The following is a 72089-nucleotide window of genomic DNA, read 5'->3' as shown; positions in this document are numbered from 1 at the left end:
GATGAATTTCTTACTTATATAATATATTGCACGTTTGACTTTTTCTACCTCTTGTGCTAACATGGCCCCTGTGGTTGTGTCTGTAATTGTAATGTATAGCCTAAGAGGTAGTTTGGGTACTGGTGGTGCTAGGTGGACTTTTCAGATAATATTTGATTTTCTCAGAGGCCTTTTGGCATTGATTATCCCATTCATGTTTCTCCTCTTTTTTCAATTTTTTAAATATTGGCTCACAAATCATAGTCAATTTGTTGATAAATCGACTAATGTATTGTAATTTTTCAAGGAATCCCCTAATTTCTTTTTTTGTTTGAGGGGGAGGCATGCCAACAATTGTCTTTATTTTAGAGGGATCGATCTCGATGCCACGTCTGCTTACTACGTATCCGAGTAACTTACCAGAAGTGACTCCGAAGGTGTATTTTTGTGGATTCAATTGCATTTTATATTCTTTTATGCGAGTGAAAAATTTGCGTAAAGCTTTTATATGTCCCATTCTATCATTGGACTTCACGATCATATCATCAACATACACTTCTATTTCTTTATGCATCATATCATGCAAGGGAGTCGTAGCCAATCTTTGGTACGTAGCTCCTGCATTTTTTAAACCAAATGGCATAATTGTGTAGCAATGCGTACCCTAAGGGGTAATAAAGCATGTCTTTTCTTCATCTTCTTTTGCCATTAAAATTTGGTTGTAACCTGCGTATCCATCCATAAAGGACAACATCGCATGTTCTAATATATTAATATGTGATAGAGGAAAATTGTCTTTAGGGCTAGCTTTAGTAAGATCCCAAAAGTCGACACACATGCAAACTCGTCCTTCCTTTTTAGGGACTAGAACGATGTTCGCCACTCATTCTGGGTAATTACATGCGCGAATAAAATCTGTTTCCAACTGTTTTTGTACTTCTTCTTTTATTTTTAATGCAACATCAGGTTTCATTCGTCGAAGTTTTGGTTTTACTGGTTTAGAAGTAGGGTTGAAGGGAATGGTATGTTCCTCGATTTCCCTATCTATTCTAGGCATGTCCTTGTATGACCAAGCAAACACGTCTTTGAATTCTTAGAGCGTCGATATAAAGGTCGATCGCTTTTCCGGATTTAGAGTTAAGCCAATTTTGACTTCTCTCTTATTTTCGCTAGTTCCTATATTAACTATTTTAGTTTCTTCAACGATAGAGTTCTTTTGTTCTCGTTTAGTCATTAATTCAACCAATTTATTAATGATATCATCTTCATTAGATTGATTGTTATAGCATTCGAAAGATTCAAGAGAAGGCATATACTCGGAAATAGAGCTCATATTATTAAAATCAAAAGAGAGTACATCAAGAGAATAATCCTTTTTGGGATCTTCGTCCTTAGAACTAGATAATAAAGACTCAGTAATGGCAACAAGGCCTAAATGTTCAGCTTCCCTAGAGTCTATAATAGATTCTTCGTCCGATTCTTCAAACATCTTCTCTTCGCTTGTGACGATCTCAAGTTTATCGCCTTTGTGATTGATCAATTTGAATGATTTCCTCCATCCATGCTCAAAAGTTTCGTTTGAAGGGGTGATCAACGAGGTTGGGTCAAAATCTTCATCTTGAATGGCATTTTGATTGTTCATTGTTGCCACATGATTTTGCTCTAGTCCATATAGCAAGTTAAATGCTTGCCCGTCGTAGCACCCTAGAGTTGGGTGTTTTGATTTAACGATACTGAGATCGTCATCCAAGAAGTAGCAATCATGAAATATTTCAAATCTAGGCTTCTTGATTCCTTCCAAAACTAAAGGCTCCGGAAAGTCGTAGCATGGGTAATCTTCTCCCTCCCTAATGAATTGTCCATTAAGGGTTTGTTGATAGGATGGGAGTAAAGTGATTATCCCTTTCTTGTTATTGTCTCTACATGCTTTGTTTTTTGCATCGTGAGACTCCAATTCTTCTTTGGTTGGTTTATATAACAACTCAAAGGAGAAGCTTTTCTTTGGGATAGGAAGTAAGAGATATTTCTTCATTCCTATTCCCAAAGGCATCCGAGGAAAGTAACTACTCTTGAGCAAGATGTTGTTTACTATCCGAGTGGAATATGGATCAAGCTTCAATGGTTCTTCCAAGCCTTCTTCCATTTCGATTGTGAAGATTGGCTCCACGGCAAATCCCCACATGTCCTCTTCATCATTATCATGGTTTATTTCTAAGGGTGATTGATCATTTATTGCTATTTTTAGTGGAGAAGCATGTATAGTCATAGGAAGCTCATGGGCTAAGTAAATGAGCAACACTTGGGGCTCTATTCTCTCCCTGATTTGCTTGTCGAATAGCTACGTGGAATTCACGCATCAAAGGTATGATTATGTGTCTTGTGTGTTATGCATGCAATTCTTGGATTAGGTGCTTTATGAATATGATTCATATTATTTCCGCTGCGTAGTATCTATAAACTCCTACAGTAGTATCAGTTGGCCTCTTGCATGAACGCGCTTGATTATAATAATACGATTATTTGATGTCCATGTTAATTTTATAATCAATTAAGAGGGAGAAATTAATTTAATTATGGTTCAATTATTATATTTAATGTGATTAAACTTTTTGATCGATTAAATGTGATTTAATTATGATCAAAATAGCCATGAAGAGACCAAAATTTAGCCCTAAATTGTTTGAAATTTTCGAACACCCTAACCCTTATTTCAAATTTTTCGAAAATACTAGTCCGAAAATATGATTTTTGTGCTTGATTTTAATTTAATTCAATTTATTTTATAATTCATAATTTTTATCGGATTGATTTATACATAAAAGTGTTTTATGTATGATCATCGATTTAATTTTAAAGTTAGAATTAAATTGGGATTAATTTGATGATGAACCCTAATTTAAAGATTGAATGTTGATTTAATTTTAATCTTATGGACTGAATTAATTTAATTATGATAAATGTTATTTTAATTGAATTGAAAAACCAAAAAAAAAAAAAAATTATGGTCGGCATCTGCGGCTGGGTGGCGCAGCCACGGCGACTGCGGACCAGGTGGCAGTCCGAGAGGGAGGGAGGGAGGGCAGGCTGTCGATGGTGGTTGTGGGCAGCAGCGTGCAAGTGTTGCATGGCTGCTACCACGGCTGCTGGCGTTGTTGCCGCAGTGGCTGCCGTCAAGGCAATCAACCACCATGGCTAGCTTCGGCTAGCCAACCATGGTGGCCGGTGGTAGTGGCTTCCGATTTATAAAAAAAAAATTATTTTATTTTAAAAACATTTCAAGATAAATATGATTTATTTTGGAGAAGATAAAATATTTTGAAATATGATATTTTATTTTAAAAGATTCAATCGGTTTTTTTGGATAAAATCTTTTTTTTTTAGGATAAAATCAAATATTCAAAAGTTGTTATATTTGATATTAACCATATTTAAAGATGTTGAATTGGTAATTATCCTAATTAAAGTGGTTAATTTTGGATAGGATTGATTAGGATATTATGAGCATATTCCAAAAGGATAATAATTGATTTAAATAATGTGAATATCTCATAATTAGATTAGGATATAATTGATTTTAAAATTATTTGATTGGCTAGTAATTAAAATAGAATCTCCTAAATTTGTTAGGATAATCATGGAAGGTTAAATATGATTTATCTTTCTAGATTAAAATATGATTTGATTCTATCTCATGACTAAATTAAATATATGATATTTTATAAACGGTCATGAATAATATATGATATTATCGAATTATGATCAAAATATAAGATATTTTTGGAAATGTGTTGACTTTATTATGAACATTCGATGTTGTAGTTTAGACAAGCATGTTGAGTCATTTATTATATGGCACTTTTATAATATATGATATTATGATGCTATATATAGACTAGTATTGCCCATATATTCTTAAATACGAGCTGCGCATTGTGAAGTATTTTTGTAATCTAAATACGGTCTACGTACTGTTAAGTATTTTTGTAACTTTTATTTAAAGTAAATTGAATATTTATTCCAATAGTGTTAGTCCAAAGAAGCCCATGAAGTGAAGGCCCAAAGAAGCAAGGTTGATGGAGATCCATGATGATTCAAGTGGGAGCATTTTCATTTCTAGTTTTCTTAGGACTAAGGGTTGATGATTAGTTTTCTTAGGACTAAGGGTTGATGATTCAAGTGGGCGCATCGTGAAGTATTTTGGTAATCTAAATACTATGTCATTCTTTATTTTATTGCATTAGTAGATTATTCATGTTAGATTTTATTTATTTTGATTAATGATGCGCTAGAGTTCACTAAATAATCACAACATAATAAATCTAGGTACCGGTAATATTGAGGTAGCTTTTCCAATTAAAAACCCAATGAAACCTTTGATATTTATGATGGGTCAAGCCTCAGCTGGATGTCATATCATATCTTTGGGGAGTTGGGGTAAATCACATTTTATACTTTTAATTGGTTATACTCAACAAGGTTACGTAAAGGGTTAAGAACCTTGAAGCTAAGGGTAATAATTCAGCATGTGACGATTAGTTATTCAACCAAGAGTTACAACAGTTGTAATCAGTAAAGAGTTTACTCAACTTGAAAATGTAATGGTTGATGGTAGGGCCTCACTTCGGTCAATTATTGCACAAATAAAGGATCTTAGAATCACTTAAAATTCAATTGGGATCAATTAATTATTGAATAAAGTATTTTAAAGTAACCTAATGAATGCGATTATGATAGTTTAATTTTAAATTAAACATAATTATTAAACTTTGCCTTATTTTGACATAGATTGGTAGTCGTAACAATGATGACAGTAATTCTTTACCTCCAACAATGAAAAGAAGACTTAACTTTCTCAACTTCAACGATTAGGAAAGAGAACTTAGAAATATTCCAAGGAATGAAAATCATGAATTTCGTTTAGACTTACAAATCGAGGGCAGATTTAGTCTAGGCATGACTCTTGAGAAGCATTTGAGAAATGTTTCAGATTGTGAGAGAATTGCGCATGTGATGTTGTCTTCTATTCTAGAGGATTGGGCTAGAAGATTCATGAACTATGAACCTTATCTCTTATTCAAGTGCTTACGTGATGTTTGCTATGGAATTCTAAATTCCCATATTAATGGAGAAATAGATGAAAACATCAAGGAAATCATTAATATTGTTCCTAAGAATGACGACTCCTGGACTGGAAGTATTAGGTTTACAACCTAAAAGCTCAATGGTGAGATAATTTCAAGAAAACTCTTGCCAGGGCAGTTAGTACAGATTCATGTGGATACAATGGTTGAACTATTTGACCGCATGAGTATGTCGAGGAGACCATATGAAGATCATCAGATTCATGATATAATTTTACATTCCCTACATGATGGTTTTGACCTCGAGAAACTTTGTCAAGATGATGAAGATTCTGCAGTCAAACTAGTTGATTTACTCAAGAATCATGCAGAGGATTACCTGAAAAGAGAATAAGCCAATGCTTGAACAAGGATGTCCCGATTTTTATGAGATAACATGTAAGAGTTACCTAATACTCTTGTTATAAACATTTTAACTTTCACTTAGGTATGTGATACCAAGCTGCAGTGCTTGACATTGAGATGTTGCGCAGGAACTGCAAACAAGTGAAACTAGCAAGGACATGGAGCTTGAAGGTGCACTAGAAGTATTTGAGTGGCCAGAGATATCTTCATAGTTTTATATTTTGATTAGGTTATCATGATTTTGGAACAATTTCCAGTTTTGATGAGACAATATTTCAGTTTTGTTGGAATATTTATTTGGTTTACTTGGGTTGGACAATTGTTGATCCATGACCAAGGTAATAAATTGCTTTCATTTTGCTAGATATGAGTTAATTTTGTTTTTCAACATTGATATAAGTAGATCACAAAATTAAAATTTAGATGATTCAAAATACACTTACTAATAGCAAGTAAGGTTAGGTCACATTAACCATTTACACATCCAAAGTTATGGATGGACTCTTTTTCTTATATGATTATGAATCACATGAGAATTAGAAGTCATGCTTGATAAGTTAGGATGACAAAGTTTCCTTTTAGAAGAAAGGGTAAAATAAGCTAAAATGACCTTATAAACTTATACATATGATGTATATGGACCAATAAGTTCAAAATTAGCAAAGAGATTTAACTACTTCATTGCTTTTACTAAAGATTTAAGTCAATATATCGATAATTACTTAATGAAGTAAAGCTTGGAAACATTGAAATGTTTAAAATTCCAAAATGAAATTCAAAATCAGTTTGAGATAAACAATTTAACACCACAATATGATTGTTGTGATGAATAATTAACTAAAAAAGGAATGATCATCTAAAAGGAATTGTTGAATTAATTCACAATCTAGAAACATTACAATTAAAGTGTATGTTTATGATGAAGGAATCAAACTTTGCTTGCCATTATTCGACCCAAGTTTTGAATGATTTACAAATATCGTTTTGAGGATAACATTAGAACAACAACAATTGCGAATACACTAAACAGGAAACTTAACCAAAGTAGTAAAATAGGTCATAAGAGTTATGATTTGGAAATGTTCTAAAAGTTATCTTTTTTAAACAGGATTAAGGGTTATGAATCAATGTAAAATGTTTACAAAGATGACATAATGCACCCTAAATCAGAAAAATAGTTCTGCATGGGTTTTCTCATGGAAACTAAGAGGTATTATTCCTACAATCGCGTAGAAACAAAGTGTTTCTTGCTCGCAATAATGTCTTTATTGAAAGAGTATCATCCTACATAGCCAAGTGGGAGTAAAGTTAGATCTCGATGAGATTCGAGATGAGCAACAAATGGATGTGGATAACACTACATCAGAGATGAAGGTATATGAAATCAGCTAATTTGATAAACCATGTGTCGAAGCAAGCTAATTCAACTAGCAAGACTTTTATCGTCCTACTAGAATGAAGGGCTTTAAAGAGTTGAAGAAAATAATTCTATTGTTGCTCATACCTATCGTAGGTTACTTAGGATCAAAACAAACAGTTTGTTGGAATTCTAGTAAAAGGTGGATTATAAAATTTCCCTATTAGAATGGTTAGAACCCATACCTATAAGCAAGCTTTGGACAAGTGCCAACTTAGGAAATGGCTTAAAGCCATGAAATCCAGTATGGACACCATGTTTGTAAAGATGGGTTAGTCTATAATAGTCTTACAAATAGGGTCAAACCTATTATTCGGGTAAGCCTATTCGGATTATTCTTGTTATGGATATCAAAATCACCTTCATGAAATGTTCTTAATGGTGATCATGTATATGATACAACCTAAGAGTTTTGAAATCCTGAAATCCTAGAAAGTTTTGTAAACTTCAAAAATTCATTTAATGGATTGAAGTAAGCATTAGGGAGTTGGAACGATCGTTTTGATTAGGCATCAAACAGTTTGATTTCCTTAGTATAACGGAAAGGGAATCTTGTAGACACAAGAAGTTTAGTGGGAGTAATTGGTCTTCTTAGTCTAGTATGTAGTTGACATACAATTCATATGAAATGACACATCAATGCTTAAATAAGTGAAGCAGTGGTTAGAAAGATTGTTTCAATATGAGAGACTTAGGAGATGTTGAGTACATATTGGGAATCAAAATTCACAAAGTGAATCTTGAAGAATGATTGGACCTAATCGGGAGACTTATATTTATGAGGTTCTTGACAAGTTCAAGATGTAAAATTGTAAGATAGAATGTCTTCCCATGTCTCATGGAACTACACTCAGTAATACTCAGTGCCTTCAAAAGTTAATAGAGTTGAGTTGTATGGATAATGTACCTCATGCTATTGCAAAAGGGTCCATTACTTATTCCATGAAATGTACAAAGCAAGATGTTTCATATGACTTGTGCATGTCTAGAAGGTTTCAAGCAAATACAGAATAAGCATACGGAGAATTACCAAGAACAGATCCTTGAGTACTTGAGAAACACTAAAAGGAATTCTTCTAGCTATTGTGTTAAAAGGTAATTTAAGCAAGTTGTCAAAAGGTTACACGAATACAAATTTTCCAAACAGGCAAGATGATTTTTGATGGTGATCTAAATGCATATATGTGTCTTGATGGAGAAGGACAACGAGCTTAAAGAGTTCAAAGAAGAGCACTGTTGCATACTCAATGTCAGAATATGTGTATTAAACTATAGTAATATAGTTAGAGAGGAAGTTTGGATTAAAATGTCATGTGACTAACAACAGGTCACCTTTGCCCAGGAACAAAGAAGCCAAGGTCACATCACAAATCCAAACTTATAGATATGAGATATCACCTCGGTTATGAGATCATTGACCAGCGCAAGGTCATGTTATGCAAAGTTTTATTATGAGTGAGAAAACACTAAACCCCTTCCACGGACTAAGAGAAATGCATCAATTTGAAGAATTATGTTTAAAATAGAAATTATTATTTCTCTTATTTAATTATGGTTTTGGAAATTAAATAAAATGTCCAAAATAATTATGAATTGATAAACTAAATAGGTTGACGACCTAGTGAATTGAAACCACACAGGTGAACAAAATTCATATATTATTTAAGTTCCTAGTTTGAGATCATTAAAGTGGACATAAATGATTTCAATAAATGGACTAGAATGTAAGGTTGATTGGATAGCGCATTTTCATGGGCTATAGGGGCATAGTGATGCTCGGTCAATCACTTGGTTGTGCATGAATGAGGCATGATCGAACTATTGACCTACTTTGAAGTTCAAGTATAGATCTTCCATATATATTAGCGGATTCCTTTGACATGATTGGAGCATTGATTTCATTCAATGGATGTTGTGACTGTGGTACACTCAAACGTCTAGTCGTAACTGGAGATTATAAAGGGTGTTTCCTTGTTATTTCTGAAGTTGAGTGGGAGGTTTGTTGCCACAAGATTGGATAGAGTCTACCTATTAAATAAGGAAATGTGTCATGGCCGCTTGAAGAGGGAGAATTCAGAAAAAACGTGGCCGCGTTCAAATGCAATACACAGTAATCATTTGGTTTTGTAATTCTAACTCAAATTTCAAGGAACGATTTGTAGATTAATATGATATCGACATGTGATGCAATCATATTATCAAATCGACACATATATTGACTTAAGGAAGTTGAATGTTGCACCCTTGTCTCAGGCAAGTGGGAGATTAAAGGAGTTATGTCTTCGTCGTGTGCAATTATTAGGTATATAAATGGATCAAATTATGGAGATAATTAAGTTCGTACATTTGGGTTGTCGTTATGCTATAGCTAGAGGTACTAACGATCTTTGGACTAGTAAAATAGCCCAAACCAATTGAATGGATCCTATAAGGTCACCAAAGGGCCTAGATCGAGCACGAGAGGACGAGGCCCGTGATGGGCCTCATCCCCCATAGTGGCTGGCCATACAGAGTGGATAAGAGAGTTTTGGGCTTGGTGCCCTAGCCTAATTATAATCGGATTATAAGTAGGCCAGGTGCCTAGGGTTTTCTAGATTGCAATTAACTGATCAGTGGGATAAAGCCCTAATTAGCAAATACGTAACCTAGCCCTCTAAAACTCTCCTCTCCTCTCTCTCTCACGGCTCTCTCCTTCCCGGCGCCTCTTGTGGTGGTTCGTGGAGGTGGTGATTCGTGGTGGTAGGTCCTTGTCCCTAAAAGGTGGTGATCGCGGTTTTCCTCAACCACTCAACTAATCTAGCATTGGTGGATGGCTTGTTCGAAGCTTGTGTACTAAGTAGAGGAGCAACACTTGGGGCTCTATTCTTTCCCTTATTTTCCTGTCGAATAGCTACGTGGAATTCACGCATCAAAGGTTTGATAATGTGTCTTGTGTGTTATGCATGCGATTCTTGGATTAGGTGCTTTATGAATATGATTCATATTATTTCCGCTACGTAGTACCTATAAACTCCTACAGCAGCAAACGTCGATCCGGTGGGATTAGATTTCTGAGATATATTGGAGTTGGGTTTTTCGGTTGATCCTTTTGAATCGAGGGTTATCGACATTGATTTTTGGATTGTTTGGTTGGCTTCGTTGATCTTAGAGACTGATGATTGTAAAGCATCCTCTCCGGCCATGGCAATCTATTAACTAGTCCTTTGCTTAGCTGGTCAACCTCAGGTTAGATGATTCTACCCCTTCTTCTAGCGCCAATTGTTCCAGGTTTGGATCCAAAGGTTCTGTTGGCATGAGCTGGGTCGTGCCAATGACCTGCGCAAGGCTGCATATGTAAACTACCCTCGGGGGTGGCTCGAGAAACCCCCCTCCGATGCTTAAGTAAGAATGTGTTTAGAGAGAGAAAGTGTACTTAGAAAGATAGAGAGAGTGTAATAACTCGTCTGTCTAACCTCTTTTCCGCTGTAGCTTACCCTCTATTTATAAGCGTACGATCCCCTTTATGGAGAGTCATACTTGGTCAGCCTGCGGGCTGACTCTATCAGGCTGAGGAGCCCATTTAGCTATCCTTCCAACAGTAAGTGCGTACTCTGGAGGCTAATCTTGGAGCCAAGGGATAGCTAAGAAGGAGCTACCCTATACACTTTCCTAAAATGGAAATGTCACAATACTTGCAACACACTAAAATTGAAAGTTTTTTAGAAAAAAAATTGTACTTTTTTTTCCTATTTAAAGCACATGGCCTATTATATTATTCTCCAAAAAACCTCTCACCCATTTTAATGTGTATTATATCATGTGAACCCTACTTTTCTTAAATAGCGTAAAAAAAGTTTGTATTACAACTATTTAAAAACGGAGGAAGTTTATATTTTGGATGGTTTGAATGACTTTATTTATAATACTCATTTATTTTCCTAATTGTTGTAGTCATTTTTGGTATTTTCCAATTTGAACAATTGGTCTATTTATGAAGATGCTAATCGACTAGTTAAAGAGAAAATATGACTTTCCTTAAGGTGGCTTAAATTACCTCCCTTCCATGGTTTGTTATGTATTTATTTTTTTATAGGAGATATTAATAAGTGTAAAAAGTGTCACTCTTTATTTCTTGTGATACATGATAGAATATTTATATTTTACGGTCATATGAGCAACAATGTTTTTTTAGAGTTGTACACAAACTTAACTTAAATCAACACTTAATGGTGGTTAGTGGTTTGCCAATGGTATAAGAGACGACATTATGATGGGCTAATAGAATGGTAATTTAGCTGATGTTTCGGGTGAAAACACTGGGACCTTTGGATAGGTCCTTCACAGCAAACACACGTAAACTAGACTTAGAAGTTGTGCCGAGGAAGGCCCCTTCGATGTCAAAGTCAGTACAGTGTTTAGAGGATGAAAGCTATGCAATAAAATTAATTGCTTGAGGCTTTAAGTGAATGAATATTGAAAGAGAATATTAATTATTTTTATACCTTGACATAAGAGGAAGAATGGGCCTTAAGTCAAGTGAGCTTGCCACGTTGACTAGGCCTTTGACTGACTTGGCATGGATTGGAAAGTGAACCTTGACCTTGACCTGATTTGGAAGCATGACAGGTCGGGTTTTAATTTGTAAAATTGAGGGAAGTAAATGATTTAATTACAAATTTGAATTTGACAGTTATTAGTGAAATAACTGTTATTTGGAGAATAATTAGGGAAGTTGGAAGGTTTAGTGGGGAATTAAGTTGAGGAAAACTGTTCAACGGTCGATTTAAGGTGATTAGTGGGGGTTTAGCAGTGCGGACTCCTAGAATTCCATTTCTAGAATGATTTAAATAAGCGACTAATCCTACTTTCTCTCCTCGCTTCCTTGCAAACATTCTCGAATTCGGGAAAACCCCTGTTATTTGCTTCCCTAACTTTTCTTATCTATAAGATTTAGACCACAAAACAAGAATTTGTTGCTCCGAAGTTGTAGATCAGCAAATCTTGCTCCAGATAAAGGTAATTTTCTTCGAAAAGTCTTCGATTTTCTTTGATTTCTAGACTACCCCTTTTTCTCCAATTTTTTCGAATTTCTTATTAGCCAGATTTTTGCTCGAGGTCATGGATGACGGCCTAGGGAGGGTGAAAGGAGGGAGGAAGAGAAATTTCATCAACCTGGGCAACGACGTGCCGGGCTGCTGAACATGATGATCCCCTCTAAGTGGGCGTAATCCTCATGGTAGAGTTAAATAGTCTGCTCTTGCTGGTGGGGAAAGAGTTGGTGCCACATCAATATCTTCGGCGCTTCTCCGAGGAAGGGGATACTAGCAACTCTAGCTGAGTAGAGCCTCTCACTCCTGACCTTGGGAATTTCCCCCTAGGGAGGAAGAATGGTGAGACGTGCAGAAGAATTTTGCGCTAATGACTTTCAGGCCCTATGAATGGTGGGTGGAAAATGGTTCAACCTACCGGTTTTCCAAGCAAATTGAGAATTTCTATAACATCACGGAAGAGGATGGGTATTGGTGTCGAATGCCCACCATAAAGGATAAGATTCATCGTCCTCCCTCGGGTTACCTAGGGGTCTATACTCGGCAGCTGCAATACGGGCTTCAGTTTCCAAAATGAGATAAATGTGGATGCTAAAGACAAAAGTCTATTAAAGACTTTAGTAAGTTTTCTAGACTTTTCTAGAGTTTTTTTTTACAGAAGTTTTTCTTTAGCATTATTTGCTTATTGCACTCCCTTCCCCCTACTTTCTATAATAATCTAACGAGGAAGAGAGCATCAGAAAGAGACGTAAAGGGAAAGCCCCATCCATGGTTGAGGACCTCTCAAACGAGGATTCTTCGTACGACGACATGTCTCCTCCTAGAAAGAAGAGGGTCGTGGTTCGTCCTTGTTAGTTCAACATCGTCCCTGTTACAACTAGGGAAACCAATATCCAAGACCCAAAAAAATGACCGGACTCCATCGAAGACCCCTCATGGGACCCCACTGAGGACTCCACCACCACCTCCCGAGTCAATGGACATAGAGGTTCAGCAGAAAACTCATGAGCCAAAGAAAGTGTTTAAAGATGAGGAGCGTGTTGCCGATGCAGATGTAGTAAAGGAACGTGCTGCTGCTGACGCGACTAAGGAGGATGGCGCTGCTGATGCAGTTGTGGGAGACAATGCTGTTACTGATGCAGCTGGGAAGGACCCTTTCGCTGATAATGTTCAGCGAGAGGCTAATGCCTTGTTGGTGAATCAGCCAGAGGTTGTGGGTAACCTCGAGGAAGGTCAAGTAGGCTTCAATAAAGAGACCTGGGAAGAGACGAAGGGAGAGACTGAACCTACTAAGCCTGAAGAAGTTCCTTAGTCTTCTCTCCCCTCTTTTCGGACTTTCAAGTCTGGTAACATGGGTTTCTCCGCACCTCTTTTTTGCATCCCAACTGGTGTCACTGACACCATTTGAGGAAATTACTGAGAAGTTATTGCCTCTTATTTTTGAATCTTTTGGCACAGTCTGAGGTAGACCGAGCTCGGACGTTGTCAATTATGGCTACTGCTGGGATCAGAGAAACCGGCCGAAGGGTTCCTGACCCTTTCATTGTGAATCAGAGGCTGCTGATACAGGTAACCTTTTTTCCTTAGAAAAATTTCCAAAAACCTTTTTTTTCTTTTTATGCCTTGTATGACTACACTCTGACTGTTTCTTTAGGTTGTGCACAATCAGACTCTCACTATGGAGATGATTGAGATCCTTCAACTGAGGACTAAAGAGGCCTATGTCAAGGCTGTGCTGAAGGATATGAATGCTAAGACTGCACATGAAGATCTCGTTTTTGCCGTTGCAGAGAAGATCGGCTCCTTTATTACAATGTAGTCATGCTTCATGACTCATAGGCGTTATTCTGACCGTTGATGGATCAGGCAGCCGAGCTGTTAAAGAGATATAGAGTAAAAGAAATCCCTAGCCTTGTGCAACGAATTCAATAGTTCAAGGAGGAAAACCAGATGTTTTCCGAGAAGGCTCGGCATTACTGAAGAGGCGTTTGAATATGAGATTCAGTGGCTCTGGGACAAGCTAAAGGCACAGCATGAGGCTAGTTCCAAGACTGCATCCGAACCGGAAGAGTCTCGGAAAAGTTTGGGAGAGGCCCAGAAGAAGTCGAAGGAGGGTAAGAAGTTGCTGGAGGTCCGAATCTACACCAAGGTTAAGTATAATCAGGGTTATGAGAACTGCTTCAACGTTTCTAGGAGGTTAGCCCATCATGTTAAGCCGAACATCAACTGTGACCAATGCGTGATCTAGGCTTCTGATGCTAGCTACCCTCACATGGTGTACGCTAGCCAAGCTGAGATAGATCTCCTCACTCGCCAAGCTGAGGCCGAGCAAAAAGAGCGGGAGGAAGCTGAAGAAAGGGAGAAGAAGGCCAAGAAAAGGGAGTCTGACTAGACTCTTGCTCAGCCCGCTTCTTCATCAACTGGCTCCAAATCGTCTTAGAGCCCCATCATTATTGTCTATCCTAATCCTCCTACTAAAGCATAGGAACTCGGGCAATTGTCTACAGAATTTTGCTGATCAACTTGTGCTTTACTTTGTATTTGTCGCCTTTGTATTTTTACCTTGATTAACTTTTGCTTTAGCTTGCCTCGATATACAAACATTAATATGTTTTTGCCTTGTTGTACGTAGTTCGGGCAATTATAATCTTTCGCTTCTGGGCGTTTGCCGATAATGAATTTGTTCTGTTTAGTTCTAAACCACTTTTGTTTTACGTAGCTCGGTATCATAGCTTATTATCTCATCATATGCACTGCTTTTCCTCTTTCCATTGCCTTTTTTCAGTAGCTTAGCCTTTCTTGGCTTTGAAATTTTACTGAAGATAATCTGAGTTCTTCTTGCTAAGAGGAATGGTATCCTTCGAACAAGCACATTATTCCGATAGAGGGTTCAGAGTTATTAAAAACCTAATTATTCATTAAGGTCAAGTGATAAGAATGCCTACGTGCAGGCCGCTGCCGATCAGTAATATTCATGTATAATTAATTTTATTTATTAATTTTAACTAAACCCTTTAGGTCACACCAATACAACTAACGATCTGACACGACAAATGAATCCGAAAGGAATTAAAAAGTAGCTCAAGTAATATGAATTTAGACGTCGGAAATCGAGTTAGGAGCGTTGAGACCGAGCGTCGCAAGTTGAGTCGAATTAATAAAAGACTTGACAATAAAATCAATAATTAATTAATAAGATTACAAAAATACCCCTAGCATCGAAATGCCCCTAGCAAACCGAGTTCTAGGGGCTAATGGTGCTTGCGCGCACCGCACCAAGGCAATAGTTCTTGGTGCGCATGGTTAGCTAGCTGCTAGCGCACAATTAGGCTAGCTAGCAGCACCAACCGCACGCATGCAAGAAGAAGCCCGCATTGATGCGTGGCGTGCTGTGCACCATGCTAGCGGCGCCTAGCAGCTAGCAACTATTAGCGTGCTAGCATGCCAGCCTGCCAGGAGCGCACACCTTGGCCAGCAGTCTGCAAGCATGCGTGGCTTGCTGGGCAAAGGATAATATTTGCATCGTAGCACGCACGGGCCAGCAGGCTAGACAAGCACAAGGCCGCCAACTGGGCGCACCATGGTGCCTAAGGATGGGGTACCATGTGGCTTGTTGTGAGGGCAGCCGAAAAGCAAAAGCTTAGGGAGGATGGTATGGTCACCTCCCCTAGTGGTCCCTACATAATCGTCCCTCCTTTGAGTACGTACCACTTATTGATTAAATAGTTGTTGGCTATTTTCTTTTATATTTTATTTAAAAATAAAAAGGGGAAAATTGATTTTACTAACTTTCCCGCATTGATAGGAGAGTGGATTTCTCTGTTGAGTTTCCCAAAAAATAATCCCCTAATTGTGATTTTGGGAAACACCCTTGAGTAAGAGTTAGGAAAGCATCTCCACGTGAGAGAAAACCTTCAAACTCACTAACTACTCGGGTAGTCTTTTTGGTTGGACTTGGCTAATCTCCAAGTAGTAGATGGCCAGGTCGTGTTTTGGGTGAATACCGTCGAAGGTCATTGTCCTTTGTGAGACTTGGCTTTCTCAAGTAAGAGCTTTAGTGGTCGAGCGAAGCACGCTTCAAGGATAATTTAGTCTTTCGTTAATCTTGTTATTTATGCATTTTGGTTATATTAACTGTAAGTTTTTCCTTGGGCTCGGGTTTATTTCCGCACTGTGTTAGACTCATCGAAACCCAATAGCGATATCTAAGCCTTGTTCTTTTATTTTTATAACTAAAAATATTCAAGGTATCTTTATGATTTTAATTTTTTGGTTAAGCTCGGTGTTATTAATTTTAATCACGTTTTAATCTGATTTTTTTGCCCCGAACCCAAATTTCCGCCAAAAAATTGTGAATTTTAGGTGGAAACAACATTCTAGAAATTTTTCAACCCTTTTAGAACTGTGGAAAAATTGAAAAATCCGACCAAAAATGCCTTTTTTCGAGGGTTTTTCCTTTTTCACAAATATTTTAGAATCTTTACATTGAGTCTTAATGGCATATTTATGGTGATTATGTATTTGGTTCTTTCCTTAATGTTTATTCATTTTTTTACCTTTTTAAGCATGGTAACTTTGTAGTAATTAGTGCTTGAAAGATTGGTTAAATTTTCACATAATTGCAAATCCATTACATTAAGTGTGAAATATTTATTATTTGAGGCTTCTAAATACTAAAGATCCAATCTTTAATTGTTTTAAGTGGTTGGAACTTTGAGTTACTAAATTCCATAAATTTTTGTTGAACCTTTAGATTTAATCATTTATGAAGTTGATTAGAATCGTAAAGTTTCAATCTTGTGATAGAAATTTCATTTATCTTCATATTAGAAGAAATAATTTTTTAGGATTCACAAGTTAAAGTTGGAATCTTTATTTGAATTTTTATGTTCAGAATTCCAACTCCCCTTTATTTTTGTCAAACTCATGATTAATTTTTGTTAACTAAATTAATAGTGAGAGTAGCCTTATTTATTTTATTGCATCAAGTTGAACCAATTTTATTAAAGAATAGTTCTTGAAAATAATTTTTATTTTGTACACTTGGATGAATTTATTTATGTTGGACTTGTTATAATTTTCATTTTTCTCATTAAATTAATTCTAAAATTAATTAAGAATTAATAAATTAAGCTACGCAAATATATGGAATTAAGTTACGCAAACCAAGACCACACCACCCTCGGCCAGCCAGGTTTCTAAGCAGCCCACATGTGGCTACCAAGGCATGGGTGCGCTTGGTTTGCGCCACACTAATTGCGTGGCTGGTGCGCCATAAAGCACCAGTGGTAGCATGCTGCGGCTGTGCGGTAGTGTACACATGCTAATGCTTGGTGCAGTTTGTGTGCGTGCACTTCTTGGTGTGGCTAGTGGATGTGCGTGTGGGGTGTGCTCCTTGCTTGCGGCATAATGCGCAAAAGCCCATACTAAGCAATCATGCTCCGGTTTTTAAGGCTATGTTTATTTTGCGTTTTTGGCCGTTTTATTTATTTTAATTATTTTAATAATAATTATTAATTTTAATTAAAATTTTGGAGGCTAGGCCTTGGTTTTTAGCGGCACTTTAAAATATTTAATTTCGGCAAAAAAATTTGGGTTTTATCTACTTATTTATTGGAATAATTAAGATGGATGCGGAATAAAGTGGGAGCTTCGATTTAGCTAAATTACATAATCGGTTAAACAATTTTGAGTAGTTTTAATTAGGCGTGTGAATCGGATTAGCTACCTAAATTAGTTAGTAGTTTACGCGTGTTTATGCATTGTTGTTTTTTTATCATTTTAAAATGCATGGTCCATTCACAAGTAGTGAATGGATGAATGGAATGTTTATTTTCCAATAGGTTTTATAAAAATGTCAACTAATGGGGCCCGATTAGGATAGAAAATACGAACTGCGTTCCGTCATGTATTTTCGTAAATCTAAATACGGTCTTCAAATCGTTGAGTATTTTTGTACCTTAATATTTAGATTAGTCCTAATTGCAGATACTAGTATTTGCATCATTTTGGTCATATCTTGAAGATGGAGGTTCTTGGAAGATGAAGACATGAAGTTGCGAATGAAGACCATTAAAGACTTGAAGACACGAGGGGTCATGCTAGTTGCCACATGCATTATTTATTTATGTTTTTGATATATATTTATGATTATATATATGAATAATATGTTAGATGCATGTTTAGGATTTCCAATGTTGGGATGATTAATTAAGTTCACTTATATCAAAGTAACCAACATAGAAATCCTTGGTCTCTAAAATATTAAGTAAAACTTGTCATTCCAAAACAACTCTTACCAACCTATTGAGAGTAGTGATGGGCTATGCCAAAGCGAGGCATCACTATTTTTCCCTAGGATATGTAAGGCATACCGGGTATGCATGTTAGTTTTGGTTATACTCAACGATATGAGTGATGGAATCCTAATATGTCATGGTAAAGTGGATAAGTTGTTGTGGGAGCATTAGATGCGAGGACTTATCTAACCAAGAGTGGCTTGGAGCCATTAGCAAAGTGTCGCTTACCTTAAAATATTGATTGTTAAGACATACCAAAGCATGCTTAACTACTTATTGATTCTTTGGATCTTGTAATCGACTTATTCTCACCAAATGGGGACACTTTAATGTGTGAATAAGACATTTAAATAAGTTTTATTAATATGCATGATTTCAATCTTATTTAATTATTATGAATGGTTTCAATTGTGGAAACCATGTTTGCAAATAACGCAAACAACCAATTCTCTTTGCTTTCAATTCTCGATAAGGAAAAGTTGAGTGGGTCAATTTTTCTTGATTTTCAAAGGAACTTGCGTATAGTTCTCATGTGAGAGAAAAAGGAATATGTCCTTGATGAGGAAATGCAAGGGCCCCTAATAAGAAGGTGACTCAGGTTGCCCCATGTCGATGGCAAATTGTCAATCGGGATGTCAATGCATCATGTTGGCCACAATGTCTCCTGACCTTCAAAAGACTTTCTTTGAGAAGGAGAAACTTTGGAGATCATTTTTTAGCTACTAAACATGTTTTAAGAGCAGGCTCGAACTGAAAGGTTTTAAACCCACAGGCAGATCCTTGAATGCAATCTCAAGAAAGGAGAATCGGTTGGCCCACATGTACTCAAAATAATAGGATTATTTTAGAACATGGAAAGGCATGAAGCGGAATATTTAACCAAGATGGCAATTGACATCATTCTCCCCTCGCAGCATAAAGGGTATGATCAGTTTTAGATGAATTATAACTTGTACAACATGGAGAAAACCCTCACTAAGCTTCATGGTATGTTGAAGCAAGCCGAGTAAAAGCTCAGGGATGAGGGGAACCATGTTATGGTCATGATTAAAAAAAGGGCACGCTGTTCAAACACTTAGGCAAGAAGAAAAAAGGCTTCAAGGGTAAGGGTAAGAAGACTTTTTTGCCTAAGCCAAAAGCTACAAAGGATATCAAGGAGAAGAAGATAGCATCTTCAAAATCTTATTCCGAATGCTTTTATTGCAAGAAGAAGAGACATTGGAAGAGAGATTGCTAGAAATTCAAGGATGATAAGAAGAACAAAACTGTTGCTTCACGATCAGGTATATTTTTTACAGACTTAAACTTCACAGGCTCAGCATCATGGATATTATATACCGGATGTGGCTCAAACCTTTGTTCAAATTCTGAAGGATTAAGGAACACTAGGAATCTAGCAAAGAGAGAAGTTAAACTCCAAGTCGGTAAGAGCCAGAATTACAGCGGTATCCGTAAGTACTCTCAGTTTGTCTTTTCCCTTGGGATAGTTTTGGAACTTGAAAACTGATATTATGTTCCCAACATTACCAAAATCATTATTTCAATTTCGCCGTTAGATGCAAAAGGTTTTAAATTCCGAGTGAAGAACAGTAAATGTTGGTTTTATCTCGATAATGTTTTAAATGGTATTGTACATTTTGAAAATGGTCTATATGTTCTTTCATTAGAAAAACAAGTATAATGTTAACAATACCACTAAAAAAGCTACGAACATTGAGTCAAATCAAATATACTTGTGGAATTGTCTTATTAGCTACATTAACATCAAAAGCATTAAGAAACTTGTACAGTACGGTGTTCATGACTCATTCGATTTACAATCGTTTGAGAATTGCGAAGGATGTTTATTAGGCAAGATGATAAAGCAGGATTTCTCCAAATTGGTAGAAAGGGAAGGTGACTTGTTAAGCCTAATACACACCGATGTATGTGGGACAATGAGCTCTACCACAAGAAGCGACCATCATTATATTTACACCTTCACAGACGGCTATAGTTGATAAGGCTACGTCTACCTTATGTCCCCTAACTTCTAATTGTTTAAAAAGTGAATTTCAAAGTGAAGTTGAAAATCAGCTTGGCAAGAAAATCAACGCCCTTCAATCAGATCGAGGTGGTAAATACTTGAGCTTATAATTTGATGATCATCTGAAAAAAAAAGGCCATACTTTAAGAATAGACACCTCTTGGAACTCTAAAATGGAATGGAGTATCCAATGGAGAATTCAAACCTTATTGGACATGGTACGATCAACAATGGGTCTTAGTGATCTTCCTTTCTCTTTTGGGGGACATACACTCTAACTGCAGCACTAACGTTTAATTGTGCTACATGAAAAGTTGTAGAAAAAAACTCCATATGAACTATGGACGAAGAAACCTCCTAGCTTGTCTTTTCTAAAGACATAGGGATGCGAAGCATATGTCAAGAAATTAATTTCTAACAAACTTCACCCTAAATCTAACAAGGTTTTCTTTATGGGCTACCCAAAAGAAACCAAAGGGTATTACTTCTACAATAAATCCGAGAACAAAGTATTTGCTGCTCATGATGGTGTCTTTTTAAAGAAGGAACATCTTTCCAAAATCACAAATGGGAGGAAAATCGAACTCGATGAAGCTCGAGAGGACGAGCAACAAAATCAGATTGACAATCAAAGTGCTCAAACAACATCCATTGACGCTGGTCAAAATGTGCAAAGTCAAACCAACGATGCAAATGCTCAGTTCGTTCCCCTGCGTAGGTTGTAGAGGCCGAGGTCTCAACCTGATAAGTATCTTGGTGTTATATTACCAAAGAATAAGGATATCCTTGTAATTAATGGAGACGAACTGGTAACTTACAAGCAAGCGATGGCTAGCACCGACTTTGCTAAATGGTAAGAGGCCATGAGATCTTAAATGGATTCCATGTTTGAAATTCAAGTCTTGGACTTGGTTGACTTACTCTAGGGTTACACACCTATCGGATGTAAATGAATTTTAAAATTGAAAACCGACAAAGATGGTAATGTATTCATTTACAAAGCTAGACTAGTAGCAAAAGGTTACAGGCAAATTCATGGTATTGATTATGATGAAATCTTTTCTCCGGTCGCAATGCTTAAATCCGTTCAGATCCACCTAGTGATGGCTGCATACTACAACTATGAATTACGACAGATGGACGTCAAAATTGCCTTACTCAATGGAATTTTGGAAGAAACTGTCTATATAACACATCCTGAAGGTTTTGTTGACCAAAACAATGTTGGGAAAGTGCGTAAGCTTCAAAAGTCAATTTATGGGCTTAAGCAAGCCAGCACAAGTTTGAATATGCGAATTAAGGAAGCCATCAGTAGGTTTGATTTTATTAAGAATCTAGATGATTCTTGTGTTAACATGAAGTAAGTGGGAGTTACATCGCCTTCCTAGTCTTATATGTCCATGAAAGATGATTTTCAATGAAAGATTTAGGAGAATCACATTACATATTGGGTATCAAGATCAAAAGGGATAGATCAAAGACGATGATTCGATTAAGTCAAAGTACTTACATTGATAAGGTACTAACATGATTTAGGATGGAAAGGGCTAAGAGAGGTCACTTACCCAAGTCACATGGAATAACGTTGAGTAAGAAGCAGTGTCCAAAGACACCTGATGAGCGAAAAAGGATGAATGAGATCCCATATGCTTGCTAATTGGATCGATCATGTAAGCCATGATATGTACTAGGCCAGATGTATCGTATGCCTTGAGTGTTATGAGCCAATAGTAATCAGACCCTGGAGAGGCGCATTGGGCTGCGACCGAGAATATCCTGAAGTACCTGAAAAGGAACAAGGATGAAATCCTGGTATATGGTGGCTCAAAAGAATTTGTTGTTGAAGGTTATATCGACGCAAGCTATTGATCAGTCCGGAGAGCCAAGGGAACATCAAAGGTCAAACATGTCAAGCGGCGATTTCACATGATAAGAGAATGGAAATCAGAAGGTGAAATCAGAATTTGTAAAGTTGGTACGCATGACAATGTAGCTGATCCACTAACTAAATCTCTGCCTCAAGTGAAGCACAACAAGCACGTTGAGGCAATGAGAATCAGTCACTTTGAAGATTGGCTTTTATTTCCCTTTTTAGTGTTTTAATTATTTTTAGAGTAAGATGAACCATTCAGGTTTTGGAGTAATTTGATTTTATGCAATTTTTTCAGTCCATTTCTTTTTAATTTTAGTTTAGAATTAAATATTGAGTTCTTTCAATTATGAGAATAATCGAAATAGGGTATCAAGACCAGTCTTGGATAAAGATACGACTATTAAGTGAACATTGAAAATTATAATCGAAAATTATCCCTAATCGAGGTCATTTAAATGATGGACGATTAACGACCGCTTGAGATTAGTGTGTAGTTTGATTTATATCACCGTTTCTTGAAATAATTTGCACATGTATTGGTTAGAACCATACTCAATCAACCTATGAGAATACTTAAAGAGATTTAAAAATCGTCGTAAGTATACTTCTCATTATGGCTATCGGAACCTCTTTCCTCGACCATGAGTATTGTGAGTTCTCTAGTTTGAGTACTAGTCCGTTTTAATGTTAGGGAAACGTCTACCGTACATGGAGGTTATAACGGAAACTCTCGGACGGATAGGTTCTCTTAGTTAAAGAAGATGGCATTACAAGACTGGGAATGTCCCCTACTAACAACAGGGAACATGTCTATGTTGTGTACAAGGCCTCTCGAAGAGCGAGACTGTTAAAACACTCGGACGACAAGGTGCTTGGATGGGTTTAAGATTTCATCTGTTTACTAACAATTAGACTTAGATTTCGAGAAATTCTTCTAGATGTAATAAGGATGACGAATAATCTTACCACGTAGTTCACGAAGAGACATTAAGTGAAATAGGAAAAATGCTATATAATAAAAGCGCACTTGTCCGGAAAGACAAGTGGGACAAGTGGGAGATTGAAAGGAATGGTGTCCTTCGAATAAGTGTAATATTCCGATAGAGGGTTCGGAGTTATGACGAGGGGTGGAACTAGGTCGTTTAAACTAATCCTCCCTCGGTCAAACTAAATTTATAAACACTTAACAAACCTATATATCAGTATAGAGGCAAGTCAAGGGTCGAACCCAAAGGAACGGTAATGTTCAAGCGCTCTCAATTATGCGCCTGAGCTAGGTTAAAGTCTAAGGATAAAAGGTAAACACTATAACCAACTAACAAAATGAAGAACCAAACAAATTAACTCTAGGAACGAGGATCAACAAGTAATCATGACAATTGTAGCAACTCGGGAACAATATGCAAATCAATGGTTGTGAAGACAAATGGAAAGCTCAATCAAAAGAGTCAATAAGCTATCTCCTAGAGGTCAAACTAGCTCCAACTACGAGAGACTCTAACTAGGAGCATCACTAATCAAGCTCAATCGACAATTGCAATTCCTAAATCAATGGTCCGTATCATTAGAAACTACAATGCAAATTAGCATAATTCTCAAGGCCTAATCGAATTACACACATGCAAACTTCAATAAATCACTTTAATCTCAACAATTAATCAACACAATCCCCAAATTAAACAGAATCAATCAATCATACAAGTTTCACCCAATGCCTAGCAAACAACAACTCTAACATCATCATCCAATCAACTAACAACTAAAGAAATCAAGAGTCAACAATATATGAAGAACAACTACACTAATCAACAACCCAACATCAAAATCAAACCAAACAAATATGAAATCAAACAAAGCAATAAAATGAGATAGAGTTTTGAATGCTCATTGATAATAGAGAAGATCTCCGACACAATTGTCACCATTGAATCTTCAATCTCTCAATCACCATTGAAATTCCTCATTTTCTCTCTCTAAAATCTACTCCTAAACTAACCCTAAAACTAGATAGAGAAGCTCTTAACTAAGCTAAAATGATGATCAAAATCTAAATGACACTTATTCTTAACTTTCCCCAAAAATCGGATTTCAAAGGTATTTATAGAGGCGTTAAAACAAAAACCGAGCAAACAAATACCCAGGAAGGCGCGCCCGCGCTGTAGGGGAGGCCCGCGCATCTCTAGGTTTCTTCGATCTTCTCACGGCTTTGTGCGTTCGCTAAGGTCTTCGAATGAACGCACAATCATGATGATGATGAACACTAAGTGAGGCAGTCCCAAAAGCACATGATTGTGGGTTCAAAACCCCATATTCATGAGAGCGCGACTTGAGAGCGCAAGAGCTAGAACTTGGAGAATCCACTTCCTTGCATCTTGAGTTTTCCTATTGCCATGAGCTTGCTCCACAGGCTTCCTCCACCTTAGTTATCACCAATATCAAGACTTGAACCTCGTAAAACACCTACAATCACGAAAATAGAGCAAATAAAGGAGAAAAGACTAGAAAACCATAGAACTGCACAAAAGCTACAAAATAAGACAGGAAAGGTAAAACTAAGACCACATACATAAAACTAAGCATTTATTAAGCATTAAAGCCATGAAAAGAAGGTAAAAACCACCTAAATGCTCATCAAATGGGTGCCATTCATGACACCCACCAAATACCCCCAAGCTTACCTTTTGCTCATCCTTGAGTAAAACAAAACCAAGGGAGAAATGATGAGCTTATTTAAACAAAGAAAAAGAACAGAAGAGAAGAGATAAAAATATACACTAACTCACTTTCGTAGGAATCACGGTCAATTTTAGCAACTAAAGACAAGCCATTTAAACCCCTTGATCGCCCTAGAGGACGAGTGATGCTCTCGTAAAGGTTTCCTAAGAGATTAACCTATTACTCTCGTAATGATACAAACAAGGCAAAGCATAAAAAAGAAACCAAAATACAAAAAAAAGCAAAAAAATGTTCATGTAAGGACTTTTCCAAATGTACAAGCATAAATGAATGCAAATATTTCTAAACAAGTAAGGGAGTGCATGATTCAAGATACCCGAGGTTGATTGAAACATAAATATGCTAAGCATAGGAACTAGTTAAACGCAATCCACTTTCATCCCAAAACGGATTTACCGCGTTATCCCTACTAGTCTCATATCTTCTCCTAGTGAGCATCTCAAAAGTTCCACGAAGGCACCGAAAAAAGAGATAATTTTGGTTTATTCGACGTCTTGACAATGCATCCCCTTTCCTTTGGCTTTAACTCATAATGCCCTCCCCCGATATATGACTCAACCTCAAAGTCGAAAGGTCTTTCCCAATGGTTGTAAGGTAAGGGCAAAAAGGTTAGAAGTAGGCCTAAATTTGTAAAATTTGGTTGTATTCCAAATTAGTGAAGCAAAGGGTGATCAATCCTCAACACCATAATCAAGAAGTCACCAAACAAAAACAAACTAACATCCCCAATCTTATTCAAAGCTATAACCACAAGCATATATACAAAAAGCGTAAACGCTTCTCCCCCAAGCTTAAAGGAAGCATTGTCCTCAATGCTTGAAAAGGGAAAAGAAATTACATCGGAATATTTTTTCAATTTTCTCATTTTACTTATTTTTTTCATATATTCAAACCAAATGTCCTCGCCTCTTATAACTTAGGACGACTTTTTCAATTTTGCATTAATATTGTCCTTGCCTTTTTTAACTTTGGACGGCTTTTTCTGTCATACATTTTCCATTATTCACAAAACATACACAAATCACAAACTTGCTTTAAAATAGAACCAATTTCCAACCTTATATCCCACAAACTCCAAAAACACGACCATTTGCTTCACATAAACAAAAAATGGAGCAAAAATAAACAAAAGGCTCAAAGTACTAAAGATGTGGCTTGAAAAGAAGGGAAAAGGCTCAAATGGTTAGCAAGAAGGAAAATGTAAACCTAATGAACTAAAAAGAAAGAAAATTAACCTAGAAAAGAAAAATTACCACCCTAAAAACATGCCTTTGAGAATTATGAGTCAAGATTCTAGATTAGGTCCGCAATAGTCAAGGATCCATGTCACTCATGCAAATATATGTTGAAGGCTGGAAAAATAATGAATCTCACCTGGATGTAGTAAAAACTCACTATTAGTGTCAATTCAACTATAGGAAACAACTACCAACATGCCACAAACAAGTAGAATCCAGTTTCATGGTCCCACTAGTTCTAACCAACTAACTTAGCATGTTTATCCTAGAATCAACCAAGCGTACTCTCAAACCGTGCACACCGTTACCACTTAGGAAGAAAACCATTCAACTATACAAGTCCAAAAGTATTATGTCCAAAGTAAGAACAAAACAAAACACATTGCAAATTTGCCTTGATAGAAACAAAAATCTTTTTGGGATTTTTCAAAATAAAGAACATGGAAAAGCATATACAAAGGTGCATGACATATATGAATCAATATCCCACCAAACATGATAGAATACCCTCCCCCAAGCTTGAATGAGACAATAAACTCAAACATAAATCATAGAAACTATAAGAGGGGGAAAACAAGGAGAGCAATCCAACAAACCAACGTATATCCAACAAGTCATCATGAAAGAGCAAGGAAGGATATTACCGGATATTAGATGGGTGTAAATACCCGCAAATTACCCAATTAAACCATTCAAAGCTAATTCCCCAAGAATTGAACCGTGTTTCCGTATGCTAGCAAAAATAGGAGTCAACCTTCCTTCTTTCTTTGTCCAAATCGAAGCACCAAAGTATATCAAGTCATGTACCTAGCAAAAGGCACTCAAACATCTCCATGAGAGAAAATCTATTCTAAAAAGAAAATGAAAATCTAATCTAAAGCACGGGTTACTTCCCGAGAAAGACTTGCTTAAGGTCCAAGCTTGACCGCTCTAGTAAATTAATAATTCAATGCACGCAAGAGCATGTCACATGCACTACTACACATTTCGTACGAGAGAAGGTAGGCAAATGACGGGAAAAGGACGCACAACAAGATTGTTGCACGCGAGTGAGAAGAGAGATGCCAAAAGAAAGAAGAAGAGGGATCTAAAGGAAAAAACAAGAAAATAAGAATAAGAAGAAGGGGGATTAAAAGAATGGAAAGAAAAAGAAAAAGAAAAAGGCAAATTCTCCTCACTAAAATATTTTTGGGTGGCAACATCACCCTTTTCCTCAATAATAGACGAATGAGGGACATTATAATCATCATAGAAAAGGGCGTCCCCAATAGGCTCTTTGAGATAGGAAGGGAGAAAAATAGGGCAAGAAGGGATGTGGTCAAACCTTTGAGAAAAAGGGGTATGAGAAATGGGAAAAGGGGTAGCTACTCCCTCAACACAAGGTCTCACATCACCAATGAGGGCATGAAAATCAATCAAGAGTCCTCAAATGAAGATCTCTCACAATCTACATCTTCCTCAAGCTCAAAAACTCCAAGGGAATCACCCTAATCCTTCCTTGCACCACAATAAACCACCTTTTCTTCAACTATCTCAAAACCTATGTCCTCAAAACCGTGCATGAGTGGAGGTAAAGTCATCGTAAACTCATCAAAATCCCAATAAGCTTTCTCGATGAACTCATCCAAGATGGGAAAGAGGGTTAGGATTTTCAAATTCAACTCTTTCTTCATTCTCAACTCTTTCACCATCACTCAAATGCTCATCAAAGGTATCCTCACACTCTCTTGGCTTCTCTAAAATATCCTTATCATCCTTAACATACACATTGGATTTGAAATTTTCACACACAAGCATCAAAGATGACAATTGACTTTCCAACTCTTCTCTTCTTTTCAACTCTTCATTCAAAACACCCTCATCCTCTCTAATCTTCTCCATTTGGCTCCTTAAAATTTCTATCATTTGTCTATCCAAGGGCCTAAGATTAGGATTCATCTCTAACTCCCTCAAAGATTCATCAATTTGGCTATAGGGGACCAAAGACTCATCACAAGAGTTTGGATAACGAAAAGCTGAAGAGGTTTGAGGATCAAGAGTAGAAGAAGAGCCACAGCCAAAGGTAGGATCATCATCATTACAAACATGAGAATTTTCATTAAATAGGGGAGTGGGGGCACAATCAATCATATGAGATTTGTCAACTTGAGCATGCACCTCATTATTATGAACAAAAGAGGAAAAAGAATTGGAAACATTTGTTCTAGGTTCAACTATGGGATCATGTGATACATCATGGGAAATCATGCTAGAATTAGGAGAATTATCACATTTCACATCAAAATTAGAAAGATGATTACCCCTATTATGAACATCCCAAGAAAACCAAACATAAAAATCCCAAGCATCGCCAATTGACAATGCTCTAATTCTACCATGATGCATGCATTCAAATTTATTCCTAGTTTGTTCATTTAAACAAAAATAACAAATCTCACAAGCCTCCCAAATACTACAACAATGATAGTCAAGAAATCCCTCAAGTCTATGAAAATATACACAAAAGACTCATTATCATATTGAGGAAAGGATAAACATGCCATTTTTTTTTCACAAAACAACCAAAAATCAAATAAAAGAAAACTATATACAAAGACCTAGACTAAAGCAATCAAAAACACTCAAACATAGACACCGTTCCCCGGAAACGGCGCCATTTTGACAAGGGGTGGAACTAGATCGTTGAAACTAATCCTCCCTCGGTCAAACTAAATTTATAAACACTTAACAAACCTATATACCAGTATGGAGGCAAGTTAAGGGTCGAACCCAAAGGAACGATAATGTTCAAGCGCTGTCAATTATGCGCCTAAGCTAGGACAAAGTCTAAGGATAAAAGTTAAACACTATAACCAACTAACAAAATGAAGAACCAAACAAATAAACACTAGGAACAAGGATCAACAAGTAATCATGACAATTTTAGCAACTCGGGAACAATATTTAAATCAATGGTTGTGAAGAAAAATGGAAAGCTCAATCAAAAGAGTCAACAAGCTATCTCCTAGAGGTCAAACTAGCACCAACTACGAGAGACTCTAACTAGGAGCATCACTAATTAAGCTCAATCGACAATTGTAATTCCTAAATCAATGGTCTGTATCATTAGAAAATACAATGCAATCTAGCATAATTCTCAAGGCCTAATTAAATTACACACATGAAAACTTCATTTAATCACTTTAATCTCAACAATTAATCAACACAATCCCCAAATTAAGCACAATCAATCAGTTGTACAAGTTTCACCAGATTGCTGGCAAACAACTACTCTAACATCATCATTAAATCAACTAACAACTAAAGAAATGAAGAATCAACAATATATGAAGAACAACTACACTAATAAACAATCAAACATCTCAATCAAACTAATAAAATATGAAATCAAACAAAGCAATAAAATGAGATAGAGTTAAGAATGCTCATTGATAATAGAGAAGATCTCCAACACAATTGTCACCATGGAATCTTCAATCTCTCAATCACCATTGAAATTCCTTAATTTTACTCTCTAAAATCTAATCCTAAACTAACCCTAAAACTAGAGAGAGAAGCATTTCAGGGTTTCTTCGATCTTTTTGCGGCTTCGTGCGTTCGCTAAGGTCTTCGAATGAACGCACAATCATGATGATGATGAACACTAAGTGAGGCTATCCCAAAAGCACATGGTTGTGTGTTCAACACCCCATATTCATGAGAGCACGGCTTGAGAGCGCAAGAGCTAGAACTTGGAGAATCCACTTCCTTGCATCTTGAGCCTTCCTATTGCCGTGAGCTTGCTCCAAAGGCTTTCTCCACCTTAGTAAATCACCAATATCAAGACCCAAGCCTCGTACAATACCTACAACCACAAAAATAGATAATATAAAGGAGAAAAGACTAGAAAAACCATAGAAATGCACAAAAGCTACAAAATAAGAGAGTAAAACTAAGACCAAATACATAAAACTAAGCATTTTTTAAGCATTAAATCCATGAAAAGAAGGTAAAAACAACCTAAATGCTCATCAAACAGGTGCCATTTATGACACCCATCAAGTTATTAGAAAGCTAATTATTCAGTAAGGTCAAATGATCGGAATGCCTAGGTGGAGGCCGCTTCCGATCAGTAATATTAATGTATAATTAATATGACAGCTTAATCTTTACTAATCCATTTGGGTCAAACCCAATCAACTAACAATTGGATACGACAAATTAATCTGGAAGGAATTAAAGAGTCGCTCGAGTAATTTGAATTTAGACGTCAGAAATCGAGCTAGGAGCATCGTGACCGAGCGTTGCAAGTCAAGTCGAAGTAATGGAAGACGAGACGGCACTACACCAAAAACTAGATTAGGGATCGCAAAATATAGAACGGTTATCAAAGGTAGGCATTCTCTAGAAGAATATAAAACGTATTTGTATAAGAGGCGTTCTGTAAGTTAATTCATTTGGAACGGTTAGCATAGTTAACCGTTCTCTATTTCTTTAACCTAAATAATTTAAAATAATAATTAATTATTATAGAGGATATAGAACGGTCATCTTGATAACCGTTTTGTATTTTTTTAATTATAGGAGGAATTTATATACAGAGTGTTATAAAAATAAAAATTAAAAATTAAAAACTTTTTTTACCCAAATTAATCAAAGTCGACTAATCAGCTATAAGGACTTTCACTTTCATTTCACTTTCACTTCCATTCCACTAGAAAATACCTTTGCTTAATATTCTTAAAAAAAATACTCCATACTTCTTAATTGCTTCATGTTTACCAAAAACCTCCAATTGCATGCACCGCCAGGCCACTTACTGCTTCGATGTGCTGTCGCTCCACCGCCGCACAATGTTTGCAGCACCACCACTTTGCTGAGCCACCACTACATTGAGGTAGGTTCGAATTTTATTTGTCATAGAGTAATTGAATTTTGATAATTTGTTTATAGACTTAGAGCTAAGGTGCATGGTTACTCCAATGTTTTCCCCTGCTAAAGTGATAATGCTTAATGGCTTATGATGCTAGAGTTTTTCTTACTGAGCACCTTATTTGTGCACTAACTTTGGCAAATTCTCCTTTATCTCTTTTTGAAAAGGAGGCTTATGTCCTGCATTTGCATGCTTATGCAACTCTTTCAATCTGTTTTCCAATCTGTTTTAAAAGTTAGATACAACATTACATTATCATAGCTCAAAATGTACCAAGTTATTTTAAACAATATTCTCTGAAACTGCTAAAGTAATGTAACTTGCTTGTCTTGTTCTTTTTTTAATATTTCATTATCTGTATCAGCTTTTGGATTTCCCATGCACTTTTTAATATTATCAACTGGAAGATCTATTGGAATGAGAGCATCATTTAATTAGGCAAAATACATTAGCAGACCAAAATTTTACAAGTCTCCGAACTAAAAACTTCTAAGGAAATAGTTTGACTAGAATGACTAACTAAGGGACTTCAAGACATCCTCAGCACATGTTTTAGTGTATTTTCTCATTCATGGAACATCGAATATGGAAATCAGTAACATTATCCCACCAAACCCATGACCTGTTCTCAGATTTTGCAACAGAGTAATTACAAAGCTGCCTCAAATTCTCAAACACAACATCCTTTCCCTCATATCCTTCCTCAAAATCCTGCTCAAGGTCAGTAGCACAATACCTTCCGCGGTTTATACATTTTATTAGGAACAGGACATGTAAATAACATTTTATTGTAGGTGAATCAACATGGCTCAATTGATTTAGACAAAAGCAGGTCAAGAAACCAGCAGTCTGCATAATTTGCAAAAAGAGTAAACAAGTAGACAATTAATTGAAACCTAAAATAGTCATGAGATTTATGTTTTATTGATGCATCTAAACTAATATGCATGTTCGACTAATCAAGACTATTACAGTCTGGCTTCCAAAGAATAATCAAGCCTCATAAAAGCTTTTTTATTCGAATTCAGATACTGTTTTGATATACGAATTTAGGTACTGCGTTTAAGGTAATCTTTGATTAATGCCAAGTCATAGTTATGAAAAAACCTTTGAAAATTGTGTAATAATTTGTTTGTACATTATTACACTGAAAGGGACTAAGTGCCAAGAATCCAGAGAGGGCAAAAATGAATACTTCAAGATATCGAGGAGGTCGAAAAAGGTACTTGTATTATGAACAAGAGATTGTAAGTTTAACAATGATTGTTTTCTGTTTTTGTTGATTTTGTTTAAGGAATAACAGTAAACATTCAATTAACGGATGAGTTTTAGTTGTTAAAGGGCATTTTGTTATTCGTATTGTTAGGCTGCTAAAGAACTTCAAAAACAAGGAGTGCAAGTTAGAGATGTGCTTAGGTCTCTTGGCTGGGACGTGGAGCAGCAGGTGTTTGCTGAGGTGGTGGTGGCTCAGATGGTGCTAGAATTGTGTACTAATATCTGCTTGCTAAATCAACATTAATAAGAAAGGTGTTTTGATATTTAACTCACGTATTTGTTTGTATAGAATAAATTTTGTATGAATAATTCAATTTTATTGTGGTTGGATGTTTTTAATTATATATATGAAGTATATTTTGATGGCTTTTGTCGTATTTGGAAATATTTTGGTTAATTTTATTATACTTAAAGTTATATTGCACTTATACAGGATCTTGAATTTATTTTACATAAGAAATGTGGAAATTTTCTTACAGGATAAATGTACAAGATAAAATACAGGAATACAACAAATACATCTGTATTTTATCAAAATATAAAAATAATACAGATTATCAAAATACAGGAATAATGTAAGATAATATACGTACATGGTAATTCGAGTTATCAAAAAGATATGGTCGGATTTTTTTTTTAAAAAAAAAAAATACATTAGAGAACTGTTATCTAACTTAACCGTTCTCTATTGTAACGCAATATAGAACGGTTAAGTGGCCTAAATCGTTCTTTATTCCTTCTTTGATGTACGATTTTAAGAAGGGAAAAGAGAACGGTTGTGACTAACAACCGTTCTCTATTTGTTAATATATAAAACGCCTAAATGACCCGTTCTCTATACTTTATACATCGCTTAGGAGAAGAACGCCTCTAAGGCGATCTATAAAGCCCATTATAACAGTTCTCTAAGGCCTTTTTTGTAGTAGTGCGGTAAAATTAATAATAAATAGAAGACGAGACGGTAAAATCAATAATTAATAAACAAGATAACTAGCGGCCAATGGTGTTAGCATGCACACCGCACCAAGGCAATGGTGCTTGGTGCACATGGCTAGCTAGCTGCCGGCGTACATCTAGCCTAGCTAGCAGCACTAACCTCCCGCATGCAAGCAGCAGATCACATTGATGCGTGATGTGCTACGCGTATGTGCGTGCCTGGTGCGCGCCATACTAGCAGCGCCTATTAACTAGCAGCTAGTAGTGTGCTAGCATGCCAGCCAGCCAGCCGCTAGCACCTTGGCCAGCAGCCTGTAAGTGTGCGTGGCTTGCTGGGCCAAAGGTAGCTGCAGCATCGTAGCACACACGGGCTAGATTAAAGCCTTGCAAAAGGCCGCCAGCTTGGAGCGCCTGGGTGCCTAAGGCTAGGGTGCCACATGGCGTGTTGTGAGGGCAGTCGAAAAGGGGAAGCTTGGGGAAGAAGGCATGGTCCCCTTCCCTTGTTGTCCTTACCTAACCTTCCCTCCTTTGAGTGCCACTTGTTTATTAATTAGTTGTTGGCTTATTTCTTTATTTTTGATTTAAAAATAAAAAGAGGAAAATTGATTTTATCAACTCCCCCATATTAATGGGAGAGTAGATTTCTCTCTTGAGTTTCCCTGTAAATATTCCCCTTGGGATTTCGGGAAACTCAATTGAGTAAGAATTAGAATAGGCATCTTCACTTGACAGAAAACCTTTAAACTCATAAATTACTCGGGTAGTCATTTTGGTAGGACTTGTCTAACCTCCAAGTAGTAGGCTGGTCGGGTCGCGTTGTGGGTGTATATCGTCGAAGGTCATCGCCCTTTGTGAGACTTATCTTTCTCAAGTAAGAGCTCTAGTGGTCGAGCGAAGCATGCTTCAAGGGTAATTTAGTTTTCCTTAATCTTGTTAATTATGTCTTTAGTTATATTAATTGTGAGTATTCCTTGGGCTCGGGTTTTATTTCCGCGGTGAATTGAACTCAACGAAACCCAACACTTGCCCCCCTGAATTCTAAAGCTTACTGAAGTCAATAAATTCAGATTTCTACGGTGGTTGCTCTTGTCTCTTTGGTATATACAATGACTTTAGATTTCTACGATAGTTTCTCTTGTCAATGACTTCAGAATTTCTGTAATTTTTTGTTATTTTTGTTATTTCTGTTTATCCGAGGAAACGGATATTAGAGACACAAGGCCAGCTTAAGGCAATGTATCAAACAATAACCATCTGAGGTACATGGCCAACTTAAGGCAATACCTCAGACTCTTCGGTGGCCTCTTTCCCCTCAAGAGCTAATCTATCCGATGTACTATGCCTTTAAGGGGCGATACTTTGGTAGAGGGATCAGTGTTCCATTTTAGGCAGGTTCAACGGCAATCCAAAATATAATGCCTCTAGGGGGAGATGTTTCAGACAGTGTCGAAGGAAAACCCTTATTGAAAGTGAAAAATTAGAAAATAATGAATAAAATTTGCAAATTTTGTAGAAATTTGGGCTCTAAGGCCTTTCATTAAGCATTGAAAATGCACTTACATAGATTGTTCCGTGCTGTAGGGTTTACAAATGGTATTTTTATAAGTACATAAGCATTCCAATTGTTTAGGTTAAAATATTCTAGACACGTGGACAAATTAGATATAGACATGTGTCAAGCCTGGACAAGTCCACCTGGGCCACTCACCAACTGACACGTGTCAGCCTTGGGACTTGCGGCCTTCAAGGGCAAAAAAATAGGGAGATATCCCCCTTTTTGGGGCACAATTAATCATTTATTACACTACCCTACATTCTCTCACATTCTAGAAAACACCCAATCTCAAAATCAAAGAAGATCTTACATTACTTTCTGCACCTTTTCACTTTCTCCAACACGTTCTAACTTTTTCGTTGAAGGTGGAGCTCCAACTACCCAAATTCTCCGTTATTTTGCAGTTATAGGCATTGTAAGACCAGTCTTTGAGCTATAACTTTCCCGAGGGATAAAACACCCAAAACATCTGGCGGCGTCTTTGGGGAGAGTACCTCAAAGATGGTTCAAGAGTCTATACCACCACTAGACCCCAGCCATCCTACGGTTGATGGGGAGGTCTTGACAGACCATGAAGACGACCACAATGTGAACATCGAAACATTTGTGGCCACTGATGGGTCACTCATTGCCAAGTACATCCGTTCCAGAGACAAGCTAGAATAAGCTAACAATGAAGCTGGTACTAGCAAGTCTACTGGACCATCGCCTGATGAAACTAAGGCGGTAGGAGGTCAGGCTCCAGTAAGATGAGACGAACTCATGAAATTCAAGACAAGTTTCAAGGGTGAGATCAAGGACCAGATCAAGCCGAAGATGGCTGGCTCTAGCAGGAGTCAATTGATGAGTGTCATTTGTGGCAATCATTTGGTTCTTTTTAGGGTGAATTTCATGTTATTCTATAGCTCTTTTACTTAGCTTTTCCTTGATTTTACTCTTTATTTCTTTTAGTTTGCATTTTCTTAGTTAGATTTCTTTCTTTATGCATTTCTTGGTTTATTTTGTTATTTTCTCTTTTATTTGCTTATTTTCCTTTATTTTTCAGGTTAAGGTCTTTATTCAAGTTCGGCATTGATTAGGATGTCTAGTGTTCTCCATTTGAAGCTCAAGCATGGAAAAGTGCAAGTTCTTAAAGTCCTTGAGTTGTGCATTCAAGCCGTGGGCGCATGATTTCTAGTCTAGAACCCGCAAACATGGAGTTTAGAAGCTACAAGGTCCCGTGTTTATCAAGAGCATTAAGTGGAACGCACGAGGAGCATCTGAATGATAGGGAAGAAGGCTTCCCTGTTCCCAGGCGCGGGCCACGCGACTATGGCGCAGACGCGCCTCCCTCGGGCGCGGACATGCCTGTCTGGGTCCCTGTTCCGTACCCATATTTGCGCGGCGGCACTCTCCTTTATGATTGGCCGCTCCTATATAGGTTTATTTGGGTACGATCTAACTAACTTCTCTTCGTTAGTTTTACTATATATAGATTTCCTTTCTATTTTTAGCAGAAGGAAATTAGAGAATTAATTCAGAAATTATAATAGAATTAGAATTTTAGAGAGAGAAACTCTAGATTGTAGAGAGAGAAGTTCTTAATTGTTGATTGATGATTGAAGATTGTTAATTCTAGCATTTCCTCCATTCACCAAGTTTGTAAGGATTCCTTTTAGTTTAATGCAATTTTTAGCTTATCATTTCAATTGTTTTGTTGATTACTTAAGTTTGAATTAAATTTGTGATTGAATTAGTTCTATTGATATGATGGTGATGAAATTGTTGATTAGCTTAGTTTTGATCTTAATTTCAACGGATTGTGAGTAGTTCTCTTGCTAGGGGAATGATGAAGCATGTATAAGTGATGGATTGATGATAATTGGGGGAAATTTATGGAGTTGATGTTGTGATTAAATTGGTTGATTGATTAAGTGCATGTGTGTGATTAATTGAAGAGTAGCTAACTTTGATTTGTTACACTAGAATGCTTTGTAAGCTTGCATTGATACGAAAAATTGATTTGTGGCTTGCTTTTGTCGATTAAGTAGGTTTGCAAGGTTCCTAGTTAGAGTCTCTCGTAGTTGAAGCTAGCTTGACCTCTAGGAGATTAGCCTACCTTACTCTCATGATTGCGTAGTTGATTTTCCCTCGCAACACTTGACTTAGTCATCTCCAATCCCAATTAGCTATATCTATTCCGAATACATGCGGATCCTAACCCAAGTGTTTGTTAAATTTGATTTGATTTAGATTGTTTGATTGTTTTGAATACACAGACCTAATTTCATTGCTTCGAAATAGCTTAGCTTTGACTTTAGCACTCACCTCCCATTCCTAGTGGTTCGACTCTTGACTTACTCTATCCTTTGTGTAGGGGTGTGTTGGGAGATTATAAATTTTGTTTTGACCAAGGGTAGATTAGTTTTCAACGACCTAGTCTCGCCCTAGATAAAAAATGGCATTTTTCTCTTTAAGCTACATTTGTAGCCGTGCTATTGATTTTTGCTTTGTGTTTTTTTGTATGCGTAGGATAAGAGGAAGGACTTTAGTGTCATTTGGTCCGAAAATCGAGAGAACAATTACAAGGATAAGGGTTTCTAATCGTTCTTTCAGTCCAAGCTCTCCAAGAGACGAAATTCACCAAGAAAGAGAAGAAGAGGATCAAGTAAGCATGGGAGATGATCCAAGAGTTGCTTTGAAGAAGTTGGGAACTCCCGGTGCATATAGATTTGAAAGTGGGATTGCATTGCCAACAACACCGACAAATGACTTTAAAATAAGACCGGTCATGATCACTTTGATTGAAAGGAGACAATTTAGTGGGGCTATGATTGAGAGTCCGCTGAACTATCTCAAAGAGTTTGAGAAGTATTGCAACACTATTAAAGTGAATGGTGTTTCTCAAGAGTTTATTCGGCTCAAGTTGTTCTCCTTCTCTCTCATATATAGGTCGAGCTTTAGAATGGTTAGACAAGTAGGTCATGCAAAATTCTCTTAGAACATGGGATGAAGTTACCAAGGAATTCTTGTCTAGGTTTTACCCCCAAAAGAAAACGGCGGAGGCAAGGGCTTTGATCCAAAGTTTCAAGCAAAAGCCTAGTGAGAGCTTATATGAAGCTTGGGAAAGGTATAAGGAGTATCAAAGAGAATGTCCCCATTATGGCATCCAAACCTATCAAATCATTCAAATTTTATGGAGGGTTGAGTCCTCAAGGCAAATCGTGTCTTGACGCGGGAGACGGAGGCCCAATCATGAACAAATCCGAACAAGAGGTTGTAGACATTATAGAAGATATGGTGCACCATTACATTGATTGGCAAGAAGGAGAAAGAGAGTCTTGAAGCAAGAATGGATCAATGGTATATTCGGTTGATTACCTTAATGCCATCAACAATTTATCCTCTCAAATTGCAAGTTTGGGGAAGGAAATGATAACAACCAAGGCCAAGCTTGAGAGTGCAACTTCCAATGCACAAGGTCATCCCTCCCATATTAAAGAGTGAGGTACATCTTCTAACTCTACTCCTCCTTCTACTTCTAAGAATATGCCCAATGGATGTTTGTTTTTTGATAATTGTGGGTCTTATGACGATGATGCTTCTACTTGTTCAAATGGGTTTGTAAATCTTGATGATGGTGGGAGTAGTGAATGTGAACATGTGAATTTAGTCTCGAACAATAACAATGTTCAAAGGTTTGATGGATCAAAAAACTTTGGAAACCAAATTCTCACCAACAAGCTGGATTTGATAACTATAACAATGGTAATTATAGGAACCATGGAAACCAAGGTTTCCGAGGTACTATAATAACAAAGGTTATGGTAATCAAAACCAAGGCCAAGGGTATGGAAATCAAAGCCAATCTCAAGGCTTTGGTGGCCAAAATAAAAAATTTGGTAACAATAAAAATCGAGGCGATTGGAACAATCAAAATAGGAAGAATTTTCAAAACAACCAAAGGGGACCCTCACCCGGATTTGGTCCAAAATTCCTATTCTCAATCGTCCAAGTCCAATTTGGAGGAGATAATTGAAAATCAAACAAAAATCTTGAACACCTATATGGCAGTGAGCGATAAGAAATTTAATGAGATCCTGACACATAACAAAATGCTTGAGACACAAATCACCCAGCTAGCAAACACATTGAAGGATTGTGCTAGTCCTTCTTCATTGCCTTCTTAAGGAATTGATCCTAAGAAACCCGTTTATTTCACCACCACAAGGAGTGGAAGAGTTCTTGAAGAGAGAGTTTCTAGGGAATGTGAGGAGGACAATAAGAAGAGTGTTTCAAGTGAGCTAAAAGAAGAGGATGTGTCAAAAGATGTGAGCAAAGAAGAGAGCCATGAGTAAAAGAAGAGTGATGAGAGAAAACAAGAGGAAGTGAGAAAACCCGACCTTCCATATCCCTAAAAGTTTATAAGGAACAAACTAGATGAACAATTTGGGAGATTTCTTGAAATGTTAAAGGAGGTCCATCTTTCTATCCCTCTCACCGAAGCCATGACCCAAATGCCTCGATATTCCAAGTTCCTTATGGATATCTTGAGTGGCAAGAGAGATTGTAATGATATATATTCGGTGGATCTTGGTGAGTGTTGTAGTGCTTTGATTCACAATGACCTCCCCACGAAGATGAAAGATTCGGGTAATTTCTCCATTCCTTGCAAAATCAAGAGTAAGTTGTTTGAGAATGCTTTGTGTGATTTGGGTGCTAGTGTGAGCATAATTCCCTTCTCGATCTTCAAGAAGCTAATGTTAGGAGAACTTCTTCCTACCAACATGACTTTTCAATTGGCCGATAGGTCCATAAAGTTTCCCAAGGGAAGAGTTGAGGATGTTCCCCTTAAGATAGGCGGTTTTACAATTCCCATTGATTTCATTGTGCTTGAAAAAGAAGAAGATGACCACATTCCTATTATCTTAGGGAGACCGTTCCTAGCTACTTCGGGAGCTTTGATTGATCTTATGGGAGGCCGTATTACCTTGAGAGTTGGGAACAAGAAAGAGAGCTTTGAGCAAAAATTAATGCATGAGTCCTTATCCCTTCTAAAAGGAATCAAGAGTGATGATTCATTCGTTCTTTTGACAATGTGTATGTGATTGATTCTTCATCTAACAATGTTCATGATATTTTTGATGATGTACTTGTGAGTTTTGATTGCATGAAAGTTAGTGAAGATAAGAGGATCTTTCCAAGCTATGAACAAAGAGGAAATTGACATTCCTCATTGGTTTGAGCTCTACCCTCGAGAGGAAGAGGAGGATTCCATGGATGTAGATGGTGTGTAACCGTCTACAGAAAGAAACAAAGTCAAGGGGAAAGCAAGAGATTCGAGGAAGAAGAGAATGAGATTGAAGTTGAGAAATGAAAAGATTGCTTTTGATGAGCAAGCAAGTGAAGTCTTGTCAAGCAACAACGAGAGGTTGCTTAAAAAAGAAGGAGAAGTTGTTTTATCTGCTACCTTGGATAAGGTGGTGTTCTTTGACCCTCCGTGATTTGGAGGAAGGGTCGAGCTTAGGACCTTATGTAAGCGCTTCCTGGGAGGCAACCTAGAGATTTCTAACCTTTTCTTTTGATTTCAATTTTTCTTAATTTTCTTTCTCTTAGTTTCTTTTCTTTTCTTTCACTTGTTTTTACTTTGGATTTATAGGTTGAATTCTCGGAGTTGGATTACATCAAGTGAGAACGAGTAATGGAATGGTGTTTTGCGGATTTTGATGTGTTTATATTCAATTTTATCGAAATTTTGAGGTAAAAGGGGTAAGAATTGTGAGAAAGGTAAGATAGGAAATTTGTGCTTATGTTTGAAGAAATTTGAACTTGGCGAGTTCATCGTGGTGCTACCATTATTTTAGGGGTGCTGAACCCACATTATTCACATTTAGAAACTGATTGTTATGATGGGGTCAAAAATCCCGGAATGATAGTTATCGATGTACCTACGCATGAACGCACCAAGGAGATGGCATAAGGAGAATCAGGTGGCGCGGGCGCGCCTAGCCCGTGCACGGCCGCTCACCCCCCCCCCCAGCCTTGCCTTATTCTTTCTTCTTTCTTTTCCTTCATTTCCCCTCCACCCTCATTTCTCACGCACACTTTCCCCTTCACCCTCATCCGCACGCACCATATCCCTACTCACATTCATCAATCTTCACTCAAATTCCTCTAAATTTCCATTACAATTCATCAAATACTCTTATAATTCTTCTATTTTAAACAAAATTCATACTACATATCACCCATAACAACCACCATTCTCTCTCCTCCATTGTTGAAGCTAATTTGTGTATTTTTGTGTGGGTGGAAATTGGTGGCTAAAGATTGCTCTAACTTGCTTCTTGTATGGTATAATCATCTACTCTTACTCTTAATTGCTTTATTATACCATATAATTGCATGTGTTTAGGTAGTTCATGAGTATGAATAGTAGTAGTATGTATTTTTGTGGTTTTGATGTTTAAAATTGGATTTTGGTTGCTTATTTGCGATGTATAATGAATTATTATTGCTTACATTGTGTTGTTTGTTGTTTGTGTAGCTTGATTGATTGTTGAGAATTGTTGTGGTCGGATTTTTGGTAGTGCTACGTTGAAAATGTTGAGCTTTGGTTCTTGGTTCCTTTGTGCTTGGTGTATGGTTTAAATGCATTTGTTGGCTTGAATTGGTGGTAATTGTGTGCATTTAGGATTGCTCAACTTAGGTAGTGAGTTGTTGCTTTTCGGTTTTGGTAAAGGAGTTTGTTTGAGGAATTCAAGATTTTTGGTTGGAGTTTCTTGTGGTGATTGTGGTGTAGTGAGTTGCCATCTTTGAAAATTCATCATGTTTAAATACATCAATAGCCTCTTTAAGAAACGAAAAACCAATGAAGAACCCACTCCTTCTCCCTCTACCTAACAACAACGTCAACCTACCCCTATCCCCAATCTTCAAATTACCGACCCAATTCAAAAAGCTAGATACTCTAAGCTCAAAGCAAACCGTTCCCTCAAGCTTTCCCGTCACTACTTTCAAGCGGACATGATTAAATTGGGAATTGATGAGGATTTGAGGGAATTTCTTTACAACCTTCGCATGGGATCTTTTGTGAGCCGGAGCTTCTGTACATATGTTCAACCGACTATGGAGTTCTTGGCCATGGTTGATCTTGTTGTGGTTGAGGGTGGTATCTACCGTGTCCAATTTCAACTCTTCAACATTTAATTTGATCAATCCTTAGAAGAGTTTAATGCACCTCTAAACTTCGATCCAAATTAAGATATTTTGGATCCCGAGCTCTTCTTCAATGATGAGTATGATTAGAATTCGTGGTGGGACGATATTTCTAGATGTGGTGACTTTGTGACCCGATATGCCAAGATTAGTAAGGTATACCAACCATGTCTCCGGGTTCTCCATAGGCTTTTGGGATATTCAGTGTTTCCAAAGCAGAATTGGGAAAGATGAGCCAATTGGAACTTCAGATTCTATGGGTCGCTACTCGTGCGGAGTACTAGGGTTTCCTAAACTTGGGGTACACTTTTTCCAGCTATTTCCAAGGGTTGCAAGATAGGGATTCCGGCGAGATCCCTTGTGGGAGCATAGTCACTAGGCTAGTGACCAAGCTTGAGCTCGGGCAGTATTTGCCATCTTGCACTTGGGTCGGGGATATTGATTCTCTCTAGCTCGACGTCAAAGAATTGAAGCAAATCCATTTCTTAGCAAAGAATGATGACGACGAGGTGTTTGATTTGCTAAGGGACAATGAACACTGGTGTTATCACCCTAACCCCTCCTTGACTTCTCTCCACCGAGAGAATGTAGCAAAGATTTGGCATGTCCCCATGAGTCTCCGACCGCCATACTATGATGATGATGAGGAGATGGGTGAAGAAGAGGAAGAAGAGTCGCAACAACAACAACAACAACAACAACAACAACATCAAGAGCAACATCACCAATATGCTAGCTCCGACTTGGATGCCCTTAGTGCTCAAATGAAAGGCATGCAAATCCGGTTGGAGGGCATGTATGATCAAGATTTTGAGGCCCTCTATACTCATATGAGAGGGATTTCGGAGATGAAATAATGTATGTTTCTCCAACAACAACATTTGTATGATGGGGGTGTTAACTAGGGAGAAATCACCCCCCCGGTTAACTACCCTTACTTTACACCCCAATATGGTCATATACCATCTTTTGGGGTGATAGGGTACCTACGTACCCATACTGGCAAGGACCCCCGGGGTCCAACACCGAGACTCGCTCATTCCCCGATGAGCATGGTAACTACGATTATCGTGTTCCCGGTGGGAGCAACTATAGGGGTGATCCTAACTACCCCTATGTACACCCCGATCACCCACTACCGCTCGCCTTGCTCGAGAAATTCACTCCCCTTCCCTCTTGGCTATAAGATAACTTCAGGGGGCATTATGGTTGGCGACCCGGTTACAACAGGGGATGGGATCCTTATGTTCCCCCATCCGGGTTTTCTATGATGGGATAACAATGATTGCTTTGGGCCGAGTGGTAGTGGTAGATAGTTCTCTAATTTTTGTGACATGTGCCTCCATCCCTTGTCTTAAGTGTGCTTGCTTTGTATTGTTGGGATGTTGAGATGTATCTATGATTAGCTTGGGGGAACTTTTTCCTTTTCTTAGGGGTTTTGTCTCAGTGGCCAATTTGTTGTTGAAACTCACCTTGTTTCTCTTGCCTCTTTACTTAATTATCCCTTTCTTGATTCTACTTTGATGATTTTTGCTCATTCTTGATCTTCTTGTTGTTGTGATGATGATGTGTGATTTGCTCCCTTGAATCCAAACCCCTAATATCCAAATCCCATGAATCCAAGCCCTTGAATCCAAATTTTGTAATAAGTACTTTGTTTATTAGTTAGATGTTTAGTTGGTTCTTTCACTACTACAAATTTGGCCAAAGAGACAATATCAAAATAGGCAAAGAGACTACTGTAGGGGTGGTCTCTAGCTCACAGGTCTCTTTGGCCTAAGAAACCATTTCATCAAAAGTGGTCTCTTATTGTGAAAAAAGAGACCACGTATTTAGAATAGGTGGTCTCGGTTTTTGAAAAACTAAGACCACCTATTTGAAATAAATAGTCTCAATTTTTCAAAAACTGAGACCACCTATTTGAAATAAATGGTCTCAATTTTTCAAAAACTGAGACCATGCGTTTCAAATATACGGTCTTTATATAAAATTTTATTCGTATTTTAATTTATATACTTTCAATTAAACAAAAATACCAATTCATTTATACTTAAATTTATACACGCAGTTAATACTTACAATAAATTATACAAAAACCAATACTAAAAAACTCATTAACAATTTAACAGTCCATATTCTTTAAAAAATGACACAAAACTCAACTAAAGAAACTCATTAAAGCTACAATAAAGGCCTTCTAAGCATATGTTGTTAATTGCACTATTTATCCTGAAAAAACAAAAAACATCATTATTCTTAAAAAAATTAATCAAAGATAATCAAATAAAGTAAACAAAAATTAAAATATTTTGTAGAAAAACAAATAGGCCTAGTAAGAATCTAAAGCAAAATTCACCCAAATTTCGTTAAATTGGTTATCTTCAATCACTAATATAGATTACAACCCATCAACTTGAAAAATACATGTTAAAAAAATGGCAGAAATTTACCATGCTTTTCAGAATACCCCCAAAATCCTTAAATTCAAACCCTGAAACAGTCACGAACATGAATCATATTCCACCAATTAGCACAAATTCAGTTGCATGATAAAATTAACAAAACAATGAAGCAAAAAAAGACAAATAAAGCATAAATTATGGAAAAAAAAACCGTGAAATAATAGAGAAAAACGAGGAGATCATTGCGTTTACCTGATAATCGATCGTAGGAGAGAAAAATGGCCGAACCCACACCACCAATGCACACCCACGCCGACGACCCACAACCTAACAACAAACCCTGAACTACGCCCATGACCCAACACTAAATCCCGATCTACACACAACCACAAACCACCACAACAACCACCCACACTAAGCTAACTACGGAGTACTAAAATCACTATAAAAAAAAATTTCATATAAATTGAAACAAAACAATAACAAAAAAAAGTAACAAACCATGTAAAAATGAAGAAAAAAAAATCACATCTGGGGGTTATAACCACAACAGAAGTGGGAAAAAATAGATAATAGAGAGGAGAGAGGCCAGGAAGGAGGAATAAAAGTAGAGAGAGAGGAGGGGGTTGCTTACATTTAGGGTTTGACGGAAGTGAGTATTTGACACCTTGGAAATTCAATTCGTGTAGTACTAGCTTGTAGATCAGAATTTAAAAAGAGAGAGACCTTATATACAGAAAAATGGTCTTTATTTTTTAAAAAAATAATTAAATTAAAAAAGTGAGACCATTTGTTTAAGAGAAGTGGTCTCTCTCTTTATTTAATTAAATCAATTAAAAAAGAGAGACCGTTTATTTAAGAGAAATGGTCTCTCCTATTTTTTTTTAAACAAATAAAACAAATACAATAGACCACTTATTTATAATAAATGGTCTCTAGTAAATTGCCATCTCGCTAAAATAGTACTTGAGAGACCACTTATTTGAAATATTTGGTCTCTTGAATCAAAGAGACCAAACATTTAATTAAATCATCTCTTACTTGAGGTCTCTTTGGCCAAATTTGTAGTAGTGTTTAGTTCTTATTTTCTTATTTTTGCTTTCTTGTTAGTTATGTTTTGCTTATTTTTGCCTTTTATTTTCTTTCCTTTTCGTTTTCTTTTCTTTTATTTTCTTTTGTTTTGAAGTTACTAACTGTTTTCTTTGTCCATAGTTATCTTTTCAATTTTTGTTCTCATATGGATTTGATGATGATGCTTTGCTTCTTGGAGCTTCATGAGGTGGTTGATTCTTCACCTTACTATTTTGGCATTGCTTGGAATACACGGTGAGATCTTTCATATTTTTCTTTATTTCTCTTTAATTTTTGTGGATGCATAGTTTAGGATTAGTTTTAGGGAATGTTGAATGGTTCGAGGATGGATGCTTTTAACACCTAGAGTGTTTGGGATCATTGGCGATGTTGTCATTTGATCACTTGTTTGTCGATTGGGTATTACATGCTTTACTTGCATATTCGTTCCATTATTTTTTTCCTTATTTTCCTTTATCTATGTTTTTCTTTTCTCTTTTCTTATCTTTTATTTTTTTTTCTTCTTTTTGTTTTTGGATTTTGGTTTGTTTTAAGGCTTTATTTGTCACCTTTTGTTTTTCTTTTTGAATTGGACTATATACAAACGATTTTTGCTTTTGAATGAATATCTTCCTAAATGGTATGGGTATGCACGGTTTGAGAATATGTTTGGTTGACTCTAGGATAGGTGTATGCTAAGGTAGCATGTTCTAGAACTAGGAGGATCATGAAATCGGATTCTACTTGTTTGTGGCATGTTGGTTGTTGCTTCCTATGGTCGATTTGACACCTATAGTGAGTTTTTGCTACATCCATGTGAGGTTCATAATTTTTCAAGCCTTCTATATATCTTGCATGAGTGGCATGGATCCTTGACTATTGCGGACCTAATCTTGAATCTTGACTCATAATTTTAAAACACGAGACCGAACCATCTAAGGAGGACAAAGGCATCTTTTCGAGGTAGTAATTTTTCTTTTTCTAGGTTTAATCTTCTTTATTTTAGTTCTTTGTGTTTACATTCGCCCTCTTGCTAACCATTTGAGCCTTTTTCCTTCTTTTCAACCCACATCTTTAGAATTTTGAGCCTTCTGTTTCTTTTTGTTCCATTTTTGGCTTTTGTGAAGCAAATGGTCATGGTCTTGGAGTTTGTAATTTATAAGTATGGATATTGGTTCCTTTTGTAGGAAAGCTTGTGTTTTTTGAATATTTTGTGAATAATGGCAAATGATTGTTAGAAAAAGTCGTCCTAAATGTAAAAAAGGCAAGGACTTAATAAATGCAAAACTGTAAATGCCGTCATAAGTTAAAGAGGCATGGACATTTGCTTTGAAAATTTGAAAATAAAAAAAATAAAAAAAGTTGAAAATGAGAAATATCAAAAATATTTTGATGTTACTCTTTTCCCCTTCAATCATTGAGGACAATGATTCCTTTTATCTTGGGTGAGAAGCATTTACGCATTTTGTATATACGCTATTGGATATAGCTTTGAATAAGCTTGGGGGTGTTAGTTTGTTTTTGTTTGGTGACTTCTTGGTTTTGGTGTTGAGATTTGGCGAATCTTTGCTTCATCACCTAGGTGTACCACCAAATTTTAAAATTTTAGCCTACCCCTAACCTTTTGCCTTTACGTTACAACCTTGGGGAAAGACCTTTCGACCTAGAGGTTCAGTCTAATTTTGAGGGAGGGCATTATGAGTTAAGGCCTAAAGACAGGGGATGCATAGTCAAGACGTCGTGTAGCCCAAAAGTGTTTCTTTTCTGGCTCCTTTTAAGAAGCTATTGAGATGCTCATTAGAGGGAGATTTGAGACTATAGGGAGAACGCAGTAAGATCGAACAGGATTAAGGTGAATTGTGATAACTAGTTCTCTATGCTTAGCATACTCTATGTTTTTGTTTTAGGGTTTTTTGTCCCTCGGGAGAGTTACGACACTAAGACTGGATCCAGCAAGGGGTGCCTGTACCTACAAAGCAAACGGACCGCCAATGGGTCGGTGGTCCGCCTCTAAAGATTAAGTTAGCGAAATGTACGGAGGAAAGCGTGTGGAAATAAAGTTATCTTCTTGGATTCCAAGCTCAGGCGTACTGTTTCTTGGGAGTGACAATTCAGGAAATGATTGGTATTCAATCAAGGTTATGTCATAAAAGTTGTCTAAAAAATCCGATCCCCATAAATGAGGGGAATGTTCCCTATTTATAGGGCTCTAGGTATGTGTGCCCTTTCTAGGGTTTCGTGCCCTAGGAAAGTGCATGCCGTTTTTGCAGGGGGCCCTTGGGATTTGGGCCTTGAAAGCCGCCATTCCCAGGGGGCCAAATCTGCCCGCCACGTGTCATCATCTGGAGGGACCAAAGTGGCACCCCATCCAGTGACACATGGCTGACTAGGATTTGGCCAGCTGTTTGGGTAAAAATACCCAAATCATTTGCCCCTCACAGGGGACTCGCGCTTGCCACGTGTCGCCTGTGACAGATGTTAGGATCTGACTGACCGGATTTTAAATTTACTGTTGGAGGGAAAAATTAGGGTTTTACCCCCTCTATAAATAGAAAGGTTTGACCACCCCCCCTTGAATTCACACCTTAGCGAATCTTTGGAGAATCTCTGGACTTCTAAATTTCTAAGACTCTCAAAGACTTAAACTTCTCAAGCATCCGACGCTCGATTTTCTGTCCGTCTGTTCCAGTAAACCAAGCGTCTTCTAGTACCTTCTTCTAAGGTAACTGCCTGCTCTTTTATCTTACTTTTCATTTTTCCTTTGTTTTTCTTTGAAAAATGGTTTCCCAAATGCACGCGGCACGGCATAGGATAGGGATCAGCCGGTAACCGGGGACGGCTGAATCTAGAACTAGCGGTGCCAACTGCTTGGTCAGAGATCCTGCTTTGCGAACTTCCCTGAATCCGATCGTTTCTATGTCTGTGCAGGACACTATGTCCAGAACGAAGAAAACAGTAAGAGTTTATAATTCGGATGGTAGTTATTACTAGTCAAAGGGGTCGGCTATTTATTCTGACGGCTCCATTAGGGTGCCTGTTAGTGAAGTCTCTGAAATCCCCCCAAGCCCTTCATCTGACCCTCCCCCAACTCCAACTTATCACTCTCCCCTTTCTTCAAGCGGTACCCCCAGTGATACCATACTGTTGGAAGCCGACAATCAATACAAACCCGAGCCTTCAGAACAGGCGTCGGAAGAGAGTTTGGGGGAGGACCCTGCTGGCCCCAGTCGGCGATCCCCCAACTCTGATGAGAGCTCAGATGACGATTTGGCCACGTCATCTTCTGAAAATGCCACCATTACTTCAGATGAGGCCAGAGCAAAGATAAACATTGCAAGGGAGTCCTTGTCGGTGGAGAGGGGAGAAGGTTGGGTCAAGCCGAGTGCTTCTAGGCACCTGGAACGCACTCCCTACTATCACTATGTTCCGCTGAGTAAGCGGACTTCTATGACATCCGACCTTGCCAATTTTAGTCGCAAGACTGTAATGGGTCATGACTTTTCCTTGTTTGTGCTGAACAAGGACGACACAATAACCTAGCCGATCTTGGGCAGCTATAAGGACCAAGCATTCGGCTACTACGAGGTGGTCCTCTAAGTTGGCCTGCGCTTCCCTCTCTATCCGGCCGTGGAGAGAATATTGGACGGATACCAACTGGGTATCTGGAAACTTGTCCCGAATTCCTTGATTAATTTCATCGGGTATGTTGTCGCATGTGAAATGCTGGAGGTGGAGCCCAGTTTTGAGGCATTCGCCCACATGCACTACCTTAACCGAGCGCCAGCTAAGGGCGGCAAAGGCTAGTACACCTTGTCCACCTGCAAGGGGTACATGATGGCACTCGGCAAGGAAAACAAATGGAAGGACTGGAGAACAAAGTTCTACATTGTCCATTCCTCTGATAGCCAACTAAATCAAAAATATAATAGGTGGAACAAGGATCCGTCCCTCCTGGATGGCAAAAGTACATTGTCGACTGTCCCTAGGCGAGCCCAGGAGGAAATCTTTCATAGGGGGTTGTTCAAAGTGTCCGTCCGGACAAATGAACAGGGGGAGAAAGAAGTCGTCCCTCAGAGCTACACCCCCCTATACAAATGGTTAGAGAATGGGGTGTTCTTCGCCGCTTGTGGGCTATGTTCGGATATGTCGAGAGGTAGACGGCCATTTGATTTTATGCAACTTTAAATTGCTTTTCTATGTTTGTTTGCAAATTCTAACTCTTGCTTTTTATGCAGACAAAGCCATGGAAAAGATCTTGGCGTGAAGGAAGCCGGCTGCCATCTCTGTGGCAAAATACCGCTCGAACATCCTTAATCGGGCGAGTGACGAGAAAAAACCAGTCAGGACCTCCAAAGTAGTTTTTTATCATACTTGGTATTTTTTAGCAAGGTCAATTTTTTCCCGCATGTTTTCCGACGCCTTTTCCTTTTGCTAATGCAGGGCGGCTCCACCAGACCTTCTCCCTCTAAGCAATCCCAACCCAAAATCCAAAAGGCTGGGGCAGGTGATGTGAGCGCATCCGGCAAGAACCGAAAGCACATTGCTCACAAACCTAAGAAAGGAGACAGCTCCACTCTCGAAGCTGACAGGGAGGCCAGCAAACCGGATGTCAATCAGGCACCGATGGGTGGCTTTAAGCAACCCACCACTACTGTCGGCTCAGCAGGAGAGAAGAGGCGCCACGGGAAAGAGGAGGAGGTTCAACCAGATAGTATAAACCACCTCTGTATTTGATACTATCATATAGATAGTTTCTTAGAATTTTCTTAACTAATTTTATTCTTGCAGTTCCTGTGCAAAGGCCGACCGTCGTCCAGATGGCCAAGGAGATGTTGAGGGGGCTTGATCCGGAGGACAAGGCGTCTGTGAGAGGAGTCGACACCCTTAACTTTGATGCCATCTTGGGGATCCTCTGTTAGGTAGAGAATTATCTTGATTCATTTATTGTCAAGTACATATTCAACTGGTCTTAACCATTCGGTTCTTTACTCAAATCTAGGCTATGCTATGCATTCAGGGGCTAAGGAAGCCTCTTCAGGAAAAGTTCAAAGAGGTAAAAGCCGCTAAAGCTCGAGCCGAGTCCGCCTTAGATCGAGCTCAATTTGAAATTGCTCAAAATGAGCTACTGACCCTTGATATGATGTATTCTTAGGCGGATGCCAACCTGCAGGTAAAGAAGGACTTGGATTCGGCTCGCACCAAAATTAATGATCTTAAGACTGAAATTAAAGGTCTTAAAAAAAAAGCTTGAGCCTCTGCAAGAGGCAAAGCAAAAGGCCGAGAGGGCCAAGGAGCAGGTTGGCTGCCTAGAGAAGCGCTTGACGAACCAGGAGCAGCAGCTGAAGGCCTAGTTTGAGTATCGGGCTGAGGAGCAAAAGGATGCCCTTGTCAAACAAATGAGGGAATATTATGAAGCCATCATGCAAAGGACATGGGAGGCGGTACAGCCGGGTGCCGACTATGGCACTTGGAAATCCAAGTTTAATCAACCCAATAAGGATTTCAATGCCGACCTTTTTCGACAAGCTCATGAGGAGGCGACCAAGGCTGCTGCTGAGGGTGAAGAGTCTGAATCCTCATCAGGGTCATCTGGGTACGAGTAGGGGGACGAGAAGGATGGTGAGAATGTTGAGCAGCCGGCGGGCGAAAATATGGATGATACGGCTGCCAACGTTGAGAACCTCTCCCCTGCTACTTAAGCTTTTTAATAAATTTCTTATGTGTCCGAATGACCATGTATTTGATTTCCCGGCCTGTGTGCTGAGTATTTGAATTTTCTTTACCGACCTAGGGGTCGGGTAAGTTGACAATTTCTGGCTCTACCATGTAACATTTTATTTTTAATTCGATGAAGGATCCAGCTATACGGCCGGTTATGTTTATATTTGCTCTATTTAAAATTATTTTTTGCATGTTTTAGGCTAAGTAATTATAACCTGTATACCATGCGAATATCCTTGCCCTGGACGGATGTCGGTTAGTTTCGGTTGATTGGATTGTTTGACTTGGAAATTATTGATACTTAGAAGAGTATGCATGGTTTCTAAGTAAATCAATCACTATTATGATTGCCCCAAACCAAGTGATAGACGACCATGCAGAGCAGTCAATCTTCCAATTTCATCCGGCCATAGGCCTCGTTTAAGCAAGATGCTAAGTTTTTCACTTAACTTATTTGTAAAAGAAAAAATATTCCGCCTGATTTGCCCCAGAGCAAATAACAGGCGCATCTGGCCTGAGGCCTCTTTTTTGTGTAAACAATCTAATAAGTATTTTAGCTCGCTTTCATAATAAGAAAATCTTCCGCCTATCCTACCGTAGAGCAGAAACAGGCGCATCCGACCATAAGACTCGTATGCTAAGTTTTTAGACTTAGCTTTTTGATTGAGAAAGAATCTTTCTCCTGTCTTGCCCCAGAGAAAAAACCGGCGCATCCGACCTTATGCCTCGATAGCCTCTAATCATGAAACAGTGACCACTTTCCAATTGTACTAGAACAATTTGACAAACTCTCGACCTTTTAGATTTCACTTTCGATTTATACAAACTAATGCGGATGCTTCCTTAGCATTCGGTAGGGCCGTTTGATGTATTAGTAGAGCAATGTGCCACCCCAATGTGAGATGCTTCTCCTCGAAGAATTCGCCCGAATGGACGTCATCGGTTATCTGACTCATGTTTGAGAAGACGGTCATACTCATGTTGGAGCAGACTGTGGTCGTCGCCCTCTATTGTTTTATTAATATCCTGCCATTGGCCTCTTTAAAAATGGTAAATAGCCGTTAAGTGTTGGACTTAACTTAAAAAAAAATTCGTAAGGTCGACTGCTTTGATGAAGTCCGCTCCTTCAGACGGATTGGGGCGTCGGCTGTTGGGACAGACGCTTTGAAAATAAGGTGGTAGTCTGCACATTGTACAGGCGAAGCTAGTATAATTTACAAAAATTAGTAAAAACACAAGTTTAGGAAATGAAAGCATATTCTCATTAATCAAAATTTTTGAAACATTTACAAAAATTCTTAGAAGTAGTACTTTTAAAGTTGTCTACATTCCAAGTTCTAGGAAGCCGCCTGCCGTCTGGTTCTTCCAGCCGATAGGTGTCGTCTTTTACTTCATCATAGATTCGGTAAGGGCCTTCCCAATTTGGGGTTAGCTTTCCTGCTCATTCGCCCTACCGACTGCCTCCATTTTTCGTAGCACAAAGTACCCCACTTTGAGAGGACGCTTGTGGACTCTTTTGTTATAAGCCCGAGTCATTCTTAGACGGTAAATCTCATGGCGCAAGGCAGCGTTTCCCCTGCGCTCTAGAAGTGTGTCCAATGCTAGCCGCATGGTTTCCCAGTTTGCATCTTCGTCATACATCATGATTCGAAGAGACGGCTCATAGTGTTCAATGGGCAGGACAACATCTGCACCATAAACAATGAGGAATGGGGTTTCTCCAGTTGCCCCTTTTGCGGTTGTTCTGATGGCCCAAAGGACGTGTGGTAATTCATCCGCCCAAAGGCCACCAGCTTTTTATGTTTTCTTTTTGATCCCGTCTTAGATTAACTTGTTGAAGGCTTCGACCTGGCTGTTTGGTTGGGGCCGGCAAACTAATGCAAAGAAACTTGAGACCCCCTGGTCTCCCAACCAAGTCTTGAGCCGAGGCGTCTCAAACTGAGGACTGTTGTCAAAAACCATAGACATAAGCACCCCGAAACGAGTGATAATATTGCTCCATATGAAGGAAATAACATCTTTAGTCTTGATGTTGTTTACCGTCTCCGCCTCTACCCACTTGGTAAAGTAATCTACAGCTACCAATATATAGCGCTTGCCGCTTGGGGCGGCTGTGTAAGGCCCAAGTATGTCCATGCCCCATTTAGCAAAGGTTATTGGGTTGTGGATGGCCGTCAGGTCTGTGGCCGGACGATGGATGAGCTTGCCAAACTTTTGGCACTTGTCACATTTTTTGACCATTTCCATGGCACTTGTCGGCCAGAAATAGAGTCGCCTGGCCTTGGCAGCTAAAAACCTGCCGCCTATATGGGAGGCGCAGAAACCCGCATGCAAATCTTCGAGGACTTCTTTACCGTTCTCTGGGGGTAACACACTTTAACAGAGGTTTAAAAAAACCAGTCTTGAAGAGTTCTCCTTATCTCAGCTCGAAGTTTTCCGCTCTCTTCTTTAGAACAGCCGCCTCCTGGGGTGAATCAGAGAGCGTGTCGTCTGCAAGATAAGTGTGGATGATGTCCATCCAGGTTAAGCTTCGGTCGAGAAGTCCAATGGGGTCTTCATTAGGTATACTTCTCTCTTTCATGGCCTCCCAAAAAACTGACCAAAGCGTTTCACAAGAGATGGATGATGCCAGTTTGGACAAAGCATCCGCCTGATTGTTTGAAGACCTGGGCACTTGACTTAGATGAAACTCCTCAAGTGTCCCGACTTCATTTTTTACCGCATGTAAATATTTTATCATGGCTGGATGAGTGGCCTCGTACGTTCCATTGACTTGGAGTATGACTAGTTGTTAATTAGGGCAGGCGTCAATTTTCTTTGCCCCTGCCGCCTTGCAATACCGGATGCCGACTAGCAAGGCTTCATATTCGGCCTCATTGTTAGAGACCTGGAATTTGAACCGTAATGCATATTCGTACTTATCTCCCTCAGGAGATTGACGGATAATCCCTGCACCACTGCCGTTTGTAGTGGAGCTCCCGTCCACATACACTTTCCAAACCTGGCTAGTATTGTCCGGTGCAACCAGCCTTGTCATTTCAACAATAAAGTCGGCGAATGCTTGCCCTTTTATTGCCTTTCTTGGTTTGTAAGTAATTTCCAATCCTTGCATTTCAATCGCCCATTTGAGCATTCGTCCAGGAGACTCCAAGGTTGTAAGTGGCCGCTTGATCGGTTGGTCAGTATAGACTACTACCGCATGCGCCAAGAAGTAAGGTTTTAGCTTCTTGATGGCCATGTAAAGAGCAAGGCAAAATTTTTCAACCATGGGGTACCGAAGCTCTGCGTTCCTAAGAACATGGCTAATGAAATAGACTGGGAGCTGAATGCCGTCTCTTTGAGCTAAGAGAAAGGCACTGAGGGCATGATTAGAGACGGCCAGATACATGAAGAGCTTCTCTTTAGGCAAAGGGCTAACAAGCCTCGACAAAGAGTGCATATGAGTTTTTAACTTTTGAAAGACCGCCCTGCATCATCCCCCCATTCAAAGTTGGTCTTCTTCTTGATTGCCTAGAAGAAGTAGAGACACTTGTCACTTGACCGGCTGAGGAATCTCCCCAAGGGCGCCAGACAACCTGTTAGCTTTTGCACTTCCTTTACAGTACGGGGCAACTGCATGTCAATTACTGTCTATATTTTTTCAAGGGTTGGCCTCTATTCCTCTTTGGTCATTCAAGAATCCGAGAAACTTCCCAGACTCAACACCAAAGACACACTTTTTTAGGTTCATCATGACCTTGTGCCGCCTGAGTGTGGCGAATGTTTCTCGGAGATCATCAAGATCATCCTCCTGTTGTTTGGATTTGACTATCATGTCATCAATGTATGCCTCTACATTCCTTCCAATTTTATTAATGAAGACCGTATTAATCATTCGTTAGAAAGTAGCAGGCGCATTCTCCAAACCAAACGGCATCACCGTATAACAGAACAACCCCTGATAAGTGATGAATGTCGTCTTTTCTTGACCTTTTTTACACAGGGGGATCTGGTGGAAACCTGAATAGGCTTCCATAAAACTCATCAGGGCATGTCCGGCTGTTGAATTGACCAGACTTTCGATCTTAGGCAGTATCCTTCGAACATGCCTTGTTGAGGTCGGTGTATTCAACACACATGCGCCAAGTTCCATTTGGCTTCCTTACTAACACAACATTAGCTACCCACTCAGGGAAATTGCATGACCGAATGAACTTGGCGTCCAACAGCTTTTTTACTTCGGCGGCTGCCGCCTGACTTCTTTCCTCTCCGTGGTTTCTCTTCTTTTACCGAATGGGCTTCTTTTTGGGATCCACGGCGAGTTTGTGGACAGCGAGATCCGAGCTGATGCCTGGCATCTCTCCCACTTTAAAGGCAAAAATGTCTTTGAATTCTCTCAGCAGCTGGTGCAGGCTCTCACCTAGCTTAGCAAATTCAACCGTCCCAACCTTAACCGTCCGCTATGGCCGACTATCTTCCATGGGGATAAAGATCATCTGACCGTTCCCCGGTCGGTGATTGCTATTGCTTTTCTTTTTTAACCACCACCAGCTGATCACTCTTTCTTTTCTTACCAGCTGGTAAGGCCGAATGTTCTTCCTTAACATCATCAAGGTCGATTGTCTGTTTGCCCCTGCCGGCTGCTGCGGCCGCGGGCTTGATGTCCGAGAGATAACACTCTCGAGCCGTCTTCTGGTCCCCATTGAGGGAACCGACTGTTCCATCATCCTTCTCATACTTAAGCAGCATGAGAGCAGGAATGATGACGGTCTTGCACTCGTTCAGAGTTGGTCGGCCAAAGATGAGGTTGTGGGTTGTGAGCTTTTCAACCACTAGGAAACGGATGGTCATGCGCCGACCATCTCCCTTATTCCCTAGGCGAACAGGAAAATCAATTCGTCCGATTGGGTGCACAAGTCCTCCACCAAACCCAACAAGGGTGTGAGTGACCTCCATAATGCTATCCGGTTTGTACATGAAATTGGATAAGCATTTAAGGCTGATGAGGTCAGAGAAGCTGCCTGTGTCAATTAAAATTCGACCAACCAGTTGGTTGGCCACTTTGCATTCAATGACAACAGGGTCATCATGCGGCCGACGGGCTTTGCCTCTGTCCTGTTTGGTAATGGTGACTTTAGGGAATACGGATGTGCTTGCCGCCTCTCCCTCTTCAACAAAATTGAATAGATTTCTCAGATGGTCCTTGGTGCCCTGAATGGTCGAGCCACCCCCGGCGAATCCGCCTGCTATTGTATATACCAGATCTTCATCTATTTCTGCACTAATAGCAGGCTAGGGAGTTTTCTTCTTGGACTGTCCCGGATTTTCCTTGGAAGTCACTTTGGACTTCACATAGGACTTCAGTTGTCCCTTGTCGGCCAGATGGTCAAGCTCCCACTTGAGGCTGAAACAGTCGTTCGTGTCATGTCCATCATCCTCATGGAAGTGGCAGTGTTTGCTTTTGTTCTGATTTTCAGCGGAACCATTCATAAGAATCGGCTTCTCTAGAGTCAGCCGATCCTTGATCTCCAAGAGGATGGAGCAGCAGTCCTTGTGAAACTCGTACTTTGGAACGTACGACTTCCACTCTTTTTTCTTCTTCTGGTCCGGTTGATCGGAGTTATCAACGGCCAGATCTGTTTTTTCTTTTTGCTCTCTTCTGGCTTAGGAGCCAGTTAAGCAGCCTGACTCTCCTTTTGTCGGTCGGACTTCTTTGAGTCCGGTTGCTTGCTGGAGGAGCAAAGTTCGGTCGCTTGTATATAGGCTTCCGCCTCTCGTAGTGCTACTTGTAGAGTGAAAATTTGTTTGCGGACGAGGTCGTACTTGAAAGTAGACCCATCCTTCAGGCCCTTGAAGAAGTATGTGTAGGCGATCTCATCATACAGCCTATGAATCTAGATTCAATTAACTTGCTTAAAGAATTCATCAATGTATTCGCCTGGTCATATGAAGATATGCCAGGAATTAATAGAGAAATAGCTCAACACACCATACCACTAATTCCAGGAATGAAACCTGTAAAACAAAAGTTACGTCAAATGAAACCCGACGTAGCTCTTAAAATAAAAGAGGAAGTTCAAAAACAAATAACTGCAGGTTTCATCAAGGAATCCAAATACCGCGAATGGGTCGCTAATGTCGTCCCAGTTCCAAAAAAGGATGGAAGGGTAAGAACGTGTGTCGACTATCGAGATCTAAATAAGGCAAGTCCAAAGGACGACTTCCCTTTACCACACATCGATATTCTGGTGGATAACACAACAAATCAGGCACTTCTCTCGTTCATGGATGGATACGCGGGCTATAATCAGATTCTCATGGCGGAAGAAGACATGGAGAAAACAACCTTCATAACACCATGGGGTACTTACTGCTACACGGTGATGCCATTCGGGTTGAAAAACGCGGGTGCTACTAACCAACGAGCAGCGACTGCCTTGCTCCATGACATGATGCATAAAGAGTTGAAGTATACGTGGACGACATGATTGTGAAATCAAAAGATCGCCCAGGCCATCAAGCAGCCTTAAGAAAATTTTTCGAAAGGCTAAGAAAATATAACATGAGGTTGAATTCATCTAAGTGTGCTTTTGGGGTCACCTCCGGCAAGCTTTTGGGTTATGTCATAAGCTCTAGAGGAATAGAGATAGACCCAACCAAGATTAAGGCAACCATGTCAATGCCACCGCCCAAAATCGAGAAGCAAATTCGAGGATTTATTGGCCGGTTGCAATACAAAAGCAGGTTCATATCAAAATTGACGACAATATGTGAACCAATCTCTTAAAAGCTTTAAAAAAATGTACCAGTGATATGGGATAACGAGTGTCAAAAAGTCTTTGAAAATATCAAAGCCTATCTTGCAAATCCTCCCGTATTAGCACCAGAACTTCCGGGAATACCTCTGAGGCTGTACTTAACAGTTACCAAAGAGACAATGGGAGCCATGCTAGCGCAAGAAGTAGAAGGCAAAGAAAATGCGATCTACTATCTAAGCAAAAAGATGCTCGAGTATGAAGCACGCTATACACCACTTGAGAAATTGTGCCTCGCATTGGTGTGGGCCACAACCTAGTTAAGACATTACATGCTCGTGCATACAGTCTTCGTAGTTTCCCGATTAGATCCACTCAAGTATTTATTCGAGAAATCTACACTCAATGGGCTTATGTCAAGATAGATAGTCAACTTAGCCAAGTTTGATGTAAGTTTCATGTCACAAAAAGCTATTAAAGGATCTGTGGTATCGGATTTTCTAGAAGACTTTCCAATAGAAGACTCGACACCAATACACGACAATGAATTTCCAGATGAAGACTTGATTGTAACTGAAGATGATACTTGGACCTTGTACTTCGACGGAGCCTCAAACCAAAAGGGATGTGGCGTTAGAGTATTACTAGTACCACCTAAAGAAGAGCATGTTCTAATCTCCATAAAGCTTGATTTCAACGTTACCAACAACGTTGCTGAATACGAAGCATGCGTGGTAGGCCTTGAAACAGCTTTGGCATTGGGTGCAAAAAAGTTACGGATATTCAGAGACTCTTCATTGATCATCAATCAAATCTCCAAGAAGTGGAAGGTAAGGAGTGAAAGTCTATCCCCTTACCAAACTTACCTGGAAACCTTTTCTAATCAGTTAGAAAAGGTAGAATACACATATCTACCTAGAGAAGAAAATCAATTTGTTGATGCCTTGGCAAGACTAGCCTCAATTGTTTGGATTCCTACGGAAATCGAGCAAATGCCTCTAACTATAGAAAAAAGGCATAAACCGGCCTATATTCAAGCTATAGAAGATGATGAAGTAATCCAGGATGAAGAAGAAGAAGAAGAAGAAGAAGAAGAAGAAGAAGAAGAAGAAGAAGAAGAAGAAGAAGAAGAAGAAGAAGAAGAAGAAGAAGAAGAAGAAGAAGAAGAAGAACCGTGGTATACGGATATATTCAATTATGTCACCAAAGGAGAATACCCTCCCCATGCTGACAAAAGAGCAAAACGAGAATTAAGACTCTTGGCTTCCCAATACGTACTGATATACAACGAGCTATACAAAAGGGTACCTAAGGGTCGAGCTTTTTTTTGCGTAGGAAAAAAGGATGCCCAAAGAGCAATGAGGATAGTCCACGAAGGAATTTGTGGAACTCACGTAAAGGGCAAAATGTTAGTCCAAAAGATAACGCGAGAAGGGTACTATTGGACTATAATGAATAGGGATCGCCATCAATACGTAACAAGATGCCCTAAGTGCCAAATCTACGCTAATTTACAACATGTTCCTCCATCTTTTCTCTACACCTACACGTCGCCATGGCCATTCTCTACATGGGGAATTGACATCATCGGCAAAATCACTCCCCCATGTTCAGGAGGTCACGAATATATCTTAGTGGCAATTGATTACTTCACAAAGTGGGTCAAAGCACAATCATACGCTAAACTCACTGCAAAACATGTAGCACTCTTTATCGAAAGAAATATTATTTGTCGATATGGAGTCCCAAATGAAATGATAAGTGACAATGGAACTCACTTTCAAGCCGAATGTGAAGAATTGCTGCAGAAATATGGTATTCAACATCATCATTCTTCTCCTTATAGACCTCAGGCAAATGGAGCAATCAAAGCAGCTAATAAAAATCTAAAGACTATCATCGAGAAAATGACGGAAAATTACAAGGATTGGCCAGACAAACTTCACTTTGCATTGTGGGGTTATCGCACGTCAATTCGCACATCAACAATAAATATGCCATTTTCCTCGGTTTATGGAATGGATGTCATACAACCTGTCGAGCTAGAAATTCCATCTCTGCGCATCGCATTAGAGAGCAAACTCGATGAAGTTGAATGGACTAGGGCAAGATATGAGGAGCTAATTCTACTTCATGAAAAACGACTAGAAGCTCTACATCACACTCAATGTTACCAAACTCGTATGGCTAGGCATTTTAATAAGAAGGTCAAGACAAGAAATATCAAAGTAGGAGAGTTGGTGTTAAAAGCATTAAGGAAAAATGTTTTAGATCCAAGAGGAAAATTCAGACCTAATTGGTCTGGACCCTACATTGTCAAAACAATCCTGTCAGGAGGTGCATCAAAATTAACTTACATGGATGGCAATGAGTTCTCGAACATGAAAAATTTTGACCAACTTAAAAAATACTACCCATAATCACTTGAGTAGGACACTCAAGAGAGCTACGTTTGGCCTGATTCCTTAAAAAAGGATACGTAGGCAACCCTTTACGGGTGCGGCCACCTTATTTTTTTCAAACCTCGCATCCCAGACTCAATAAAAAATTCAACAGAAGATCGACGAAACGTCGGCGTCACAGAAAAAATTCCGGCGCCATCCGATGAACATTAGCGTCAGACGACAGCCTCCATCGCCTGACGCCAGACTGCCGCAGCTTGCGCCAGTCACAGAATCGTGGCGCCAACTTACTGTAAAATATCGGGGAATATTTCGGTGTTTTTTCGGAAAATTTTCGACTTCCGTACTAAAAAAAAATTCTAGAAAATTAATTTTTCGGTTTTCATTGCTTTTATAAATTAAATTTAAAGTAAATAATTTAATTAAAAGCTGGAATTTTCATTAATAAAATAAATTACATTATTGATGGAAATTAAATAAAACTTAAATAAATTAACTTTGAATTTTAAAAACTAAGTCTAACAATTGAAAATTAAGCAATGCTCTTAATATTCTTTCTCATTCTTAGCTCTCTTCCAATTCTTATCTGCGTTTTCTTCCTCATCCATAACCTTAGCTAGTAGGCATCCATTAGAGGACCTAAATTCAATCTTTGAGTAAATAGTTTCTCCCTTAGCTAGGATCCCATGCTTCTTTTCTACCCATGCCTTCTTCTTTGTGGTGTCAACTTTCCTTTTTCCTTTATCTTTCGCAAAATTTTTCTTCTTAGGCATTGTAGATGTTCTGAACTCAACTCTTTCACCCAAGTGTTCCTTAACAGGAATCACTTTATCACCTTGACGACTCTTAACATCAGTTTTACTCTAATTTTTCGTCACATCCTTTGAAGGTTTCTTCATAAGCCACTTTTTCACATCATTGGGCAAGGAAGGAGGAACCTTTTGGGTAATCACTTCCCATAAAGGTCTAGCGCTCCAATAAGCATCAAATTTGTGTACTGCCTGAGAGACAGGGAACTCATAGGGACGACGAAGATCACGGGAAGGAATTGTTTGAAGTAGGCCATACTGTCTTTTTACCCTGCAGGGATAATAAAAAGTCATTCGGGACAAGCTTGGAAGACGGCAGAAAGGATGCTTGTTGACACCAACCATGTTTTCTATTTTCCACCAAGGAATGATCCACTTGATGGCAAAATTGTAAGACTCGAAGACCTTCTTCCATTCGTGGCGCCGCATCTTAGAGAAGCGTTTCTTCCATCTCACGAAGCAGTTTGGAGTATACTTCTTAATATTGTCTGGAGGACTAATTAATCCCAGTCTTTCCATTAGCCACATTTGTAAAACATTTCAATGCAAATAAATTATTATTACTATACAAAAATATATTTTTGATTTCTGTAATTAAAAATATTATTTTTCTACCTGTAATAAAATTGGAGAGCCCCGGAAAGGTGCTTTTGGATTCTTCTTTAATTCATCAAGACTAAGCATAGTCTCTCCAACTATTAAGGGCATTGGATTTCTCCCATATTCAATCTGCTCAAAAACACTGGATATAATTGCTCGACCCTCATTATTTTTACCATTAGTGAGAAAATATTGATTAAGCATGCAAAAGAGAAAAGCTCTTCTTCTATAAACATGAAAAGACTCAGAATGAGGTCTATCAAAATAATGGCGAGCAAATTCTTTCAAATTAACTATGCTACCATCTATTATTTTTGTTAGATCTCTGTCTTTTAAATTAAAGAAGTGCTCAAAATCCTTATAGTAATATTCGTTTATTTTAGGGATTACTACAAGATCTAATGCAGGGAAGCCTAAAATAGCACCAAATTCTTCCAGCAAAGGGATAATTTCATCATACCTTAATCTAAAGCAATGAGTATCTACATCCCAATATTCTAGAGCAGTATGAATAAAATCTAAATCAAGATCTACCCCTTTGACACCATAAATACCCCCCAGGTGAAACACATCTAACTCTTTTCTCTCCTTGGCATTAAGAGACCGACACCATTCATGAGTGAAGTTGGTAAAACTTTTAGAGACTAAAGACACGATTTTAATTTTTCAAGAGCTAAGAAAGTATTTAATCTGCTGAAATTATGAAGAAAATCGGCTGGGCAGGGGGCTATTTATACACAACATCGGCGCAGTTTTAATCTGAGAAGGATTCGGAGTCAGCACTCATTAGCGCCAGACGCCAAACATTGGCGCCTGACGCTAGCGCCTGGCGTCAAACGCTAATCGTAGCGCCTGGCGCTACATCAACACGCGTGGCGCCAATTGGCGCTAACGTGTTTTAAAATTCAAGCTTTCCAAAACCGCGTTTTTTACTTGATTCGAATCCGACCACGACCTTACGGCCTTTTTATGCCTCTTTTATATCTTCTCTGTTAAAAATTTTCCTTTTTCTTCTTCTTAATTAATATAACAATTATATTAATTATATTATTTTTTTTTTCGGATTTTCATTTCCAAGTTTTTACAACTCCAATATTTTTTGATTTTTATTTTTTCATTTTTCTTTTTTAGGGGAGAAAGTCGGATACCCTACATCAATAATAAAAATGACGGAATTTTTGCGCAAAATTAATTTTTGCACAAAAATTAATTTTGCGCAAAACACAAACATGCACATACAAATAAAAAAATGAAAAAACGATAAATGATGAATAAACTCATAAGTAATATGTATATACAAGCATGTCTAGATAATGAGTCTAATTAAAGGCAAAGTTCTATACAAACTAAAAAAAATAATAAAAAGCACAGGAACAAACTACGGCGCCGGGGGGCGTACACCCATCATCTCATAAAACTGCATCATACGAGGAGTAACCTCACCAACTCCAGCTCCAGCTCCGGTCTGCTCGGGAGGTCGAAAACTCAGCACAAGACCCGTCCACCCAAGATCAACCTAAGGCTAAGGCTGCGGAGGCTGCTATAATGACGAGCCAACCTCGTACATCCCACCACCTCTAAGAGCCGAGGTAGCCTCTCCTTGGCCTATCGGCGCAGCATGTGCACCCTCAGATGAAGAGCCTGAGCTCTCTACTGCCTCAGTACGGGCAGCCCTCAGAACGACCGCCCCGACCACCCGAACCAGTGCGGCGACGTCTCGAGCTAGACCTCTCCGGTTCCCTCCGGACCTTAGGTCTCGTACAGGTACGAGAAGGAATGGGTTGACCCTGCAAAAAGAAACCAAGATCAGAAATATGCAAAATAGAAGTGGTAATGTAAAAACATAAGAAGGTAAGCTACCTCCTAAACGGCATCGTCTCGACGACATGTAGCCACGTTCCTCATCTTGACGAGCTGGCTCCGAAAGGAATCTATGGATCGTGCCATCGCCAAGACCACCTCGCGTAAGAACTGTCAAGAAGTAAGTCAGTAAACATCCATAACATATATGGACATCCATGACGAGGAATCGACCGCTCCACAAAGCGCTCGCCCTCAAGAGCCGGAGGAATCATCTCCTAAATCTGGCCGTATGTCCCCTGGTAGTGGGTGGACATACGGGGTGGCACGAAATCAGCAGGTCCACCCTGACAAAGCGAGTCAAAATCAGTAAAGCATTACTTGGGGGCTACTTAACGAAAAGTAAAAAGCTAAAAATCATACCGCCACCTCCTCAGCCGGTACAGGGACTTGAGCTAATAACGACAGTAGTTCCTCCTCATAGCAACGCCCAGGGAACATGTAAAATCGCCAAGGGGTACCAGCTCCCTCTGAAATGCTCTCCAACCTCGCGACATTAAACATGTGACGCGGTGGAGGAGTAGGAACGACAAAAGTGTCCGAGGAATGCTGAATAGCCACTCTCTCCAATATACGCGATCACTCCATATGTCCCCAGGAAATAGCGACGCTCAGCTGAATACTGCGCGGCTAGCCCAAGGACAGCCTAGTCAACCCACGGTCGGTACAACACGTCAGGCTCCTGCAAAGAACGCCTATCAGACAAGAACCAATCAAAGGTATCACAAAATGTTCAAATATGTAAAGAACCATACTGAGATGATCCAATCTCGGACGTAAGCAGTGGACATTCTAAAACGGCTGCTTCCCGAGGTTGCACTCACTAGAAACCTGCGTGGCGACAGTCTTGCTGGCGCAGCTGAGGGAAAGTACTCGTAGAACCAGATCTACAAAAGGCAAAATTATCAGCGAGTGCTAACTAAAGTTTAGAGCTAAACTTTACAAGAGATAAAGTATACCTCTACAACCCTCCAAAAGGCAGATAGAGCAACAATCCCCGTGAAAGACCGATGTCGACACGAGTCCCGTAACGCTCGGATGAAGTCAACATAAGCCAAGCTAGCCCAGTCGTAAATCCCGATCAAATGAATATCGCAGACATCATCTCACCCCAACAATAATAGTGTAGTTGGATGGGGCTTGACAAGAGCTTTCCAACGATATATTATAAGCCCAATTCCGATGAATATTGAGGAAGTTATGGCCAAATTACTAAACTGGGCCTAGTTTAACCTTATATGTGGCCCAATGATCCAAGGGAGGGCCAAATATTGATTTGTCATTCCTAATGCAATTAGGAATGGTTTTAGTCTTCTAGATTCTTCTAGAAGGTTTTTTTCATTCCTAATTCAATTGGCATTGATAAATTGACTTTTGTTGACTTTTTAGAGTTTTAATCAGAATAAAAGAGTGTTTTTGAGGAAAATACGATTTTATCCTCCTGTACGGTTAAATTATATCTAATTTTAGAAAACGCGTCAAAAACCTGATTAGCGCCTAATGCCAGCATTAGCGCCTGGCGCTAGCATTAGCGTCTGGCGCTAATGTCAGCGTCTAGCACTAACTCCGTTTTTTCACGTCAGAACTTTGGTTCGTTTTTCTGTCTTTTTGGCTGATTTTCTCTATGAATAGCCTCCTAAAAACTCCATTTTGAATCATCAACAATCACCAATTCTCATCTACGATCATCAATTCCTTAGTTTTCTAAATTTTTTTCTCTCTCAAAGCTAAAGTTTTCTTTCTCTCTCTTTTCTAAACCAAATACTCTTTTACATACAAAATTCCGCACTCACAAGACCTAGATACACCTAGCATTATTCGAAGTATCCTTCGCCCTAGACGTGAAAGGTTTTAATTTCTAAGGGTTTGGTCCCAAATCTCTCTTTCAATTATTTAATTTAATTATTTGTTTATTATTTTCCTTGATGTTACTAACGTGTTTATTTTGTTATTAGAAAGAGGTACGAGGCATCCAAGTAAGTGCTTTAAAGGTTTTTATTGTTATTATGATATAGAAATCATGCTTAGATTGTTATTATGATTCCTAGCGTCATGTTAGGGTGTTTTGATCTTCCTAGTATCATGTCTAGGGTAACTTTAATATCAAGTATGATTAAAAGTATGATGCTTCCTATTTTCTTTCCTAAAAGCATGTTAGTATCATGTTAGGGTTGAAGCTTTGATTTTTATTGTTTAGCGACATGCTAAGGTTTGTTATTAATCTTGTTAGTATCATGCCTAGGATCTTGCTATTATTATGCTTTAACATGATTTATGATTATGATTATGATTATTATAATTGTTATGATTTATGATTATTATTATTATAATAATTGTTATGATTATTTTAATTATGATTATTATTGATTATTATTATGTTGCTTGATATTTATTGTTATTGCTTGATCACACCTTTTATGCATATTTAAAGGGAATTGGTACTTGTAATCACGCTTAATAAGATAATTAATAATCTTGTTTAGGTTTTAATTTGATTATAATTCAAGTGATCGCCAATAATAAATTTATTTGTGCATTAATATTCAACCAACATAGATAAACAAGTTTAGAGTTAAACCTAATGATTGCATGTTAGTCAGATAGCGCACATGAATACGATCAGAATAAAGTATAGGCCTATTATTAGGGCAGGTTCAATCTCTTTTAGGTTGGATTTGTACCTTCATCCCCAAACTACCAGTCATGGTTCAAGACCTATTGGAGTTGAACCTTCACCTCGTGAACGGTTTACAAGTTCCTAAAACTTGTTGACGACTCTTTTGCTCTATCTTCTTTCCCTTTGGACGCCACCGTACTTTAGTGTATGATCACAGTGGGGTTCAAGCTAGGGATAATGGTTGAAATATTCCTACACTAGGCTTGCTTGAACTTGCTCTAGCTCGCTTCATTTGACAGAGTGTGGCCATCTACAAACTATCAAGACTTAGCATAAGTAGTTGTTCAAGAGTCAAGCACAAAATGAAATTATCTCACAATAGAAACAAGATATGGTAAATGTAGGCGTCGCTTGATGTGCGCCTTTGTTAAAGCTTGTGTGAATATGCTTAGCACTCATAAGAAGTGGGAATTGACATTACGATTAGGGACAACGATTTGGGATAAAGCAAAGTAGGGAGCCGCCAACAAGTTTTTAAGGAACTTGTAAACCATTCACGGATCATAAAAAGGCAACCACGATAAGGAACAACGATAGGCAACAACTATTGACCCATGAATAGGGATGTCAACGAGGCGGGGCGGGGCGGGTTTTTGGCATTCCCATCCCCATCCCCGCCACAAATTTCTATCCCCATCCCCATCCCCGTCCCCGCCACGGGTCTGAAATTTATCCCCATCCCCGCCTCGGCGGGTCCAACCCTAATACCATCCCCGCCCCATCCCCCATGTGGATATTCATCCCCGCCTCAGCCCCACTTTCCCCGCCCCATCACCCACTTAGCCCTCCGCCCTAAACCCACTGCAATTCTATTGTAAATCAATAACATAGCCTAATGGAAAGGTATTAATTGTACCAATAAATAAAATAATGAAGTAAGAACACTAAAATTTAAATCCAAACTAATAAATTTAACTCCAAAATCCAATTATTATAAAACTACAACAAATACAAAAATACATAAGAAACCTAAGAGGCCATGAATTACTCCACTTGCTCTTATTCACCTTGATCAAAGAGCTGCTTCAGTGTTAGAAAATTGTTCTCAATGAAGAGACTTGCTTATGTCAGCTGGAAAGGTGTCTTAGGAAATAGAAAAGGAAATTAGGTTTTTTTGTAAGTATGAATATGAGTTACAGTAAAAGAATAGTATTGTTTTTACTATTATGTACTACTTCGTATTGAAAATGGATTGTGGGCCGTGTGGCCTTGTGGGCTTAACTCTAAATTAAAAAATAATGCAATACTATAAAACAACAATACTTTACACTTTTTAATAATGTATTTATTATTTTTATATAGGGTACATGGCGGGTATGGGGCGGGTCTAGCGGGTATGGGGCGGGTCAGGTTGGCGGGTATGGGTCGCGGCGGGTATGGGGCGGATATAGCTTAAAATCCATCCCCGCCCCATCACCCATGGAGGGTATGGTTTTTATCCCCATCCCCGCCCCACCACCCGTCAAACCTAGACTCATCCCCGCCCCATCGGGCGGGGATGGGGCGGGTCTCCTACTTGACCCGCCCCACCAACATCCCTACCCGTGAAGGTTACACCCCATTCATAAGCCATGAGATTACTAACTCCATATGGTTCGGAACCACAAAAGGAGAATTGGGGATGATGGTACGAAGTGAGTCATGGAGTCACATTCGCCCGTATTGGCCTCTCCTCGATTCTTATAGTGAAAAGTGATTCATGCGATCTCAAAGGCATACAAACAAAATATTCAATTTGCTCCAAATTATTATTAGGCTAAATTGGTTAAATATTAATGCAACACATAATTCTAAAATATTTGTGATCACTTGAATTAAATAACAAGATTAAAAAGGAACCTAAACCGGTTGTCTAAATTATCTTATTAGGCGTGATTTTCAATTAGATATTCCCTTTAAACATGCAATATGGTGATCAATAAATATAATAAAATAAACATCAATATTGGAAGCAATTTAACAATAATAACGTTAGTCAAATCAAATATAAATAACCTAATCATGATACTAGCAATATTAAAAATAAAATAAGAGTAATTAAAGTAATTAATTACTCACATTCCGCACATTCCTTTAAATCGCTATGAATAAATTGTAAGTAACTTCAATAACTATATAACTTTCATGCCTTAGTTTAAGTATAGAACTTCGGGTATTGTATGGACTCCTTGGAGCGCTTAGGGGAAGTATTATGAGAGAATAGGATGGCTAGTGTTTCGGCTAAAGAGGGAGAAGAGAATTATTTTTTGATCAACCTTGTTGATGATTGAAAAGGGGGAGATATAACCTCTATTTATAGAGAAAAAAGAAGGGTCAAAAAAACAAGATAAGATCCTAATTAAATCGGAATAAAACTTGATAGACTGCAGTTTTTGCGATTTTTGTTTTTATCATATCTTTTGATCCAGAAATCGGAATAAGATAAATAAGATATCGTTCGAAAGCTCTTGAAGTCTAATTTCTAACACAATTATAATAATATTAAAATATATTTTGTAGAATAAAATATATGGCCGCTTTAGTGGAAGGGTGCGGGTTTTGGGCCGAGTTTAGTGTTTTGCTCATATCTTTTTCGTTATAGCTCGGAATAGGGCTTATGATATATGGTTGGAAAGCTTATTTCAAGGACTATCCGACCAAATAATAATTGGATAAAAATTTTATAGCCATAAAATCAGTTCAGCTTGGTATTGTGATGGTTATACGAAAAGTGGAAAATAGGTTATGGTTTAGGGAAATGAGCTAGGAATTGGATTGTTTTATGAAATGTATTGGATAGAACATGGATTTAAGCACTCCAAAGATTAAATACTCAACCCGACCAATGGTGGTGAAAGGTGTTCATCATCGGGTTTGGTTTTGGGGAGACATTTTTAGGTGTCTACGGTAACAAATGAACAATTCCATATAAAATCATGAATATGAAGCAAATAAGCATGGATTAAAGGCAAAATTGAACATAAGAGACCAAATCATGAGTCAAATTGAGTAAAATAATCTCAAGCATTGAATTATCAAAGATATGAAACCATCACAAAGAATACCCATGAGAGAGAAAATAGCCAACAATGGTTATTCAAGAATTCAATTTATATTTACACATTTATCATGAAGAAGTTTCAATTCAACTTCGACACAAATTTCAAGTGAAAAGAACTAACCATAGAGTTCCACAACGAAAGCAAAACAAGGGTTTCAAGTAGAAAATAAGAAACTATACCTCAACGAAGCCTTGAAATGCTTGTAAAATACCCAAAATGAAGATGTAAAAACAAATAGAACTCTAAAAAACAAGCACCAAACCTCAACACAAAACTTCAAAAATTTGAAAAAGTCCCAATTTTTTATTGAATTGGGGTAAAAAAAATCTGAAATTTTTGGGATTGAAATTTGAAAACTTGATGTGGTAATTCAAATTAATGTTGAAATGATAGCAAAAGAGGTGAAATAGGTTTGATTTTGCAAGAGAGAGTATAGGGTTTTGGGAGGGATTTTTGGTATGCAGACACCCACGCCCGCGGGTAATCTTTATGGTGCGTGCATGCATCTTGGTGTGTGCACACCACATGCAACTCGGAAAGGCTCTAAAAAGATAAACACCCTTAATGATGCTTTCGTGTTTGCATTCTCGCCGTCCCTATCGAATGTCATGATCAAGGAATCAAAAATGTCATAAGAAACAATCCAAAATATGTTTGAACATGAATAAAAATTGATGAAAATGCAAATACGAGAACATATAACCTCAACAAACCCTTTCCTCTAAGCTTAACAAAACCTCATGAAATCTTGAAGAAGCACCAAAATTGTTTGAAATTTTTTCCGATCCAATCTCAGGGTACCTAGGATCAAAAGAACAAAGAAAAATAAAGAGAAATAAGAAAAGTTCTCAAGGGAGGAAGTATAGAAAATTGTAAAATCAAAGAAAAAGGCTAGAAAATCAGAATGCCTCCCGGGTAGCGCTTTTGGTTAACGTCGTTAGCTCGACGTCCTCCTCCAATTAAGGTGGTTTTCGAAGAAACAATGAGTCAACAAAACCAATTAAATAATCGTCAAAATACTTCATTAGACGATTTCCATAAGCCTTGAACGGACAAGGAGAATCTTTGATTAATACCTCTACAAAACCATTTGGAAAAACACTCTTGGTCAAATTAGGACCGCTCCAACTTGATCCATTGATGCTAAGGTGTGATTGAAGAAGTTTGATCTCAACCATAGGTAAACTGACAAGGGAATAAACGCGTCGTCAATTGTCTACCCTAGATCAAATACAATTTATACAACCTAAACAAACCTAATACGAGTATAAGGCAAGCATAGGGGTCGAACCACAGAGAACGGTAAACACCACCAAATGTTATCGACAATTAAGCTAGTCCGGAATAGGAGATAAACAAACTAAAGTCTAAAGATGCTAAAACAAGAAATAAAACATTAAGGCACCAAGGGAAATGGTTAGGTGAAGTTGACGCTTGACCATACAATAACAAAGTAGCATATCAATGGTAAACTAAACATGCATGAATACCGAAGTAAAGGGTCCAATCTAGCCGCCTTCCGGGGTCAATTGGCTTCTCCTAACATAGCCTCTATGTTTCCACATTAGAACCATATACTAGGAGGTACTATTAAATAACAATCGATAGTAATGAATCTCAACTAAGTCAACTTCCGTTACTTGTTAGTAAAGACTCATCTTTGATCAACTAACAATGTGCACTTGCAAGAAAGACCAAAGAATATCAAGCATGCAAAGACTTTAATCACCATTAACATAGCCCCAACATTAAAAGCATGAACAATTATCAACTACACCATCCCCACACCCTTGGCTAGATGACTACTCTCAAATCATGTTGAAAACAATATCAATCATCAAATCAATAAGCATCAACATGATTAATAAGCAAAGAAGAAAAATAAAAGCAAATAAACAAAATCAAGAACAAAGGTAAAGAGAAAGAGTAAGAAATTGCTCATTAATTGAAGATGAAGGTCTACAAAGGATTGAACAAGCTCCTTCTTCAAAATCCAAGTTCATTAATGAAGAAAACCTCACCTTCTCTCTCTACCAATGAAGACTAACCCTAACCTAACCTTAAACTAAAACTAATTAGAGAGAAGAATAGATGATTATTGAATGTTCTTAATTACCCCAAAAAAATGGGTATTTATACTAAGCTAATAAAACTAGGAAAAATAGAAAAAGAAAATAAAATAAAATAAATTAAAAGGAAAAGTAAAAATAGAAAACTAAAATAAGAATAAAAAAAATAAAAGAAAGAAAATAAGAAAAAGAGAAAAGAAAACAAAGAAATAAAAATAAAAGAAAAAGAAAATAAAAAAATACGAATAAACCCACAAATCCCCACAACAAATCAGCTTCCCCATTCCCCTTTCATTCGATCTTGGCTGCTCTCAATTCATCATCAACCATCAGCAAGCAATCATCTTAATCACCACCGTTCATCTTCATTAAAACCCATGTGTGAAGCTCGTGGAGCGGTTTGGTCAAACTATGGGTTGGTGCGGCCAAACTACGGGGTTGGTTCAGTCGAACCATGGGTATGTTCGACCACTCCTCTTCGAATAACAAAACCCACAAAGTCTCTGACTCGAAGTTCGATCGAACCACAAACGGTATGCTCGAACTTGATTAATTTCCTATTTGCTCTGATTTGTGATGCAATGGTGGGCGATTTGGTTTCTTAATTGCAGAAGTTGAGGAGATGCGGCAGGGGCTGTTTTGGGCTGCTAGGTGTTGGCTGCTGTAATTGGTTGAGGGAGGTTGATTGCGGTGGTTTTGGTTTGGTTTGGGTTGTGGTGGTGCGGCTGATGGTGCTGGTGTGTGTGG

The 72089-nt window shown here is 38.4% G+C and overlaps 1 non-coding gene across 1 annotated transcript; it reads right to left on the bottom strand.

Annotated features, from left to right (window-relative positions):
* Positions 1 to 37801: 37801 nt before the first annotated feature.
* LOC145641149 (small nucleolar RNA R71) lies at positions 37802 to 37907 on the bottom strand. The gene has a single exon (XR_014115215.1). It is a non-coding gene; the product is annotated as a small nucleolar RNA R71 (small nucleolar RNA).
* Positions 37908 to 72089: the final 34182 nt, after the last annotated feature.

This window comes from Chenopodium album, chromosome 7 (genome assembly GCF_948465745.1).
Source record: "Chenopodium album chromosome 7, dcCheAlbu1.1, whole genome shotgun sequence".
Taxonomy (NCBI): Eukaryota; Viridiplantae; Streptophyta; class Magnoliopsida; order Caryophyllales; family Amaranthaceae; genus Chenopodium; species Chenopodium album.
This window is presented reverse-complemented; position numbering and strand designations above follow the sequence as displayed.